Source organism: Mytilus galloprovincialis, chromosome 9, assembly GCF_965363235.1.
Source record: "Mytilus galloprovincialis chromosome 9, xbMytGall1.hap1.1, whole genome shotgun sequence".
Classification (NCBI taxonomy): Eukaryota; Metazoa; Mollusca; class Bivalvia; order Mytilida; family Mytilidae; genus Mytilus; species Mytilus galloprovincialis.
In genome coordinates this window covers 8298720-8370808 of record NC_134846.1, presented here as the reverse complement: position 1 = coordinate 8370808, position 72089 = coordinate 8298720, and the positions used below count along the sequence as shown (strand labels likewise).

At 31.8% G+C, this 72089-nt stretch overlaps 2 protein-coding genes and 1 long non-coding RNA gene across 9 annotated transcripts in view; 1 reads left to right on the top strand and 2 right to left on the bottom strand.

Moving 5' to 3' along the window:
* Positions 1–6224: 6224 nt before the first annotated feature.
* LOC143044357 (uncharacterized) lies at positions 6225–9801 on the bottom strand. The gene is made up of 3 exons (XR_012968655.1): positions 9742–9801; positions 7634–7721; positions 6225–7004 (listed from the first exon to the last, which is right to left on the bottom strand). It is a non-coding gene; the product is annotated as an uncharacterized LOC143044357 (long non-coding RNA).
* Positions 9802–28625: 18824 nt separating this feature from the next.
* Positions 28626–69456, top strand: LOC143044355 (formin-like protein 3). 7 transcript variants are annotated; one of them, XM_076216314.1, is made up of 22 exons: positions 28626–28771; positions 43546–43638; positions 44412–44623; positions 46025–46163; positions 47066–47116; positions 48145–48243; positions 48703–48858; positions 51670–51786; positions 52697–52837; positions 53739–53765; positions 54486–54639; positions 55300–55454; positions 55893–56028; positions 56416–56543; positions 56981–57049; positions 57477–57563; positions 59760–59828; positions 60853–60924; positions 61388–61514; positions 62319–62416; positions 62927–63091; positions 68427–69455. In XM_076216314.1, the coding sequence occupies exons 2-22, from the start codon at positions 43555–43557 to the stop codon at positions 69051–69053; spliced, it is 2913 nt and encodes a 970-aa protein (XP_076072429.1). In that variant the 5' UTR covers positions 28626–28771; positions 43546–43554; the 3' UTR covers positions 69054–69455. The 7 variants fall into 7 exon arrangements, with proteins under 7 accessions (XP_076072429.1, XP_076072430.1, XP_076072428.1 ...); XM_076216315.1 differs by lacking the exon at positions 28626–28771 and adding an exon at positions 35934–36024; XM_076216309.1 differs by lacking the exon at positions 28626–28771 and adding an exon at positions 36157–36210.
* Positions 69457–70907: 1451 nt separating this feature from the next.
* The window catches only part of LOC143044356 (monocarboxylate transporter 12-like), a 3360-nt gene continuing 2178 nt past the window's right edge, over positions 70908–72089 (bottom strand). The window contains exons 4-5 of the mRNA XM_076216317.1: positions 71604–72089; positions 70908–71329 (exon numbers count right to left, since the gene is read on the bottom strand). The exon at positions 71604–72089 is cut by the window's right edge and continues 435 nt beyond it. Of these exons, the coding sequence (XP_076072432.1) occupies positions 71145–71329; positions 71604–72089 (671 nt within the window). The 3' untranslated portion in view covers positions 70908–71144. The remainder of the gene's footprint in view (positions 71330–71603) is intronic.

The window sequence follows — 72089 nt, the reverse complement described above, 5'->3', positions numbered from 1 at the left end:
GCATTCCAAGACCATTACAAATCCACCAAATAAACAAATTAAGTGTAATAATAGATTTAAAGAATGTTGCTTTTGGTAAGTTTTTAATGAGAGAAATGGGTTCTTTTTCTCGATAAGGAGTCAGATTCAAGGAACTTCGGCTCCCGTAGAACACACTATCTGGAAGTCCTCTGTTCTGACCCAGCAGGTGGTATAGCCCCATCTAAGGTCTCCTTATTTTAACTCCGACTCGTCCACTCGTTGTCAGTACTATTTAAGGTCACGTGCTTAGCGGAGAAGCAGCAAATACCATTTTTAAAGTCATTGGTTTGGCTCGGCCCTGATCCTAACCCACGACCTCGCGCTTGACACCACCAAGGTGGACATTAAGCTTATAGGCAAGACAATAATAATAAATTCATAAATTCTGTAACATATAAAAAAAACTAATGCCTAATGATCATCTGAAACTTGCTATTTGATATGTTTATAGTTATCAAAGGTACCAGGATTATAATTTAGTACGCGCGTTTTGTCTACATAAGACTCATCAGTGACGCTCATATCAAAATATTTATAAAGCCAAACAAGTATTAAGTTGAAGAGCAATGAGGATCAAAAATTTATAATACTCTTTTATACTTTATATTTTTTTCTATTTTCCATTTAGAAAACAAACTGAAATAATCAAGAGAATGGTAGTCGTTCAGTTATTACCTGTTGAAAACTCAAGATTGTCATTAATTTTCTTTAATCTTTAATCAATATGCATAAACATCATAAATATCGTTTAATGGGGCAATACACAAATAAAATGATGAAAATATTCACATTTCAATTTTCTTTTCCTCTTGTTTGATTTCAGTTCTTTGTATTTCACAATTTATTTTCAGGACAATGATACACTAATAATTCATTTTGCGAGCTTAATATATATTGTACGAAAAAAGTTTTAAAAAACAAATTATAAGATAAATTAAAAACCAATTGTTCAGAGAACCATTGATGGTCTTTCCACCAGTAATGATTTTTTTTATATGAAAATATGAAAATTTGGTTTTAAATGTCAATTTCAGCGTCAAATGACAACTTATTGTACGCTGATTCCAAAAATATAAGGTTTCTATACAATAAGATATAAATAAGGGAGATAATTTTTTACTTCCTGTTCAAAATATGTTACTTCCGGTACTGTCTTATAGTTTACTTGACGCTGATTCCAAAAATATATGTTTTTAAATACTTTTACAATAATTTATTACAAAAATTAGCTACTTCCGGTTTACAAAAGGTCACTTCCGGTTAGCTTTTTCAACGTCATACTGCTTGCAACCTAATGCAAAAAGTCTAATAGCTTTAACATGAATACATATGAGGTAAAAACAAAGGTCAAAATCTAGAACGTTAAATTAACATATGACCTTGAGCTCAATTTCAAGGTCATGAACCAAGGACTTCAAATCAAAAGACTCTAGGTCTTTACTTTAGATTGTTAATGAGTTACATTACCATACGACTGATATTAGATATAAAAGGGCGGAAAACTCGCAGCAAATATTTACGTACCCTTTCGACTAAAATTTATGTGTAACTACATGTCGCGACTAACAATTATGTGAAAATATTTTGTCGATATATTATAAGATTTCTGAAAATAAGAGATAACAAGCTAAAATCAAAAATTTAATCATGACCTTGACCTTTGACCTTGTTCTCATTTTCATTTTTTTGGACCAAGGACCTCAAATCAAAAGACCCTAGGCCTCTAACACTTATGGTTATACAGTTAAAAATGCATATCACTTATATCAAATATAAAAGGGGAAATAACTCTCATATGGAGTCTCCGGATAGCTTCAGTCAAAATAAATCAAATCATCCAGAGGATATAACGAGCAATTTGGTAAAATAAATTTGTCGGTTTCTTATGCGGTTGCGAATATTAAGCGATCACAAGAAAAACAGTGATCGGGGAGATAACTCTTACATTGAAAAGATTTTGGTTACGCGGTGTCAGTTACAAAAGCGTAATAACTGTTCGATATCATATACCATATGTCTAAGCAACATCTTGCGAAACAAAAAAATTGCGAAGGAACAAAAAGTTGGCGGAAGAAAAAAAATAATAATAATAATAATCAGAAGAAAACCAATAGGTCTTTCCACGGAAAAGTGGAAAGACCTAATAATCAGAAGAAAACCAATAGGTCTTTCCACGGAAAAGTGGAAAGACCTAATAATAATAATAATAATAATAATCAGAACAAACCCTATAGGTCTTTCACCTGAAAGGTTGAAAGACCTAATAATAATAATAATAATTAAAAACCAATTGTTCAGAGAACCATTGATAGTCTTTCCACCAGTAATGATCTTTTTTTATATGAAAATATTAAAATTTGGTTTTAAATGTCAATTGTACCGTCAAATGACAGCTTATTGAACGCTGATTCCCAAAATGTATGGTTTCTATGGAAAAAGATATTGATAAGGAAGATAATTGTTTACTTCCGGTTCAAACGATGTTATTTCCGGTATAGTTTGATAGTTTAAGTGAAGCTGATTCCAAAAATATATGGTTCTATATACTTTTACATTCATTTAGAACAAAAAATAGCTACTTCCGGTAAACAAAAGGTCACTTCCGGTTGGCTTTTACAAGGTCACATTGCTTGCAACTCATTGCAAAAAGTCCCATGTCTTTATCATGTATATATATATATGAGGTAAAAGCAAAGGTCAAAATCTAGAACGTTAATTTTGCCTATGACCTTGAGCTCAATTTCAAGGTCAGCAACCAAGGACCTCAAATCAAAAGACCCTAGACCTCTACTGTATATTGTTAATGAGTAATATTACCATACAACTAATATAAGATATAAAAGGGGGGAAAACTCGCATCAAATGTTTACGTACCCTTTTAACTAAAATTTACGTGTTACGACATGTCGCAACTCACAATTGTGTGAAAATATTTTGTCGATATCTTATATGATTGCTGAAAATAAGTGATAACAAGCCAAAATCAAAATTTTGAACATGACCTTGACCTTTGACCTTGACCTCATTTTTATTTTTTTGGACCAAGGACCTCAAATAAAAAGACCCTAGGTCTCTATCACTTATGGTTTTCGAGTTTTAAATACATTTCAAAATTTCAAATACAAAAGGGGAAATAACTCTCATATGGAATCTCTATACGGCTTTGGTCAAAATAAAACAGAACATCCTTGGGATATAACGAGCAATTTGGAAAAATAAATTTGTCGGTTTCTTATACAGTTGCGAAGCCTTAGCGATAACAAGAAAAACAGTGTTCAGGGAGATAACTCTTATATGGGAAAGTATTCGGTTAAGCAGAGTTGGTTTCAAAAGCATATAAGCTGTTCGATATCATATTCCAAATATCAAATCGACATCTTGCGAAACAAAAAAACAGCAAAGGAAAAAAATTAGGCGGAAGAAAAAAAAAAAAAATTAAAAACCAATTGTTCAGAGAACCATTGATGGTCTTTCCACCAGTAATGTTTTTTTTATATGAAAATATTAAAATTTGGTTTTAAATGTCAATTTCAGCGTCAAATGACAACTTATTGTACGCTGATTCCAAAAATATAAGGTTTCTACACAAAAAGATATAAATAAGGGAGATAATTTTCTACTTCCGGTTCAAAATATGTTACTTCCGGTACTGTCTTATAGTTTACTTGACGCTGATTCCAAAAATATATGGTTTTACATACTTTTACAACAATTTATAGAAATTAACTACTTCCGGTTTACAAAAGGTCACTTACGGTTAGTTTTTCAACGTCACATTGCTTGCAACCTAATGCAAAAAGTCTGATAGCTTTAACATGAATACATATGAGGTAAAAGCCAAGGTCAAAATCTAGAACGTTAAATTAACATATGACCTTGAGCTCTGGCAAAACTGGCATCAAATGTCTAAGTACTCTTTCGACTAAAATTTACGTGTTACGACATGTCGCAACTAACAATTTAGTAAAAAAAATTGTCGATAAGTTATACGGCTTTTGAAAATAAGTGAAATTAAGCCAAAATTAAATTTATAATATGACCTTGACCTTTGACCTTGACCTTATTTTCATTTTTTTGAACCAAGGATCTCAAATCAAAAGACCCTAGGTCTCTATCACTTATGGTTTACCAGTTAGAAATGCATATTCTTATATCAAACATAAAAGGGGGGATAACTCTCATATGGAATCTGTATACGGCTTCGGTCAAAATAAAACAGAACATCCTCAAGATATAACGAGCAATTTGGAAAAATAAATTTGTCGGTTTCTTATACGGTTGCAAAGCTTTAGAGATAACAAGGAAAACAGTGTTTGGGGAGATAACTCTTATTTGGGAAAGTATTCGGTTAAGCAGAGTTGGTTTCAAAAGCGTATAAACTGTTCGATATCATACTCCAAAAATCTAAGCGACATCTTGTGAAACAAAAAAACAGCGAAGGAAAAAAATTAGGCGGAAGAAAAAAAAAAATAATCAGAAGAAATCCAATAGGTCTTTCCACGGAAAAGTGGAAAGACCTAATAATAATCAGAAGAAAACCAATAGGTCTTTCCACGGAAAAGTGGAAAGACCTAATAATATGTTCTAAAACACAAGGAAAAGTAATCTCATAATACAACAGGGTAAACGTAATACTGGCTGTTATACATATTAATAAATGATAAAATATTATGTAAATAAATGTTTCTTTTTTTCTATCAAATTGTTATTAACTTTCTTGTCGCTAAAATTGTTTCCTTTTGCATATTCTTTTAATATTTATTGGAATAAGTAATTTTAATTAAAAAAAAATATGTTTTCCTGTCGCTAAATAGTTTCTTGTCGCTTCTTGTCGCTAAAATCATTCTTCTTGACGCTTCTAGTCGTTTCTTGACGCTTCTTGTCGCTAAAATTCTTCTTGTCGCTAATTAGTGAGACCGAGTTATTCTCCTAATCGTAGTTTGTGGATTGAGCAGAAATTTTCAACAACTTTTTGCGTGTAGATAACATAAAATATTAACCGTTTATTTGCATTATCATGTACGTGGCTGTCCAAAGTGGTGAGCCTGTAACACTGTGCGGGACAAATTTGCCATTCCGGTATCGGCAAATCTGACTTTGTCGGTTTACAAGATATCAAAAAAAAAAATTTGCCCAGTGATAGATTATTGAAAAACTGAAAAAATGCCATATGTCCCAACTTGTCACTGTTGTCACTCTTGTCACTGCAGCTGATTAAAAGTACATTTCCCATGGGAAATTTGATAATTCCCATGGGAATATTAGAATTTCCCATGGGAACATTGGAAGTTCCCATGGGAAAAATACTTTTCCCATGGGAAGTTTAGAGTTCCCATGGGAAAAGATGAATACAAAAAGTTCCCATGGGAATTAATTCTTCCCATGGGAACAAATTTTCTTCCCATGGGAACAATTTTTCTTCCCATGGGAACAATATTTCTTCCCATGGGAACAAATCTTCTTCCCATGGGAACAATTTTTCTTCCCATCGGAACAATTTTTTTTCACATAGGAACAATTTTTCTTCCCATGTGAACATACTATATTACAATACAAACATTATTTTCCATTTGAATTTTTTTTTTCAGAAAAATTACAATTTGTTGCAAATACTGGATATATGAGAATAAAAGAGAATATACTTCTGCCTTAGCTGGATGGAAAGCTGTAGGGCATAACACATTTTTGGAACCTTGTAAAACATCTCAGAAAAGCAGATTTGTCTCCGGGACAAGTTTGCAATTCCGCTGAGTGCAAAAGTTGTTCACCTTAATTTTTGGAGTTACGTCAAAATGAAGTTGATAACTTGGTTGGTATTGGTTCCCTGATATTTGTCCTAAAATTTTTTGGCTCTAGCACCACTGTTAAAAAAGTTATGCCCCTTTTTTCAACAATTTCCTTAGAGGAATAGTTGTTTTCCTCAAGGGAAATCAAATTTCCCTAAAGGAAAAAGATTTTTCCTCAAAGGGAAATTGTTTTTTCCTCAAGGGAAATTGTTTATTCAAGGGAAAAAGATTTCCTTCAAGACAACAAATTTCCTCTAAGGAAATCATTGTTCTTCAAATTTCCTCTAAGGAAATTTCTGAACATCAAATTTCCCTTATTTGTTCTTGTTAAACATTTCTTCTCTATACCATGTGATACAAACAGTATGAATATAATTATTACAAGACTGTATAGTTGATGCAAATGATATTCAAAACTTTCATAAATGTTTGACTCAACATTTTAATGACATTGAAAATTGATAAAGTCTGACTGTTTAGATCTAGGTATTGTTCATACTTTTTATAAAATTTAACTATGATTTATAAAAAAAATTTGTAGCAAATGATTCTGTTTTCTTTGTAATTGTTTCAATGCAATACATTAATACATGTAATAAGCAACCAATTTGAATGTCATACCATTTGTGGTGTTCTAAAGAATTTGTTTATATATTTGCAGATTAAATAATAAAATATACACTTTTCGTGTTATTTTAAATTAAAATTGTCTTCTGTTTCAGCTTGTGTACAGTTATTCAATCCACTACGTAAGAATTCAGTGAATACATTATTCCATTCACTTAACATTTTCCTTCAATTCTAAGAGAAAACATTTTTGCAAATTGTTCTTCAATGATCTTCTTCCGTATATTTGATATGAGGGAGCGATGTAAATGAGTGGATAAAACTGGTGTTCCTTTTTTCAACAACAAAATAGTATTTGTTCTGCATTCTCCTTTCTTTCGAATAATATATATCAGTATATAATATGTTGTTGCTTTTATGCAATAGTGTTTTTGTGTATCTATGATAGAACTCCATTTTGTTTATGGGCATTATCATGTGATAATGATGAAATTTCCTGTTTCTTTTTTGCAGGAAAGCACACATTCCAGTTCAAATTAATCCAATTATGCACTTTGTAAATAAATTTCAACTTTAAGTTTCCTCTTCAGTAATGACCTATTGATCATGAAAACCAAGATGTCTGATCACCTATAAATACACAAAATAAACAAATAAAATGTTATAAATGGAGAGAGAAACAGCAATAAATGTTTTTCATATGTATCTTTCTTTATTAAAATTCATTAAGTAAACTTGAACCTTGGGAAAAATAATTAGCTGTGATGTAGACTAGAAAGTATAAAACGCAAAATAAAGTATTCACGAAAAATTAGTTGATTTACATTAGTCCAGTCTGTGTTTGCAGGAAATTTACATCATAGGTTGCCATATTCCTATTGTGCCTGTCCAAAGTTCAGAGCCTGTAGTTTTTGTAAGTTTAGTCTGACACTAAAATTTAGTGGTTGTTGTTGTTGTTGTTTCATACCGGTTATATTTATTTGTTGTAATTTATTTTGTAATAAACTAGGCAATTAGTTTTACAGTTTGGACAGTTTGGATTGTTTCAATTTTTCATCTTTGGGTCTTTTATAGCTGCCTACTTTGACTATAGGGTATGGATTTTCTCATTATTGAAGGTCGTCACAGGCCTACAATTGCTTTCTTAAAGCGATGATAGTTTTCATATTTAATATACCACATCTTTTAATTTTTATAGTAATCATGATTATCATCTTTCAAGTTCAACAACTTTAAAAAAAAAATAAAAGTGGCCTTACCATTTAGGTTTAGTTTGCTTCTGCAAATTTTAAATTGCCTATCATTTCTGCTGTTTATAATTTCTCTGTATCTTCTATAGTTCTTGTCCTATACATAAAAGAGTAAAAGTTATTATTGAATGGCATCTTGCATCAATATTTTTTTTTGCTGTTTAATGTACATGATGTATATTAATGTGTGTTTAATAAGAAGAGTGCACACGCTGAAATGTCTCGCCTTCTTTTACTAATCATTGATAATATGTTGATAGTCCTAAGTATAAAGCTTTATCACAACTGTCACATAAACTTAACATTAACCAAGATAAATAAATAAAGACTAATGAACCATGAGAATGAGGTCAATGTCAGATGAACCATGCCAGGCAGACATATACAGCTAACAATGCTTCAATGCAACAATTATAGTTGACCTATTACTTATAGTTTAAGAAAAATAGACCAAATCACAAAAACACTGATCAATGAACCGTGAAAATGAGATCAAGGTCAAATAAAACCTGCGCCACTGACCATGCTGACATATAGATCATAAAATATTTCTATACACCAAATACAGTTGACATATGGCTTATAGTATTTAATAGATAAAGACCAAAACTCAAAAACTTAACTTTGACCACTGAACCATGAAAATGAGGTCAAGGTCAGATGACATCATCCCACTAGACATGTACACCTTACAATCATTTCATACAACAAATATAGTAGACCTATTGCATAAAGTATGAGAAAAACAGACCAAAACACAAAAACTTAACTATAACCACTGAACCATGAAAATTGTCATAAATAGCATAGACACCTCTTAGATTTGAGAACAACATGCGTTAATTGTGCAAGTATAATCATTGATAAATCATGCACAGGATTGACTTTTTTAAAAAAGCCTATATATTGAAATTTTCTGAAAATATTGCATGCATTTATTAATATGACCAATTTCAAGAAATGCGCAAAGATGTGAGATGATTTATATAATTGTAATTTCAGGAGGCCTTTGTGACCTTTGTATGATTTTTATTTTAGTTTCTCTTTTTATATCGAAGAGTTTAATATGACGTCCATTATCACTCAACTAGTATACATTTTTGTTTAATGGCAAGATAAAGCATGCCTCACAGGCAGGGATCCAGGAGGGTCTGAGGGTTGGACATGTTGGAACCCCCTTTCTTCATTGTTCTTTATTGGACGATCAATGCATTTGAATTTTAAAATTAACACCATTCGAACGTAAATATATTTCAAAACTAAGACGCTGCAATGTAAAATCCCAGTAGAGCTGGGAAGATGGTAATAAGTCATTCCAAAAGAAAAAAGGACATGCAATCTGTGTTTAACTGCAATTGGCAATGAATTCCATTATTTATTTGAATGCAATTCTTTATTAGTTAAAAAATATCAGAAATCAGCATATTCCAGAGTACTATGTGAAATATCAGAATTAAGCAAAAATGAAAGGACTAACTGTCATTGACAAATATTAACTTATTACTTAAAAATGTGTCTATATATAATTCATTTCAAAGTTAACTAAAATATTATAATGTTAAAATATTATAATATAAAGTAATTTTCCATATATTTTATTTCTAAGTTGTTTTATTTATTTTTTTAATTGTATGTGATTGTATTTGGTAATTTACCTCTTAATTGTTTCACATGTCAATGTGACGGAGTGTTTTTCAAATAAAGCAGATTGTATTGTATTGTATTGAATGGGGACATGTAGTTGCCCCCCCCCCTATTTGTCTTTGGTTAGGAACCCCTCCTCGGGTTGTGGGATTTTCTCGTTGCATTGAAGACCCATTGGTGCCCTTTGGCTGTTATCTGCTCTTTGGTCTTTTGATACATTCCCCATTTACATTTCGATTTTATATTCAGTTCTATTATAAGTATTAGACTTCTTGTTGATTTGGTTTCACATTTCGGCTTCGTCAGAGGAAAGCGTTCCAGAAATAAAATAGCCTTGCAAGACGTCATAATTATTTGGACTAGATTTTCACCACCATCAACATTGTAAAGCTGGTCTCACTGTGGAAGAAATGAGTTTGGCGCGTTTACAAAAATACAATTGTCTGTGCTGACAGGGGAGTGTGTGTGCATACCATTATTTAAATTTTCTAAACCTTCTTTTTCAATATTTTGTGCATTTCTTGGTATTATACTGTCAGACCTCGAATGCTGCTTTACAAAAACGATCAACTTACAAGTAATGTAGGGGAAGGAAACTAGCTAAAAAGACCAAAAATAAGCCACAACTAATGGGGTCTCATTTGGGGGTTCTGTTCACGGATCTCGCTTTATAGTTACTATTTATTTTTTTAGATTCCCGCATCCCGCTTACACTATGTAAGTAAACAATTCTAATATTTTTGTAATTTCCTATGTCCCGCTAAACTTCATTTCCAGTTTTCACGGCACAAAATTTTGACTATTAGTGACACTAAGTACTGTGGTATTTTACCTCGAGTATTTTACCAATAGTAAGGCCATATATTTCGGTGTGTAGAAATACCGCAAAGGAATTCTTAATGGCGCTGACTAAGAAGAAAGTTTTTGCATTAAGAATAAGGACACTAAAACGATGTTTTAAGATCACAGAGAATATGGATATATATAGGAGGATATGATTAAATACCTCATATCTGTAAAGTTAGGTATCAATAGATATTGTAATTTTGAAGTTAAATGACTTTTTAATCAACGCGTGCCACTTGGCACGTGACCAACGGCTTATTGCAAATTCACTAATCATCATGTTCAATCAACCTAATCCAATACACAATTGTCTTTTTATCGTTACTTATAGATTAATTAATGGTTGTTGTTGAATAAACCTAACGGTTTAGCGTGGTAAAATTTCAAGTTTATGAAAGAAAAATAAAAAAAAATGAATTTTGTGTTTTAAAACTTTGCCTTTGTTATATTTTGTTTTTAAGGAAATTGCTATGCAAGCTTTTATTAAAATTAAAGAACCCTATTTTTAGATACAAATTGAGACAAAAATGCTTTTGAGATTTCGTTTCCTTGTTAACAACACAAGAGTTTACATATATATTATCATTATACCTTGAATGAAAGACATATGCATGAGTGTATGTGGTGTCCGTGGGGTTCTTCAAAATCCGATTACAGAAGTAATATAGAAAAACTCCAAGAGGTAAAATTATATTACGTTTTAAAAAGAGACTATAAATCATAACTGTCTCCTATGAACAATAACTTTAAAACTGATGTCAATGCTTTTTTTTTAACAATTCATCTTTATTTCAACAATTGAAGATGAATACCATTTTATTTTATAATGTAATAAGCATCTTGATGTAAGAAATATAATTCACAATGTGCAGGCGCGAATCTAGAGCTTGAAGCGGAGGTTTGGGGAGGGGGTACGTGATAAATGTTTAGAATACTAGAGAAGTTTTCTTGTTATATAAAACCATATGTTTTTCAATAAATGGCAAACTTTTTGTTCATCCGGCATATGGTTACTCTAAATAAACTTTTGATTAGTTTAATTATTTGATTACAGATCGTATCTACCCGTTTTGCAATTTCTGTATCACCCTAAGTGAGGCTAATAATGATATGTATAATAAAATATAGAGGTAGCAGTCTTGGATTGTCTTAATTAAATCCTTTGATCCTCTAATTATCAAGTTACCCTCTGGCCAATGTAATTATGACTTGTGTATATTTAAAGAAGTTTCTATATATATCTTTATTCTCATAAAGCAAATGCATTACATCGGTACAGAGATAACAAATACAACAATAAATATTTACAATATGTACAAAACAAGCGAGAGAGGTTACAAAAGTTACAAGCCAGGAGTACATCACGGGCCGACAGACACAAGTATTTATATTTTCTATAAAAAAAAACAAAGCTTCTTCAGAACTGGTTTTCTTGCACTTGACATAAGTTCAGAGAATTTAACTGTATTTTGCCGTTTGGTAAAATATGCAGTTAAAAACTCTTTTCGTTTTTGATTGAAAAATTTGCATTCAAATATAAAATGATATTCGTCACCTATTTGTCGATTGTTACATAGACTGCAAAAGCGGTTTTCTCTGATTACGTTTTGCCATCTTCCTGTTTAAATCGGCAACTTAGTATTAGTCGTTTGAAATCGACAAAAAACAATAGCGTCTTTGAAGTCCAAAATATTAAAATATTCTTCAATTCCAAGTTTTTCTTAAAAAATTTGTAGTTTATACCTTTTGACGAATTTTGAATGAGGGAATTCCAGTTCTGAATATATTGATCTAGTAATCTCTGCTTTATGACAGTTTTTAACCATTCTTTATTAACAAAATTTTGTGACTCCCATATGTTTGAGAAACCACAATCTTGAAATATTTTTTGTATAAACAAGATCCATTTTATCTGGTTATTATGTAGCGACAACGTGTCACCCTATTCAATATATAGTAAAGATAACATTAAAAAATATTTTAAGATTTTCAAGCGGTGTGGTTGGGTGTCACGTTGACAGGGGGGGGGGGGGGCTGGGTTCACCTTAATTATGATTAAAACATGTTTTTTGTACTGCCTCTTATTAACAGAAACTAAAATATCATTAAAAATGAAAAATCAGAATATATTTTAATATAAAATTTGTAGAACAGAAGTTAAGTATCCCATAAAACATCATGAATCATTATACATGCAGAGACCAAAGCAGCAAAGATATAGTCAATAGAATCTATTTGCATTTGCCTATGTTCTATCCTTATAAAACCTTGCTGTGGGGCATGGTCTCTGACATCAGAAAAATGAATGAACTATTGGCAACTGGACGTTGTAACAACCAAATATAAATCCTCACTTTTCCGTGAAGTGTTCACAATTATTTGTCTTTTTAAAATTAAAAGGATTAAAAATTCCCAAACTGAAAAGAGTTGAAAATACTTTATTACTTTAGAAGTAAAAATTGGGAAAAAAATAGAGAACAATTTGAAATACCATATATACATGTTTAAACAGTATACTAGCAGATTATGAACGGGTCAAGGTTGAGCGAATGTGAATTTCTACCTATTACACTATTTTAAAAGGTGACAATCACTTTTTTGAGGCACGTGTCGAATACACATTAGATAACTTTCTAATTAAAAAAGGTATAATTGTAAAATTTAAAATTATGAATTTTTACAAAGTCTATTTTTATATGCCATGTCCTTTGTAACAGTTGTATCATTCCATCAGGTCCTTAGTGCACAATTTTGTTCTTAGTGCACTAAGGAGGTCCTTTGCGGTATTACTACGGACCCCATATATTTGAAGCTGTTCAAAATACTGTACATTATAGGTACGTGTATCAGATTGAACAATAATTGTCATATATATAAAAAGAATAAGTAATCTGGTATGAAATATGTCCACTGGAACGACCGTGCAAGTGCTATATATATATTATAGCCAGTCAAGGTCGTTAAAAACTTCCATTTGTTGTTGTCCACTGAAAATAAGCTCTTGAATACACGAATCCCCGTTTTATTAATGCCAAATTTATTTGTTAGTATTTCTTATTCTTTTTCTTATGATTTTATCATATTTTTTTTGTGAAATTTTCTGTGTGGTTGAACATGAAATTGCCTCCGATGCTACAAAGAAAATTTGTTTAATGTCAAATGTTGGAATATATGCTAAGTATTACACGTGGACAGGATGTTCCCCAAAAAATAAGTTATACACACCCCGAGGGTACACGCTAGTGTCATATGGAAAATTACTGGGTCACCTGTAAGATGGTAATCAGCCATGCAACTAATCAGGTTACTTAGCTGACCATGTCACTTCAATTTAAAGTTTATCGGTAGATCAAAATGATAAATTCGTTTTAATTAAACATTTCAGATCTAAAGGATTTATCATTATAATGAAGTGAAATAATCAAACCATATCGTATTATTTCTCAAAAGATTATTTATTTTCATATTTTTTTTTATCTATGCCAGGAAAGAATTGAAAACTGTATTTATAATTTTTAAATTTATTTTATAAAAAATCCGTGTAGGTCTCATGAAATGGAACCCACGCATGCCTACTTAAGATTTATAAAGGAGTAGGTTCAGTAAGACCCCTTTTCGGCCCCAAAATATAGCAGTTTTACTAAATTGTATAGTACTAGAACCGAACACCTGTTTTGGGATATATATATAGTTAATTTACCGTAAATAACTGCGAGAAAATGAATAATACACAAGTTGATAATTGTCTCTTCTCTGCTTATTAATTTGCATGCAATATTTTCTCTGATTTACTTGTGAGATCACCATGATCACCGACACTAATAATAATTACCTAAAAAAAATAGGTGCTCCGTACTGGGAAGATCATATCGGATCCTATCAATTTATTGGTTCCATTCCCCCAATTAAATGAGTCTACACGTCTCCTTAGAAAAAATGCCTTGCAATGCCAATCGTAACTACTCGGCCATTCTCGCTACGCAGTACAATAGCCCGAGTTGTTCCGATTGTTGCAATGCGTCTGGACTACTAAGTACTTCCATATAATTTCGAAAACAGATAATAATCTATTTCACTGGATGAGATTGGGCTGACGGATTTTTAAATGGAAATGTATTAATTTTTATTTATAGCACAAGTTTTACAAGGCAAGATTATTCACCCTTTTCGTCCTACAAATCAAATGGTTGCCTCCTTTCACCTACACGAGCTAAAACATATACATATGAACATTTGATATCATTTATTTTGTGTGACAACTCTTCACCAATGACCTGAGTGAAAGGTTGACATGGGCAGATCCAGAAATTTCCATTTAAAAAAAAAAAAATTTGGGGGGGGGGGGGGGCAGAGGGGGATGCTTGCTCCAGTCATGCTTCAATGATTCCCTATCTAATCAACAAAATATTTCACACCAAAAAGGGGGGCAGGGCTTTCTCCTTAATAAGAAATCTCTGTTTTCAGGCATAGGCTCATATAAATTTGCCTTTTGAAGAACTGAAATAAATATGAAACGGCTAATGAGTTTTCAGATGCTTTACATTAAAATACATCATGTACATACATGTGACATACACAATTATATATAAATGTAGAATCAAATCTTGATAAATGTATGTAGTTGAAATTGTTAGCTTTAAACATTAAAAAAATGAACTCCCAAAGTTTAAACACAATTAAGAATGACCATGTACATGATGTAGTCTGTAATGTATGCCATTGCCATGAAGCTAGATCATTGTAGGTAAACTGTCATCTATTCCCTTAAATCTTTGTCCCCAGTCACCCCAAGTTTGATTTAAATTTATAGTCAAGTATATATCTACTCTATTAGGTCTCTAGTTTGGATAGTGTATAACTTGCAAATTAAAATCATACTCCTTTCAAATTTCTTTCTTTAAAATATTATGGATGAAATAGCAAGTAAAGGATGAAATTAAATTGGATGAAATGTGTTAATTTTTTTTGGTAAAGTCATGAAAGTAGTATGTCTGAAGTTGTCAAACTTAATTATAGACCCTTCAGGGGCGGATCCAGTCATTTTAAAAAGGGGTTTCCTAACCCAGGACAAAAAGGGGGGGCGGATAATTACATGTCCCCATTCAAATGCATTGATAGTCCAAAAAAGGAGGGTCTTTGACACATTCCCCATTCCCATTCTCTATTTATCATGTAGTCGTCGTAGTCCGAAGACACTTGGTTTTCCCATAATTACTTTTAGTATAAGTTAACAGAAATCTATGAAACTCAAACACAGGGTTTGTGACCAGAGTTTTTGTCCAGAGTTTAGGAATTACATGAATTAGGGGCCAAAAGGGGCCAATATTAAACTTTTGTTTGATTTTATAGAAAATTGAATTATTGGGGTTCTTTGATATATATATATATATATATATATATATATATATTCCAAATCTAACTGTGTATTTAGATTCCTAGTTTTTTGGTCCTGTTTAAATTGGTCTATCTTAAGGTTCAAAGGGTCCAAAATTAAACTTATTTTGATTTTAATAATATTTAAATTCTTGGTGTTCTTTAATCATGTTAATATGCTGAATCTGAATATTTACTTAGATTTTTAGTATGGGCCAAAATTTCAAGTTGGTCCAAATTGGGGTCCAATATTTTACTTTGTTTGATTTAAAAAAAAAATGAATATATGGGGTTCTTTGATATGCTGAATCTAACCATTCATTTAGATTTTTGATATTTTGGCCCCGTTATCAAATTGGTCCACATTGAGATCTAAAGGGTCCAAAAATGAATTTTATTTGATTTCATCAAATAATGAATTATTTGGGTTCTTTGATCATGTTGATATGCTGCATCTAACCATGTATTAAGATTTTGAATATTGGACCATTTTAGAGGTTAATTGTCAATTTAAAATTTTTAAGTACTTGGACCACATTCATTCAATGTCAGAAACCTATGCTGCATCAACTATTGAATCACAATCCAAATTTACAATTCAGAGTTGTATCCATAAAATTGAGAATGGAAATGGGGAATTTGTCTAAGAGACAACAACCCGACCAAATAAAAAAACAACAGCAGAAGGTCACCAACAGGTCTTCAATGTAGCGAGAAATTCCTGCACCCGGAAGCGTCCTTCAGCTGGCCCCTAAACAAATATATACTAGTTCAGTGATAATGAACGCCATACTAATTTCCAAAGTGTACACAAGAAACTAAAATTAAAATAAAACAAGACTAACAAAGGCCAGAGGCTCCTGACTTGGGACAGGCGCAAAATGCGGCGGGGTTAAACATGTTTGTGAGATCTCAACCTCCACCTATACCTCTAACCAATGCAGAAAAGTTTGAATTGAATGTTGTGTCCATACTTGCTCCAACTGTTCAGGGTTTAAAGTGTACGTTTGTATCAAGCTGAGCCATGCATAGCATTCGTATTGGTTTTTTATATATTAATTTGAAATTTTGACGAGTGAGACACATACAGATTATACTGTAAACAATATTTCAGAGTTTAACGTAGTCAAGCAAAACAAATCATAGAATAATAGTTGAATCATGTTTTTGTTGTCCAATGAAAAATTAGTACGAACACCAAGAAAAAGTATGGGAATGTTTGTTTTTTAAACTATTGACCAGGGTGAAAGTCTTTGAAAGTCATGACTGACAAAAAGTTTGTGAAATGAAATAGCACAAATATTCCATTCTTATTAAATATTATTGTATATAAAGAAAATACTGATGTTTAATAATAGTTTTTACCCTTTTTATGTTTTATAGGACAAGAAATATAGAAAAATAATGAAAAATATAAACAGTTTCAATAGAAATGAGCGACAAAACAAGATAAACAGAATACAACAAGGTCTAAATGGTAAGACCACTTCTATATACTGCGATACTCACCCAGTCACATTAATCGCATTACTAAAAACCTCTGGATAATTTCTAAATTACAGTATTAATAAACATGATAAAAGTAATTGCCTTTGAATGATGAATGTTATAAAAATAAGAAGATGTGGTATGGTAAATGAGTGACTTATCCACCAGAGTTCAAAGAAGTGGATGCAAGAAATTAAAGGCCAATGATGGGCTGGCCTTCAATAATGAGACAACACTTCCTTTATAGGTCAGCCAATAAAGATCCCAGCATGAGAAGATTTAAACAATCCAATTTAGTTCAACATGTTCAAAAACAATAACAATTAATAAAAAAATATCATGTCTGTGAGCACTCAACCTCTTACCTGACCATAATATAGGACATTTGTTCAAATAACACAACATATGAACATTCTATAACAACTTTTGCAAGTGGCTAAACTTTAAATATCACTGCAAGGCACTAAACAACGAATATTAAATCTTGGACACAAAGCACTGAAATTAGAGAACTCATATAAAGCATGACAAGTAAGAATATCAAATGAAAGTTTCTCAAATGTTAAAGTCATATGAAACGAGTGAGTGATGAAAAATAAAGTTTGTCCAACTTTTGAACCAATGCATGTATACATCATAAACTTAGTCCTCTGTGCACGATTTTATCATTATTTTCACAAGTATATCATATAAATCGTCAATTTTTTTTTCTCTCTGTTTGTTATGATTTAACAAATAATGCTGCTCATTAAATGCCGTGTTTTGAAGCTGAGTTTTACCGATTGTCACCTTATAGTAAACAAATCACAAAAAGCATGGGTATTGAGCACGTGTTTAACATGTATAGTCAGCTATTTGTTTATTTCAATGACAGATCCATGCGTATTGAGGTCACCGGATTTTTACAAGGAGGGTTACGCTCGGGTCACTATGTATATGGAAAATATGTATCGGTGAATTGCTTCCTGGAAGCAAGCAATTAAAAATAAGTAAACTTCTTCTAAATGTGGACAAATTAAAGAATTTTCCTCAGAAAAAAGTATATGTACTTAAGTTACATAATGAAAACTATCCATTTAGTTATATAAAACATAATTATTATACATATTTTTTTTTATTTGAGGTTTCTTATGACTTTAATTAAAACATGATAAAATAAGCTTATTTATATTGCTGTTTTTTTCTCCATTTATCATGTTTATAACTTTTTTTTTATTTTGTGTATTTATAGGTCAGATATCTTGGTTTTTATGATCATCGTCAGGTCCTGCAAGTCTATACTGAAGAGGATACTTATTTGTTAATACTTTTCTACATAATGTGCTAATTGGATTAATTAATGTGAAATGAACTCAATTGTGTGTTTTTCTGGAAAAAGAAATAGAAAAAATTCTACAAAATTGCTATAAACAAAATGGAGTACTATCAAAGATGCACAAGAACACAATGGTGTAAAATGTAACAACCTACATATTCACTGATGGATTATGGAGAAATTAAGAAAAAAAATAGTATCTTTGTCATGTTTGTTGTCGAAATAAACACATGCGTTATCCATTCATGTACATAATATTATGTACATGGCTCTCCATCATATCAAATATACAGAGAAGATGTTTGAAGAACAAGTTGCCAAAATTTATTCAACCAATTGAAGGAAGATGTCTTGTGGATGGAATTATTTATGCACTGTACTGTTATGTAGGGGGTAGAATAATTATACACAGCAGCTGAAACAGAAGACAAGTTAATTTGACATGAAAAGTGTTTATTTTATATAATCTTTTGTATCAACATGATCAATAATTCAGTCTAGGAGAAAATATATTTATACTGTTTGTCAATGTTTGTACTGTTATGAAATTTTTAAAGAGGAAAAACATTTCCTTAAGGGAAATTTGATGTTCAGAAATTTCCTTAGAGGAAATTTGAAGAACAATGATTTCCGTAGAGGAAATTTCCTCAAGGAAAATTTGAAGCGACAAATTTCCTCAAAAGAAAAAGAATTTCCTCAAAGGAAATAATTATGCAGCAAATTCCCTAAGGGAAATCTTTTTCCCTTGAGGAAAACTCTTTTTCCTCTGAGGAAATTGTTGAAAAAAGGGGCATAACTTTTTCAACAGTGCTAGAGCCAAACATTTTTAGGACAAATATCAGAGAACCAATACCAATCAAGTTATCAACTTCATTTTGACTTAAACTCCAAAAATTAAGGTGACAACTTTTGCACTCAGCGGAATTGCAAACTTGTCCTGGATACTGTTAATATTCTTATACAAGACCTGTTTATTTTCTCTTGCTTATGACCTTAGATATATTATTAATGCTGTATGTTTATGCTTATGACCTTAGATATTATTGCTGTATGTTTATGCTTATGAAATTAGATATATTATTGCTGCATGTTTATACTTTTGACCTTAGATACATTATTGCTGTATGTTGATTGTCACTTGCTTATGACCTTAGATAGATATATTATTGCTGCATGGTTTTTTTTAAATGCTTATGACCTTAGATATATTATTGCTGTATGTTGATTGTCACTTGCTTATGACCTTAGATATATTATTGCTGCATGTTTATGCTTATGACCTTAGATATACTATTGCTGTATGTTGATTGTCTTTTGCTTATGACCTTAGATATACAATGTATAATATTGCTGCATGTTTATGCTTATGACCTTAGATATATTATTGCTGCATGTTTATGCTTATGACCTTAGATATACTATTGCTGTATGTTGATTGTCTTTTGCTTATGACCTTAGATATACAATGTATAATATTGCTGCATGTTTATGCTTATGACCTTAGATATATTATTGCTGCATGTTTATGCTTATGAACTTATATACTATTGCTGTATGTTGATTGTCTTTTGCTTATGACCTTAGATATATACAATGTATAATATTGCTGCATGTTTATGCTTATGACCTTATATATATTATTGCTGCATGTTTATGCTTATGACCTTAGATATACTATTGCTGTATGTTGATTGTCTTTTGCTTATGACCTTAGATATACAATGTATGATATTGCTGCATGTTTATGCTTATGACCTTAGATATATTTAAATTGCTGTATGTTTATTGTCACTTGCTTATGACCTTAGATATATTATTCATGTTATTTGTGCAGGTTTATTGACACTTGCTTAAGTTATTTTATTGCTGTTTGTTTAACTTTCTGTTTTTGTTTCACACATTTTACTTGATGGTGTTATCTCAGTGAAAGATGAAATATTAAAACACAAGTGCCTTATTTGTTATACCAATTGTAATGTTTTGTCTTTTTGAAAATGATATTCTCAAATGTACATAACTTAAATTAAGAAGTGTTGAAATTAAGTAAGGATATGGTATGTGATTGCCAATGAGACAACTAAAAACCAGAGATAAAGGTATTTTCAGCCAGTGACTGAACAGCCGTCAACAATGAGCAAGACCTATCAACATTTAAATGTCTGCATGAAAAAAATACAAAAACATTCAAATGGATAAACATAAGACACTGTGTGCAATGGTGTGAAAGCTATATATGCAAAACTATATACTGAAAATTCAGAAATTATTGCTAGCAATTGTAAGTGCGATTTTTCTCAATTTCATCATTTTTTTGTGTGCAAAATTTAGAATAATCCTGTTTAGTTCATAAAAAATTTCAATATGCAAGTGTATATTATTGTGATTATAACCCTGTCACTATTTTCACAATAATAAAAACAGCAATAATTTCTGAATTTATAGTAGTTAAATTTTTGACACATAGTGATTTACTTTCAATTAAGCATGACAAGACAAAAATCGTAGAACACACAATTATATATTTCTACAATTAAGATTCAAAGAAATATTTGTACCCATAATAACTTAGTCCGTTTTGTGAAATTGCTTCACTCATGCAATGAGAGGATTTTTTATGTTTTCTTTTTAGTTATATCACTTCCCATGTGAACAATTATTGTTCCCATGGGAAAACATATTGTTCCCAAGGGAAAAATTATTGTTCCCATGGGAAAAATTATTGTTCCCATGGGAAAAGTATTTTCCCATGGGAAGAAAAGGAGTTCCCTTGGGAAGAAAAATTCCCTTGGGAAATTTAAAGTTTCCCTTGGGAAATTTAGAACTTCCCATGGGAACAAACAATTTACTTATGTTCCCATGGGAACTTTAAAGTTCCTATGGGAACTCTAAACTTCCCATGGGAAAAGTAATTTTTCCCATGGGAACTTTCAATGTTCCCATGGGAAATTCTAATATTCCCATGGGAATAATCAAATTTCCCATGGGAAATGTACTTTTAGTCAGCTGCAGTGACAAGAGTGACAACAGTGACAAGTTGGGACATATGGCATTTTTTTAATTTTTCAATAATCTATCACTGGGCAAAATTTTTTTTTGATATCTTGTAAACCGACAAAGTCAGATTTGCCGATACCGGAATGGCAAATTTGTCCCGCACAGTGTTCTGTATTTCACTGGTTGTTGTTTGTTGCTGTATATCATATTTGTTTTGCATTAATAGTTTTGTGTGCATACATCTGGACGTTAGTTTTCTCGTTTGAATTATTGAAGACTTTTATAGTTTAGTATGCTGTAGAGATTTTGTTCGTTATTGAGGGTCGTACGGTACTCTATTTTTTAGTTAACTTCTACGAAATCGTATATCTGATGAAGAGTTTTCTCCTTGGCATGCATACCACATCATCTTATTTCTATAAATGATATTTAAATAAGGTTGTATTTCTTGTCATGACTATACATGATTTTTTTTAATTAGTGTTCTAAACTATATGATCTATTGTCTTGTGTAGATTTTAGCCTTCTCGATTTACACTCTTGTGTAGAGTATAGCCTTCTCGACAGTTTTGATGCTTTTGTGACATTTAGATGTTTTGATTATGCCACAAAAAGTGCCTGCTTATACATTGTAGCACCTTTCCAATAGCTTTGAAAAGATTGCGTAAGGCTAAATATTCAAGATGAGGCAATTAACAATAAGTATTATTTATTTTCAATGAAAGTGCCACAAAAAGAAGACAATACAAACGAAACAAACAAAAACTATATTATAAAAAAGAAGATGTGGTATGATTGCCAATGAGACAACTATCCACAAAAGACCAAAATGACACGGACATTAACAACTACATGTATAGATCACCGTACGGCCTTCAACAATGAGCAAAGCTCATACCGCATAGTCAGCTATAAAAGGCCCCGATAAGACAATGTAAAACAATTCAAACGAGAAAACTAACGGCCTTATTTATGTAAAAAAAAAAATGAACGAAAAACAAATATGTAACACATAAACAAACGACAACCACTGAATTACAGGCTCCTGACTTGGGACAGGCACATACATAAATAATGTGGCGGGGTTAAACATGTAAGCGGGATCCCAACCCTCCCCTAACCTGGGACAGTGGTATAACAGTACATATATAAGTAAAAAACAAATAACGTCAGGAATTTACAGAAAGACAAAGTATGAAAATAAAATCAGTAACCCGAATCCCAACAAAAAAGAGAAGAACTCGCGTGCTGCGGATGGGAAACAAGTTTCTGCTCCATCCAATCAGCAATCCTCGGTAGAATCCGCTACGCTCCTTGTACGGAAAGTTGTGACGAATGCTGCTCCATCCTGTACGATGATCAGCTGCATTCGGTAACCTCACTAATCATTTATATTGAACATCGAATGTTTATCTTCTTTTTTTATTTGCAGATTTCAAAGTACCAGAAGAACTATTGACAACTACTAGTGCGTTCGGTTAAAAGTTTATTTTCTTTAGATAAACTTTAAAAATAAAAATATTATTATTCAATTTGGTATTTTAATATTTCATTTTTTTTATTCTTTATTTGCAAGTGTAGTATGAAGTTGCTCGTACATGTAGATGTCCTGGAATAAAATGCAGGCGCGTAGCTACGTTTACGTCAAAACCCCAGGGCGTACACTTGAATTTAGGTTAAACAAAATTAATAAATATAATCGAAATAGATTTAAAAGAACTGGTCAAAAGCACATCAGCCTTGTAAATCCTCAGACAGTAGCTTTTAATTGCGAATAAAGTGACATTTACTTTTCAATCGAATGGTACCGTGTTATATATTTGTTAATATCTGTCAAAGTCTGAATCTTTTGTGAATGCTACTTCTAACTTTCCTTTTGTTCAAAGTATTTCATTGCCTGCAGAGATTCAATATAGTACATGTATGTGGTTTGCATTTTTATTGAGCCTGCGATATTTATGCGAGACACACCGATCATAGATTTCGTTGGCGTCGTCACCATTTAGGTTGTTAAAGATCTTTGTTACATATCATTAATTTTGTCAAACCTTCATGAAATTTTACAGAAGCTTTTTGTGATCAAAAGAGTATCCAGAGCATAATGATGAAATGTATTTTTTTTTTATTTTCGCGTATTTTATTGATAGAAGGAATTTCTATTTGAATAACAAGTAGATAGAGTCTGGGGTTAAAGTTTGTTCCACATCAATTACTTTTTCAAACCTTCATCGAATTTTATGAATCTTTGGCAGAAGCTTTTTCATGATTAATGTCTGAAGTAAATTTTGAAACTATTTTTTTTTTTCATTTTTCAGTTTAGTTATCTTTTCTTAATTAACAAACGGTCTGGGATTATTATTTTTACATGATTAATCAGAAAACCTTCAGACATTGTCATGAAACTTTAGAAGAAGTGAATATCCAAGATGAAGAAAAAAATATCTGTAATGTACTGATAAATGAATTCTCTTTTCGCGGGAAGTTATCCAAGGCTAGAACCAAGGTTCCACGGGACCCTTTACGAATGTTCACAATGCACCTGAACATCTATTAAAATAAATGAGTTCATGTCCAATAACGAAAATTGCAGAAACAAGGGGATTTGATCACATGTACTTGTCTAAAACAATTTCATATATACCTTAAAATAACACATACATTGTATATAGGAATATTTTTTTAGACAAGTACCTATGGCTTTGATCGAATGTGGCTCCTTTTATACATATTTTTAAGTAACTGATTTTGGACATTTTCCCTCAAACCAATGACCATTATATTCCACTATCAATTTACTATTTACTATCAATTCCAAGTTTATTATCAACGGCGGTCATATATTATATAGAGATTATAGTATATGTCTGTTCATAGTTTACAGAAAAACGCGAAATTAATTGAAATTAATAGAAAACAAAAAATAACAGATTTTGAAAAAAGGGGACGGGCTTAAAAAGTTGTGCTGTCCCCAAGTACCTATGACTGTTGTTACCTTTCCTGAAATTCTCCAGTCATTAAATCTTTTACAAAAATTCATTTGTCTGAATAAATAATGTATAAACTAAAATATAATTAAACTAAACTGTCGATAATCATATATTTTAGTAAAAACCTCGAAAAATAGTTTTTCAGGACGTTCAATATCTTTTTGTGACAAAGTCATCTAATCCCTCTTGATACATTAACTGTAGAAATGTTTCAATTCAAATGTGAACTATTGCAAAGCAAAGTTTTGTTGTTCAATAAATCTTTCCCATTCTTTTTTCATTGGTATATGTAATCAGCTCTGCATACGATCCTCTCTGTCTAAGCGAAGTAATTGCCTAAATGGGTTATTGTTTAATTCGTTCCCATCCCATATTTCCATAGTCTCGACTCGTAACACCAGAGTTATCGTTCTTACTGCGAACAATAACTGCATATGGAGCGCCTGGATAATCGAGACTAATAATTCTATGAATATTTCAAAATATACATTTAGCTAACAGCAATCAATCACCTTTTAGTTCAGAGTTAAGTAAAGAAGTAAAATAAAACTTTCAATCGACACAATGTTTGTGGAAAATTACATTTGTCACTGCTTTATATTTCCTTAACGGAAAACGTCAACTGTCCCATCAAATTACACAGTTTATATGTTTGATTTTACATGTTTTGTTCGCTCTTAAAAGACTGATAACCAGGATTGCCTTCCAACGAAAAGATAACTGTCGAAAAATTATACAATTCAGAGTCAAAAGTCGTATTATGAAAATAGTCCATTCGAAAACCAAAGGTCGAAAGCAAAACAGACACCAAATTGACAAACAAAAAAATAAAAAAACGAACACTGAGCAGAAAACAAACGATTAAGCCAAACGATCCACATAAAATACTGTGAGTTAACCCAAGTGCTCCGATGAGTACGTCGTTGGAGCCTAATAATAGCATACATCAAGATGCTCGTGGCAAGAATAACATGAACACAATCAAGGAATATGACCATTGGTAACCCGAATAATTCAGTCGTTATATTCCGCTTACTACATTAACGCCTGAATGCATAGACAATGAAAAATCTTCAATCAACCATTCGGAATTAGCTCGGGATTTACCTATCTCGATAAAATTGAGCTAATTGCTGATTTTTCACCTCTTCTACAGGGCACCAATCAAAATCCAGGATTCGTGAAGAGTTTTTATCGTGTTAGGACTTCAGGCCCTCGCAAGTAGGAGAGATCGATTACGGGGAGGGACTGAATTATTCGGGTTAGACCATTGGTGGCCTTCGGCTGTTATCTGCTCTTTGGTCAGTTTATTGTCTCGTCCATTGGTGGCCTTCGGCTGTTATCTGCTCTTTGGTCAGTTTATTGTCTCTTTATAGGTACATTTTATTTAGTGTATACCTGATCATTTAACAATTCGACTTCTTTCCAATAGTGTTTTGATTTGTAATTCGATTAAATATTTTTAATAGAAACTTAATAAGATTAAACGCTTAAACATTATTAAGTGGTTAAATCTAATAAACATTGCGGTAAAAGTTATAAAATATAGTGTGAAATAATTCTGGTTAATTATGACAGTAACCAAAATGGACACAAACTGTCAGCCTCTGGATTCTATTATATTGTGGCAAAGTGAAGATTTCATATTCGTAAGTAAATATGTATGCATACGTCATTGTTTTTTTCTCATTGTGTAACAGTGGCGGATCCAGAACTTTTCCTAAAGGGGGGCCCGCTGACTGACCTATATGTGGGGGGCCGCTCCAGTCATGCTTCAGTGATTCCCTATATAATCAATCAAATTTTTCCCACGAAAGGGGGATCCGGGCCCCCCAGGCCCCCCCTCTCTGGATCCGCCTATGTGTAAGGTCGTACGGTCGTCATGTTTTACTTTCATTTGAACTTTGGTGGATAGTTGTCTCATATAGCAAACTCATTTCCTTATTTGTATATAACACAACTTTACAATTGTTGAGTTATTAGAACATTGATCACTACAGGATATTCTAAATTACTAAAATAAATAAGGAATTTTGCCAAACAATGGAAAAATGAAACTTGTTGGTCGATGTTTGCTTCATACTGTTCACAAAAATTAATTAACATTTCTTTTTAAATGGGCCCGGTAAATTCTAAAAAAAATTGAGAATGGAAATAGGGGATTATCGAAGAGACAACAAACCGATCAAAGAGTAGAAAAACAGCCAAAGGCCACCAATGGGTCTTCAATACTACGAGAAACTCCCGCACCGGTGATGGAAATCAGCTGACCCATTAACAAAAATGTGTACTAGTTCAGTGAAAATGGACGTCTTACTTAGCTCCGAAATATTTCAATGACTAAGATTAAAAATCATACAAGACTAGCATAGGCCAGAGGCTCCTGACTTGGGACAGACGCAAAATGCGACAGAGTTTAACATATTTTTTTAGATCTCAAACCTCCCCCTATACCTCTAGCCAAGGTATATAAAACAAACACATAGCAATACGTACAGTAAAACTCAGTTCAAAAGAAGTCCGAGTCCGATGTCAGAATAGATTTCAACAAAAAGAAACTAAACAAAAAGACAATGATCCAAAAATTAGCAAAAGACTACTAGCAGTTACTGACATGTCAGCTCCAGACCTCACTTAAACTGATTGAAAGATTATGTCATCGTCATATGAATATCAAGCACAATCCTTCCCTTCAGTATCATACTATCATAGTATCATAAAATATATCAGAAAAACATAACCCGTATCATGTATAAATTATTATCAAATGTGCCGTCAATGGTACATTCCATACTAATCGAGTCTAGAATCATTCCTTTTAACAAAAACAATAATAGTTTCAATATACACCATGTTAACATGTCCCATCTGTATTTTTTTCATGTTTTCCTCGGCTGTAATAAGATACTAAAAGTTATAGTATTGTAATACATTTAATTATTTTCCTTGCATTTTTTTTTTTTTTTTTTTTTATTTTAAGTGATCAATTTCTACACTTCAAATAACAAATTGATAGTTTGTCTTTTTCGTTTTCAAAATATTGATATACTATTAAATTGATAAGTGCACTACAGGATAATGAATAATTTAAAATATTAAGAGTTCTCAGGTTAAGATGTCTACAAATCGATCATATTGTACATGAAAATAAAAAAAAACAAGATCCTGTAGTAAAGAAAACTCAATGTATAGTTATAGAATATGATCGTTTTGTGCGCAATTTCAATCTTGTATACTAAACGGCGTTATTATCTGAACAACCACAAGATCTACATGATAAACAAATACGTAGACACGTTTATTTGCTCTAGTCTGTAATATGCATGAAATATTTGTCACTGGGCGTTAGACAACTAACATTTTTTTTACAGTAAAGAGTATCCTAAAGGATCTATTTTATAAGCAACTTACATTGTCATTTTTATAAGCAACTTACATTGTCATTTTTATAAGCAACTTACATTGTCATTTTTATAAGCAACTTACATTGTCATGTTATGAAAAGCAGATGTTCAGATGCTGTTCTTCTGGCTAGATTATCATATAGAACTAAAAGGTGGAACTGTTTTCCAAATTCAGATTGGAATTTTAAGTAAAACCATTTTTTTAAATATTTCGCTGCAAATTGTTTGTCTTAATTATAATTGCATGTCAACGATGCCATCCTATATTTCTCTGTTACGATAATTATTATTATTATTATCATTATTAATATAACTCGGTTGATGAGAGCCTTTAGTTAGAAAATGACAATGCGTTTAATTCAAACAAACAATACTAAATACATCAATTATAATCAACGAACAAAACAAATTGTGCATTGTAATGCTATTTTTTTTTTTTTTGTCATTAAAATATGCTCTTTAATGAATTTATAGCAATTAGATTTAACATGCTATAGTCCTGCGTGAAAGAAATGAAATAGATACATCTATTTTATCAGGTTATCTACTATGTCACCAAAATTCCTATTAACCTTTTGGTAAGTGCACGTTAGGTCTGATTTTATTCGGGATAAGCTGTCTTCATTAGTTTTCAAAGGGTCAAATTTAAAATGATACCAAAGGTAGAGAAAGGGTTCACCCGGTGTCGATTTCATACCGATAATCGTCAGCCATATTCGATATCACTTTAAAGCACAAATTGAAAGTATACATACGATCCCTGCATTAAAAAATACGATACTCTTATTGGTGTTAAAATTGAAATGTTAGTTGTTTGTCGAAGGATCTACGATTACACCTTCACCGTAGGGGAGGTACACGCCTTTTATAAATATAAATTAAAAATTAGGAAATAAAGCGATTGTGTCAGGGGAGTTAATGTGTTCCGAGTGAGTTCTCTGGTCAATAATACGAATATTTATTACAATTTAAAGGGAAAATCGTTGATTATAAGTGATATTGTATTGAACGTTCATACAAGTTTCCGACTTTCCATACCACCAACGGATTATTTTTTCAATGAATGGATAGTAGTCTATGTGAATGAATTGCAACTGTGAGTAATTTCTCTATTTTCATGATTTTGTCAAATGTCTTATTTATCTTTTTTTAAATTATTATTTTTTTTATGAAGGTTATAACATATTTTTTTATGGAGGTTATAACAAAATATGTTATGGAGGATATAACATATTTTTTATGGAGGTTATAACATTTAAGTGTCTTGAACGATCATGATCCATGCACTGCTCAGTAGTATACTATAGAATTACCTGCTATTATTTTGTTTTTTTATTTTGGTATTCGCGTGTCTACTTAGTCTCCACTTTCCTACATTTTTTTATTTACTCTGAAGTTGAAGATTTATTATTCAGCTAACTTCTGCCAGTATTTGACAGACAGAATCGTACTTTAAAACGCACACAATGTTAGCATCACGATTTAATTATATAATATATCATGTTGTTCTTAAGTTGGATTTAAAACGTATGTATTCTTTGGTAATAAAGTGATGAATATGGATGGCTGTATTTGATCTACAATGTAGATCTATTGCTACATGTACGCAGCCACAGTCGTTCAAAATGTAGAGAAAGGTCGTGCTCTCTGTCGGTTACAGAACACTTGCAGCACATCTGTAAAGGTCCTGATAATTCCATGTAAGCAATACGTTTTTAAAAGCACAACATTATGTGTTTGCTACCTGAACTATTTTGAAACATTTACTTTGTTAAAAGTAGGTTTGAGAGGATTTTCCCATTGGAGTTTATTAACTTCGTTCCTATCAGGCGATATATTTATTTCTCGTTGTGGGCAGTTTGAATGCTAAAATACATTTTTCCATGAATACAATACACTACGGCGCCATACAGTGAGGCTCACATTACAAATATAATTGTATAATAGAAACGGAAAACACTATGAAAATATTATTTAATGACGTTTTGTTGTTGATATTCTTATCCTATCTTTTTGCACATGACAGTACCTAAACAAAATGTGTAACCAAAGGTACCAAATACATGTAGCAAACATGGTATTTTGTAGTTTTGGCACTTACATGCAATCAAATGAGGTAATGATAGACAATGAAATTGTCACGGTGTTTTTGGAAATTAGAAAATGTAGTAGGAAAAAGATCTATAAATCATATATTATTCATCAATTTTCTTAGTGACAATACGATATACTAACTCTAGATTACAGTAAGAACTGCGCGCTAAGTTCCAGTACAAATCAAATATTTCAACATCAATATTTACGCCAGGTTCGACAGATAGATTTCAGTAAATTTAGAGTTCAAGAAAGAACATACAAAGGTAGCCATCAAAAAGCTTCAGTCCTTACTATAAAAACAAACAACACATTTGCCATAATAAAAACCGACGAAACGACAAACAACAATTACAAAACATTTAAACATAAAGTAACACAAACCCCACCAAAAACATTGAGGCCGATTCATGTGATTTGAAAGGGTAAGCAGTTCCTGTAAACGGTTATATACAGTGTATTGACAAGCCGACATTTCTTCCACAGCTCTCGTTATATGATTGAGTATTTCAATCATTATCAACCATTAAGACACATTGATTGAGACTCCGTGGTGTTTGCTTTAAACATATATTGGAAAAAAATCTTTCATTTACTATTCATAACTAGAACAGACCATGTATTAATTAAAAACCAATTGTTCAGAGAACTATTGATGGTCTTTCCACCAGTAAGGATCTTTTTTATATGAAAATATTAAAATTCGGTTTTAAATGTCAATTTTAGCGTCAAATGACAGCTTATTGGACGCTGATTCCAAAAATATATGGTTTCTATACAAAAAGATATACATAAGGGAGATAATTTTTTACTTCCGGTTTAAAAGATGTTATTTCCGGTATGTTTTGATAGTTTACTTGACACTGATTCCAAAAATAGATGGTTCTATATACTTTTACATTAAATTAGTACAAAAAATGGCTACTTCCGGTTTACAAAAGGTCACTTCCGGTTGGCTTTTTCAAGGTCACATTGCTTGCAACCTTTTGCCAAAAGTCCCATGGCTTTATCATGTATATATAAGAGGAAAAAGCAAAGGTCAAAATCTAGAACGTTAAATTTACCTATGACCTTGAGCTCAATTTCAAGGTCATCAACCAAGGACCTCAAATCAAAAGACTCTAGGCCTCTACTTTATATTGTTAATGAGTTATATTACCATACAACTAATATTAGATATAAAAGGGGGCAAAACTCGCATTAAATGTTACGTACCCTTTTAAGTAAAATTTACATGTTACGACATGTCGCAACTAACAATTGTGTGAAAATATTTTGTCGATATCTTGTATGATTTCTGAAAATAAGAGATAACAAGCCAAAATCAAAAATTTAAACATGACCTTGACCTTTGACCTTGACCTTATTTTCATACTTTTTGAGCAAGGGCCTCAAATCAAAAGACCCTAGGACTCTATCACTTATGGTTTTCCAGTTACAAATTTATTTCACTTATTTCAATACAAAAGGGGAAATTACTCTCATATGGGGTCTTCGTAAAGCTTCGGTCAAAATAAAACGTAACATCCTGAGGATATAACGAGCAATTTGGAAAAATAAATTTGTCGTTTTCTTTTACGGTTGTGGAGGAGATCTGATAACAAGAAAAACAGTGTTTGGGAAGATACCTCTTACAAAGAAAAGTGTTCGGTTAAACAGGGTGAGTTTCAAAAGCGTATAGACTGTATGATCTCATATACAAAAAACTAAGCGACATCTTTTGAAACATTTTTACACCGCAAGAAAAAAATTAGGCGGAAGAAAAAAAAAATAATCAGAACAAAATCAATAGGTCTTTCCACACGAAAGGTGGAAAGACCTAATAAAACATGTTGATTCTGTAAACTATGGGAACCAGGGATGAAAGATTGGAAAATTAAACTTTCAAATAAGGGGAAATAATATGTTGGAAAAGAGGCGATTTTCATCCTGAAACATGCCACTTACAGACCCCAAAACAGTTCTCACAAGGGATCTTCAACGTGATTTGAGCATCGTACATTTTACTCCTACATGTAACACGAGTCATGAAATGTAACGTGCTAATTTGATCCGACGTGGCTGTGTATTTACACATCCCTCAAAGCAAAACGGTGTGTGAGTTTTAACTGACGGACGGGGAAAAGTCAGAATGACAATACATGTATTCTCTGTATACCATTCGATATTGAAAATAAGTCGGGAATGGTGACAAAAGATATAAATATTAAAACAGCATGATTGTTAAATTTAACTATTTGGGAGCATAGATTTTGAAACATGAAAATCCTTTTGTTTTAACTAGCTTCAATTGGATTCGTGCTGGTCTTTTAATTACACTCCGAGATTAATGACGGGGAAAATCTGAAATAATCTCTGGTTAATTTCTTTAAGATGAATCGTAAACAAAGAAACTATTGATTTCCAATGAAAGGTACTAGTCAATTTAATGATTTATCAGCGGTTTGCAAATTGTATAGATTAGTGATGTATGTCTATAACTAGAGGCTCTAAAGAGCCTGTGTCGCTCACCTTGGTCTATGTGACTATTAAACAAAGGAAGCAGATGGATTCATGACAAAATTGTATTTTGGTGATGGTGATGTGTTTGTACATCTTACTTTACTGAACATCCTTGCTGCTTACAATTATCTCTAACTATAATGAACTTGGCCCAGTAGTTTCAGTGGAAATGTTAGTAAAAATTTACAAATTTTATAAAAATTGTTGAAAATTGACTATAAAGGACAATAACTCCTTAGGGGGTCAATTGACCATTTCGGTCATGTTGACTTATTTGTAAATCTTACTTTGCTGAACATTATTGCTGTTTACAGTTTATCTCTATCTATAATAATATTCAAGACAATAATACCAAATGTCAGATTTGCTCTAAATGCTTTGGTTTTTAAGTTATAAGCCAAAAACTGCATTTTACCCCTATGTTCTATTTTTAGCCATGGCGGCCATTTTGGTTGGTTGGTCGGGTCACCGGACACATTTTTTAAACTAGATACCCCAATGATGATTGTGGCCAAGTTTGGTTTAATTTGGCCCAGTAGTTTCAGAGGAGAAGATTTTTGTAAAAGTTAACGCAGGACGACGACGGACGACGACGGACGACGGACGCCAAATGATGGGAAAAGCTCACTTGGCCCTTAGGGCCAGGTGAGCTAAAAAGGGAAAATCTTCACAAACAAACAACATCGATCAGTTATTTTACAATCCGGCCGTTACGTTAATCTATCAAGTATAAGCAAACGCGAGAGAATTCACGTGACACTCAAGCGAACGATTATGTTCATTTGCTCTCAAAATGTTTCATGAATATAAAGATACTTTAATCTATAAAATGCAAAATGAAAATTGGACTCAAAACCAAAAATGATAATTTTTAGATATTTGTATTTACTTTTCATTCTTATATTTACGGGAGAAGTTAAACATCATAATCATGTAATGGCAGCGACAATTAAAGGGGATAGGGTAATATCACAAACAGCTTATAAGAACGACATAAAAAAAAACTGTTTGGTCCTCTAGGTCCACACAAATTTCAGGGCTGTCTCACAAGTTTGAATATTACATACATTTGCAAATGGTCAATTCTATCTTACTCATGTTTTGAATAAAATGAAATAAACACTTATGAAGAAATTCAGTTCAGTTACTAATATTGACTGGCGGTTTCGGTTCGTACATACATTCCTGTTTGTCGAGTATGAATTGGTTTTTATGAGAAATAATTTGCCAATATAAGTCAAAAACAATAATTACTAACTATTGATTAGTACTGATCAAAAGAAGATGCATTTACTTTCAAATTAACTGATAATGTCCTAGTATTTGTTGAATAACACGAATGAATACACAGAAATAAGCTTCTAACCACGTCTTATTGAGTTAGACCTGTTTATTAAATAATCAAATAATCAAAAGCAAAATCCAATTTTCTATTAGTGATATTAAGTGAAAATGTAATTAAGTTTCATAACGAGGGAATACTGATAGTTTGAATGGACTTTTTAGAGAGATGTTTGTAAGAAGCTGCAGGACGTGAAATTGATTGCGGGTGTTGACGTGATGGTGGTTTCAATATTATATACTTGTTCAGTGACTCTGCTTCAGCTCAATTTGAACAAATAGTAACGGAAATTTAGTTTTACGTATAAATGAAAGAAAAATTAAAAGGACGAAGGAAAACATTTATGAAATTAAAGCAGACTGCGAGATAACTTAATGGAACCTTCTTTAAATCCTGACTCCTATCAGATGTGATTGGTTTTGTCAAAGACTGGTCTTACAGAAAAGTGAGCTTTGATTGATATTTTATAGTGTGTCTTTCTATGTTGTGGTGTTACACTATTGTTTCAGATAAGGGTGAAGGTTTGGTACCATTAAAACGTTTAAACCCGATGCAATCGTTTGCAACTATCATATTAAGTCAGAAATCTTATGTTCAGTAGTTGTCGTTTGTTGGTGTGAATGAAGAAAAAGTTGGTTTCCCTATATACGTGTACCTGCAGTGTTGGTGTACGAGGCGCGTTTATGATTTTCATTATGTTACTTGATATGAAAAATTGACAAAAAATAATATTTTACTTGTAAAAGTAAATCCTGAGCCTGTAATAGCTGCTCTTCTTGTTCCATTTGAATTAATAGAAACAACGCTGTCGCCTTTCTTGTTCTCATAGAATCATATGATATGAGCTCCATGTTTTGTGAACGTTTTTCTTAACTGTCGTATTAGACTGACCAGTGCATATCGCGCATGGCACTTTAAATGTATTTTAGTTGTCGTTTGTTGGTGTGGTTCATAAGTGTTTCTCGTTTCACGTTTTTTTTTATATAGATTTATAAGACCGTTGGTTTTCCCGTTCTTTAGTAATTTTTGGGTTATCCCGTTGATAACTTCATCCGACACTCTTGATTAATAATGAATGTATTTCTATTACATATATTAATAACGATTTGTACTATACATTTTCCAAATTAAGTACTAACTTCTTTAACGACCTTATACATACATGAGAGTCGTAAAATGTGCTAGTACGTTTACTTTTACAAATTACTTCTTTGTTTCGTGAAACTTATTTTTGTTCCGATCAGGTAACGACTTAAAGTAGTCTCCAGTTCTCAAGTGTTAATATAAATAATCACATATTAATAAAACATACAAAACATAATAAAGTTGTTTGAAGATATTTATGGATTTTTTGCGTGTTTGCTTAGTGTAAATAAACTGTCTCTTTGTAAAACTGAAGATGTTTACCTAAACATAATAAAAAAATCTGTTGTTATCTGTTATACATATTTTTTATTGATTTTCCCCATTACAAGCTTAATATAATTACTAAAAAAGTAGTAGATGCTTTTAATTTTAAAATGTAGTATTAAGGTTTGAGTGTTTCTTTTGTAATAAATTTAGTTTTTATACATATGGTTGGAAATATTTGGATTTATTTGTAAACAAATTGTCCTCAAGGTTAACCACACGAATAAAACTACAAAAAAGTATATATTATACTAAAATCTTTAAAAATATACTAGATCATATCGTTGAATATCTACGGAAAATAACTATGCATGTGCCTGTCTCCAGATTGTAACCCCTTTATGTTGTATTTGATCATAAATATTATAAACAAAATTGGTTCATTCCGAGAATTTTGTGTTGATATCAGATCTTTATTAGAGACTCTGTTCTGAACTTGTCATACAGTATATACCGTATTAACATGTTTAGGATGCCTACTGTACTTTAATTCGATCTAATTGTCTATTTTGTTATCGTGTCGATGGGTTGCTGTCTCGATGATGGATACTCCACGTCTTTAATAATCATACATGTGTATTTATAAATGTCCACGTAGTTTCCACATACCATAGAATAAGACCTCAAATTATTAAGTGTGTGAAAGGTCGGTGTTTCTAAAATGTAATGCTTTATTCATTGAGCTCATAAGAACTACTTCAAAAGTAACATAACTTCAATGGGAAGAAATTTCAAACTCAACGGAAAAATCTGAAGGATGATCCTGTCATTATTTGTTTTTAAATCGTTTAATCCCATTTGTTTATCAACTAAGATTTGACAGTTTGTAAGTTTGTGACACGTTTTAAATGTTTGTATACAATTTTTACCTTTAAGTTGAACCCATTAGTGACTTTATATATATCTTGTTAACTTGTAGGTATAATGGTACTACAATAATTGTTTTTTTTTTTGCTATGTTTTCATGTAAGGAAATTGTACAAATGCATTTTCGCCCATAGGTAGGTATGTTAGAATACACTTTTTTTTGCCATTTATTTTTTTATTCTTTTACATTGTTTTGGTGGAGAAAACATTTTTCTTACAACTTTTATAAGTAATCGTGTCGCATATGACAGTTGTAGAAAGTGATGTATTCGCTTCTGTCAATTCTCAACTGCATCTCTTTTAAAGAAAATGGCGATTCTGTGAGTACAGTTATTAATAAATTTGATTAAGATAATACATTTTTCTTACATATTAGCCATCAATAATACGTGTGTTCATTTTTTTTTTGCACATAATCGAATATTTCCATGTCCTTTTCGATCATTAAATATTAAAGAAAATATATTGTTATAACCATGAAAAATAGATATAGTATTTACAGTTTGTTGCTTTGACTGGACCGATCCGTGTCCGTCTGTTCATTTATTGTTGCTTAATAGATAGCATTTTCATTTCTTTTCTTATTTCAATTTGGAAATGTGCATAAAAGTGAAAAAAGGCATTTTCAATTTGAAAAAATCAAGAAAAAAAATCAAATAACATCTGCAGATGGCGTTGAAGGCATTTTCAGTGACGTTTATTTGTGTTTTCTGTGTTGAGTTGCCTTATTTGCGATAATATCGTATTTTTGATCATTGCAATTGACATAAAAACCAAACTTTTATTTCTATAACAACTTTTGAGTGCATGTGAATGTTCAGATCATTTATCAGTTAATATTTTCAATAGTATTTATAAATTCAGTGTATTATGTTATATCGACTGTGGATTCCACCGAAGCTGAATTCAGAAACAATATTAAAAACACCATGCATAATTGTAGCCAGTTGAGTTTGCTGCAGGAGCGGATCCAGCCATTTTAAAAAGGAGGGGTTCCCAACCCAGAGTAAAAGGTGGAGTCCAACTATATAATCCCATTCAAATGCATTGATCGTCCAAAAAAAGGGGGTGTTCCATCCCCCCGGACCCCCCATCCTTGGATCAGCCAATGTGCTGTATTGCGATTAAACATTGCTTTGTTTAAATGATATTTTTAACATTCATTTGATTTGAAAACATTGACAGAAAGCACATTATCATTATTTTTTCTCCGTTTGAATAGTTTTGCTTTATAGAAGAAATAATTCTAATATAATTTAGACGATAATGTTTATTTGTGTAAGTTTTACTTTTGTTCTTTATCTTATTTTATCATTTTTATGAAAATTTTATGTAATAGAATGTTAGGCAAATAACAGTTAATCATGTTAATCAATACTTATTTGTATTACGATTTACTCCCATTGGGAAATCTATTACTTCCCACTGCATATATTTCGAAATAATATTAGGACGATTAGATACAAAACATATTTATTTATGTTTCATTATAATATACCCACGTGGTGTAATTCGTAATTGAACATGTTGTCCATAACGCAAGTTTAATTTATTTTCGCGCTAAACGTATCTTTTAAGATTTCAATATTTGATACTTGGTATATTTTATGACACCCAAAACCATTGTCAATAAGTATAACCTGTAGAAAAACCATTTCAAACGAGTACAATTGGTAGTTCATATTTACACATCAAGGTTATACAAGAAATGTTTCTAATTGTATTATTGCATTTAAATTTCAACACCCACAATCTAAACTGATTAATTAGAAGATAGCATAATAAACCCATTAATCAGGACGAAAGATCGCTAAGGTATTTTTAATTTCCTGAGAAAAGTTCTGTCTAAATATGTACATTTTGCTACACGATATACAAGTCTATTTAAAGTGTTGTAAAAAGTTCATTTTAGAAAATTTACTAAGATAACTTTAATTGTATGTCAATTTCAATGGAGTAGTTTACTTTTACTTGACTTCAGTGTTTGTCAAGCGCCGGATGAAATTTACATTGTATGGCCGTTATAGAAGATTATTAAGGAATTTGTTTGAGACACTGTTTGCATAAATATGAATGTCAGATCGAAAATTCTTGTGGGAGTCGTTTCAATATCAACTTCTGTATATCTAACCACCCTGCTGGAAGTTAAATAATGAATATCTATACTAGTTTAACTTTAATTACAACAATTTAAAAAAAAGTTGAATAGAGTTATATTGCAACTGGAGTGCATGTATGGAATTTTAGTTCCATCGAACTATTTGATTTGCATTTAGATGTGCATTTGACATAATAGGACGTAGTACAAAAACACTTCATTTAATTTGTAAGTAATTTAATCAAAATCAAATTAGCGACCGAATTAAATTTAGCATATCATGTATCTGAAAATACTTAACTATGTTCTGTAATCCCTAGAATGTGCTGGAAAAGATGAAGTACATATATGCATGCACATTTTTTCGTGTTAATGATTTCGATCAATTAAATCAATCAAATGGTAGAAAATGTCCGCTGTATCTTCAATTGTATATAATTCATAACAAACGAAATAAAAACTACGTGTAATAAATAACAAAAAAATATCGCATGCCGTGAACATGTCAATTAGAATTAAGACTGATTTGTTTAAAGTTCAAAAGTTAACGACGAACCCGTCGTAACATAGCCAAATTTACTATTTTTAATCTTTGAAAGAATGTTGATTTATTCAGACCACAGACCACATTGTATCTTTTGTAATATTTTGTAATATGATCATAATCCATTTTAATATGAAGTAATAAAACTGATCAATTTCATGCCAATTTGACAAATCTCCAATTTGTGTTGATAACATGTGGTTTCTCTGTTAAATTGCACATCGCATAATTTTCAAGTATTTATTTATCATATCTTCAACGACTCTTGAATTTCAATCAATGGATGGTAATGAAGTAACTTTTATTTTAATTCAGCCATTATACAAAAAAAAAATAGTTTAACTCCAATCTTAACAATAATAAGAAATATAATGAACTATTTGATTTATAATAATTTTAATGTCAACGTAATTTGTATAAGTTTACGTTCATTTTCGCTGAACAAAGTCCACATTTTAGTTTAGGGGCCAGCTGAAGCCTGTCTCCAGGACCGGGATTTTCCTTCTGTGTCGAATGTCCATTGGTGGCCATGATCTGTTTTCTGCTCTTTGATCGAGTTGTTGTCTCTTTGACACATTTCCCATATCAAGTAACAATCTTAAGATTAAAAATTATATTTTGGACCTTAATTCACGAATATTAGAACACGTAAGATGTCAGCCGTTGATGCCAGATAGACAAAGAACAACAGAATTATTCTAATCCGTTGATTTGGTGGATGAGTAGAGGAAAAAGAGAGTTTATAAAAGAGGGAAAACATGAAACTATTTTCGTTATATATACATGTTCACTTGAAATATTTTTGACTGTACGTTAATGAAACAACCGTTTCTGTTACACTTTATTGACCAATTTATACATCTCATTGGCACTCATAACACATATTCTTATATCTATGTATCTGCTGCCAACGATTTAAAGTATAATATTCTGACTCAAATATGTATATTCTCTCTGTGTTGAAGACCTACATGTATTGGCATATGCATTAGGCTGTTTTCTGCTCTATGGTCGGGTTGTTGTCTTCTCGTGTCAACGCTACAAGACATAGTATCTCCAATATTTTCTTTAGACAAGAAGAACTGTTCAGAATTAGCATCGAATAATTTATTGGGTAAACAAATGGACGCCAGTCTTTGCTCCTTTCAATATGACATGTTTAACCCCGCTGTATGTTTGCCCCTTTACTAACTCAGGAGCTTTTGGCATTTGTTAGACTTGTATATTTTTGCAATTTCAATTTATATGTTTTGTGGTTAAAGTGTGAAAGACCCATTAGTGGCCTTTGGCTGTTTTCTGTCGTTTGTTCGGCTTGTTGTATCTTTGACACATTCCTATTTTACTTATCGGTTATATTGTTACACGAATGTGATATTAATGTTAGGTACATGTATATGTATGCTTACAGAGATTCACTTCCCCTTTAATTCATACTAGAACCAGAAACTGTTCACTGATTAGACACAAACGAATACATTTCTCAAGTTAAATATCTGTTACTGTATTTAATTCATACTAGAACTAGTCAGCTTAAAATCAGTGATCAACAATGCAGCTATACTGGTTCTAGTTTCCTATGCAGTTCCATTATGTTTCGTTGCTTCTTTTCTTGGTTTGTGTGTTTTCATGAGCATCTGTAAATTGATAATGCTGAGATTACTTAACTAATATACACCTTATAATATTAAAGTCACAATCCTGTTATTGAATAATAATTTAATTTTGGATGTAACGCGTCTTCTGATTGGCTGACGTTATTTTGTTATCAGCCCATAGACATAATTAAGTCATCTGACCTTGACGTCATCAACGTTTTTTCATGGTTTTCTACAGTTTAAAATGGAATTTAGAATTAAATTATAAGAAATGACTGTAATATTTTTTCTGTCTATTCGAAACAACATAAAAAATGTGGTGCACACTGTTAAATAACCCGCTACGCGCGTTATTCAGTGTGCACCAAATTTTTTATGTTATTTCTTCATAGACAGAAGAAAAAAAATACAGTCATTCCTTAACTACTTCGAACAAATACAGTAACAGATATTCGACATGAGAAACGTACTCGTTTGTATTCTAGTCACATTTAAAGGGGTTGTAATGCTATATGTGTGTCTTAATCAACATTTTCTACAGACATAACAAAGGTACCATTTCAATACATGTATGTCGATTTTCTTTGTCTTGAACTATTCGTGTAGCATTAATTCAAAATTTACCTGGAGACGACCGATTATCATTCTTAACTTTTAGTTTTTTGCACATGGTTATTCATTAAAACAAAACCATTTTTTCACATCTCCTTTGCGATCTCTCTAATACATATATATATAATATTGATATATAAAACTTATGACGTGACCAAGCTTTAAAAATCTTGAAAAGTATAAAAAGTAACAAAGTGCATTACGCTTTGTTCAAATGTATTTTGTAATTATTTTGACTATTTTTGAATACATAATTACGACCGCGTGTTAAAATAATTGTTAACATTTTTCGACTATATCATAATTCATAATTTTAGATAGGTGTCACTCACTCTCTTTTGTATAAGGTGTCATCGTATTGAAATCAAAGACCACCACTTGTAAAATTCAAGATTTCTGTTTGACAAAGTATAACGTTGAATCAAAGATTTTTTATCATGAGTATTTAATGCCCTATTTGGACCATTGTTTACTTTTACGATGATTAAGATTGGGTAAGAGGACACTGTTCAAGGTGTTGGAATCTTTAAATGCTTGATCAAATTTAATCAGCGTTTAAGATCGAGTTCGTAAACTAAAAGATTGTAAATTTAGAAACAGGTCGAAGTTTGAAGATTTATAATAAACAGCTATATTTCAATGAAAAAGTTTAGTACTATTTTAGGCTCTTGAAAGAATTATGCACCTTTGCGTTTAGTGAATGGAATGAACTCTCCATATATCAAATGCAAGTCAGTGTTTCTTTTTTTTTTTTCTTCTTCTAATATGTTTTGGGCTTTTTGCAGAGTGTGTTTTTATTTAAAATGCGAGGTGAAATGTGGGGAAAGTCTAGATCTGTTTTCTTTATAACTTACAATTACAATGTAAGCACGGTATTTTATTCCTGGTAGGTTCTATAAAGCATCCATCTCAGGAAGAAAAAATGGTTTAATACATTCTTATATATATATCTACAGATGTTTTGTACAAGAACAGTCGCATAGTCTAATTTTACCGATTGTGTCATATCCCCGTTTGTGACATTGGCCCGAATTGTTGTTTCCTATGAGAGGTGGTGCATGCGTACCAGGAGACACTCAGCCTGTGGAACAACCGTTCTGGCTCGCTTTGGATTTCATGCATTTTCATCAGTTTTTGTTAGCTCCCTTAGTTTGTATCTTTTGAATCGACTTATTAGGTTTTTAACATTGGTAAATAACTGTTACCTAAATTTCCGAATGAAGATGTGGTATGAGTGTCAGAGACAACTTTCCATCCATGTCATATTTTTTGTCGAGCCTGTAACTTTTGTCGCAGAAAGCTCGACATAGGGATAGTGATCCGGCGGCGGCGGCAGCGGCGTTAGCTAACTTCTTAAAAGCTTTATATTAGAGAAGGTGGAAGACTTGGATGCTTCATACTTTGTATATAGATGCTTTATACCACACAGTTTCCATCTGTCACATGTCCATTGTCCTTGAAAAAGTGTGTAATGTTAATTTCTCTCTTACTATGAGTAATATGATAACTATATTTGGTATGTGCGTGCCTTGCAAGGTCCTCATGTCTGTCAGACAGTGTTCATTTGACCTCGACCTCATGCATTTATTGGATCAGTGAACAAGGTTAAGTTTTGGTGGTTAATTCCATATCTCAGATACTATAAGCAATATATCTAGTATATTTGGTGTATGGAAGGATTGTAAGGTGTACATGTCCAACTGGAGTTGTCATTTGACCTTCACCCCATTTTCATGGTTCAGTGGTTATAGATAAGTTTTTGTGTTTTGTTCTGATTGTCTTATACTGTATGCAATAGGTCTACTATATTTGGTGCATGGAATGATTGTAAGATGTACATGTCTAGATGGCAGGTGCCTATCATCTGACCTTGACCACGTTTTCATGGTTTAGTGGTAAAAGTTAAGTTTTTGAGTTTTGGTCTTTGAAAATTCCTTCTAATACTATATGCAATAGCTCAACTATGTTTGGTGTATGGAAATATTTTATGATGTAAAAATGTACATGTCAGTCTCGGGCAAGCTGTAAAATTAGAAACTTCGTCTCTAAAACGTATTTTCAACGTTAAAAAGAGAGAAAACTGTTTTGTACAAAAACAATCATAAATTTTCAATTTGCAAATTTTTGAGAAAAAAAAATGATTGTTAACCACTTTTTTGGTGTGTTTGAGCTTTTGAGATTTTGCCATTTGCTTAGAGACTTTCCGTTTCGAATTAACCTCTGAGTTCGGGTTTTTTGTTGTTTTACTTTGATATCAACCTCGGGTATCGTCATCAATGTATATTGGTTATGTTAGCATACTAAACAGTCAACTGAATGCTTATGTCATTCTTTCATTCACAAAATGGACAATTTTTCACATCTATATAATATATTTAAAGTTAGTTTCCGTCAATTGGCAATAAGGTTATAATAATTTAGAAGATAATGTACTCCAATTGTTCTACCAATAAACCTAAATCTTTATGTTATCAACAAATTCCGTAATACATTAATGTATATTTCATGTTGGTCAGATAACAAAAGGACATCGATTAGCCATTGATTGACAGTTAGGACAGCAGATGGTCTGTTAAACATTTAAAGATTTAAAACCATGTTAAAATTGTACGATTTAAATCTATCATCGTTTATTCCAACTTGATCCCTTTAAGAAATTGGAACGGACTTCTTTTTGTTTTGAATATTTAAATAATACAAAACAATTACTGTTTTGTCATATGTTAATTGGTATATATTGTCGTACAATGAGTTTAAAATCAGCACAATAATAAAGATGGACGATAATAATACCGATTCGTTACAGATTCGGAAAATGGCTTCTCCAAAAAGTCCAGTTGACAGACAAAAGAGAAGAATAAAGGACTTGGATGAAAAATGGAAAATGCTTTTTAACGAGGTATGTCATCTGCTCTAATAATTGCATTTTATTATTACTTATCGTAAGATACCTATATATTTTATGAAATATTAATCGCAGGATTTAATGCAGTAAATGGCACATAATTGTGCTAAACCTGACTACTGTTAGCGGCCATCTGGACCTTGCAGTGAGGTATCAGATTTGTATTTTGCTGAAGGTTTCGCTGACTTTGAGATGAGGGACAGCAATGCAAATGCTTTTGAAGTTGGTTTCTTTTTTTTTTTAATTAAATTTAATAATTCTACATATATGATTTTTGTGAGCTTAACATTCGACACTGACAACAAACAAAGTCGTGATACAACTGCAATGTTTATCAGGCTTAGCTGTCAAACATAAGATGCATAATCGAATTAGCGAGAAAAGACGAACAAGACGACGAAAAGATAAAAAGGTCCACTGGCCAAACACCTCATTAAAACACTTAAATAAGTTTGAACAACACGAACCAAACCAAAAACTTTGGGTTACCCTATACGTGGTCTCGCAGAATAAGGCAATTACCCGGAAAAAAACCATTATAACTCCATTTTGACGTGCCGTTGTTTTTTGCACGTAAAATTTTAAAATTCATATTATTTTTTTTTCATTTTCCATTCATTGACTTATATGTTATATTCGAAAAAAAAATCAACATTTCAAGTTCATAAAATCTTAGGTGTATTAATATCTTAGAGATCTAAGCATTTTTGTTAGATTTGTTCATTTCGTCAACACGTATATTATATGTCACAATTCTTTAAATTTAGAAACAACGTCCACCTTTGTACAGCGTCGAGAAGTATATTGAATACCTTCGGAAATTCACAGAAAACCCTCCTACCGATGATTCCTCCTACAGCAAAGGGAGCACCAGGTCCAACTCATCCACGGGGAGTTCACGCTCTGGAACCGGTTCAGAACAACAAATTTCTTATCTACTGAAGAAGCTCAAACTCGACTTAAAGATGTCGTATGACAGGTATAACTTTTTTTATTTTATCTGTTAAAAACTTAAACTTATTCTTATAGGTTAAGAATAAGTTTATCAGTTTTAAAATGTTACTTATGGCTCTATCTTTGGATATTGAGTAAACCAATCCGTCTATGTAATGATAATCTAATACAATATTGGTCCAAGCATAATTCTACACAAGAACCACAATGCAAAGAGGCAAACAAATTGTGAATCGGTTTTATATTTGTTTTTTACTTACTTTTAATTTGTTATATTCATAGATGTTTTACTCATCTACATACATAATTTTATATAAATTATGTAGTACGTTGTCGGAAAAATATGTGATTTATTCAAGCTTTCGAAACGGGACAAACAAAAAACGGATCTCGGCGAGCTTTTCTCCCGTTTCGTAGTGATCTAAAATTATACATCTTTTGTAAAATAGTTATAAATCTGATTGTAGGATGAACAAAAAATACCGACTCAGACTGAAAATTATGCTCATTTCGTTATTCTAATAGGGTCATTTAACTGATCAACTGTATAAAATAAATCTTGATTTCAGACAAAACAAGACAAATTCTTGATTCGCTCAGACACAATTTTTCACCGATGGATTCAAGGACATCTATGATCAAATAGATTAAGTTTTCAAAAGAGTTATTGTCAGCCTCATTAAAGAAATAAAATGCAATTGAAATATAGTTTACTAAATATACGAGATTTAAAATACAAATAAAATATAGTTGTACATAAATACTAAATTGTTTACATCGGTTGTATTATATGTATGAGAATGAGTTTCTTGTGTATCATTAAAAACATATTTTGTCCATTTAAGCAGTTTAACATTCCGATATAAGATCACAAAAAGGTCAGAAATGGTGATGTTTTGCGTATTATATATATGTGTATATTGTATGGAGGACATAAAACAACATTTAATTTTAAAATCTAACATTTTATGTACAAATGTATGCTAACTGTATTATATTTTTTGTGGCTTTAATTTCATAAATTGAACTTATTCAAATTTGTTTGATATACTTACCGTTTAACGGGTCTTTTATATTTTTTAACGTAAGCCAGGGTACGTTGTTGTGTCGTTTCTAAACTTTTACAGTTGTTTTATCGATATGAAAACCCTTTATAGATCGAAATTTGACTTCTTGTTGACCTCCTCCCCTTTCTTCTTCTCTGTACTTCAAATCAAATACAAGAATTATTTATGCAGATCAAATTTATTGTTTTTTTTTTTGTTTTTTTTTTTTTGTTGTTGTTTTTATTGAAATTGATCATAAAAAAGATTAAAAGACTTGACTGGAATTGTTTACAACCCAACCAACGCCCATACACGTATACAAATTGACAGGGAATACACTTTTAAATGCAAACACAATAAATGTTTTATTTGTTTTCCAGATTTTTAGAGAATTTCATAAGCAGTCCTAATAACGGTTTGGTGTTGCTTCTTACACTGTTGAAAAATATTCAGAAATTTACCAAGGACGACATGAAAAGAACTGCCAGAGAAAAATTACAATCGAAAAAACGTGCAATGGTAAGGGGTGACACAAATTATAATAGTATTAGAGAAAAAAAATCATGTGAGGTCTTCTTCCTCAAAATGTTTATAATAGTCACCGTGAGCCTCATGTATTAACCGATTCCTCATTTGTATGACATTTAAAAAAAAAAGGGCCAAAGATACCAATAAAAGAATAAAAAGTCATGCACATATCATGCATGTGGCATCTCTTGTGTTGTTAATGGTTACTACAAATTCGGTGTAAAGTGTAACTATTCAGAGAGTAATATCACAAACGAGAAAAAGAGAATAGAATTGGATTTTAACAAGTTTCCATGCATGTATGTTGCTTTCCAACGAAATATCTACTCTTTCTTTGCTAATAATAAATGAAATAACAAAAATGTCAAACATACATTTAGGCATCTTTGAGAGAGAGAAAAATGTACAAAACATGATATATAAACGAAATTGGATGAAAATGTTTTTCGATAGGTAAAGGTGTCTGATCTTGTCATTACATAGAGATTCTAGAGAATATACATCTATGATTTGAGAGTGTCACAGTTTAAGGGAGCTACCATTTGATTTTTATGAAAAACGGGGGGGGGGGGGGGGGGAAATTTGAAAAAAATAGGCAGGACCGTAGTTTTGAGTAAAAAAAAGGCAGGATGAGACACTTTCAAAAAAAAGTCAGGACGACAATTTAGGTAAAAAAAAGTGAGGACCGAACAGAGTGGAAAATAAAAAGGCAGGACAGAGATTACAGCTAACAAAAATGCAGATCAAAATTTTTCATCCTAGCCCCCACCACCCTAAAAATCAAATGGTAGCTCCCTTTTAAGAGGTAATAAAACGTTCATATTCATATATGATCATTGAATCAAACATTACCTTATTACATTTTCTTAAAGTTGTAATTCTTTGTTTTACAGATAGAAGAGTTAGAATGTGTTATGTGTATCAAATTCTGTCTCCGTTACAGGGTATGTTTACAGTCTATATACTAACTAATTATCATATTTATAATCGCATTAATCCAAATAAACATCAAACATAGAGAACTGCTCTAAAACAGCACTTTGGCCCAATATAACATTTTCCAGTGGTAGTCGAAATACCCACCATTTGTCCCATTCCACTTCAAAGAACTACTGATTACATTAATTTTATACATTTGTTGTCGCCATGCGTATGAATGACATATATTTCGCTAGACTTATTTTAGCAAACAGCTATCAGTCAATGAGGTAGCAAGAACAACAACAAGGCACTTGATAGATGAATTGTTGTTAGCTTAACGTCCAGTTGCACATACTTCATGATAGTTCTTTATAGCTATAATTAAAGAATTTCAACGAGGGTGATCATTGATATCCAACGGTGAATGATTTTTGTATGCCTCGGCCTTTGTTGTCCATGGTGTGGTAATTGTTCTGAAATATACTTTCGAATATCTAATACTTTTTTATGGTGTATTCGAAACTTCTAACGAGAAAATCTACATGTGCATTATGGTGAATATAGTAAGATTGATATTTGTTATTTAAAGTGTGAATTTTCTTTGCAACGTCAATATTAGCAGAATGTCGTTCAAACTAACACCATGCAACTTATGAAGCATCATATCTTAAAATGGGACTTTCTTGTGAATGAAGTTGGACTACCTGGTATTTCTAAAAGATTTAGAAAAAAAATTGTCGAAAAAAATTATATGCAGACCAAATTTAGTCGGAATGGATTCGGCGTTGTTTCAGTAATTACAGATAAGATATGATTACTGTATTAACCATAATTTTTTCAACGATACAAATGGTAGAGAACTTTCTTAAAAATTAAATTGATCACTAGCATTTCAACTCTAGAGATTGTGAATTCTTCCATCAATAAAAAGTTGCCGCCATTTTGTATATGAAGACAATAAAATGGCATAAAACACAAAACCACAAATCAATCAATAAAAAAACATCACCATTCTGCATATAAAATGTCATTTTAATGGAATATTTTACAGGATTCGGTCAAAATTTTGCTAGATGTGCCGTATGGTTTAGAAAATGTCGCAGAGGCTTTACTTAGTTCAAATGTCATGTCCAGATGTACTGCTCTGGAGGTAAGCTAGACAATCGTTTATAAAAGACTCATTAACTGTACAAGTGAGATTTTATATTATTATATCTATTTGAAAACATTTTGAAAATAAATTTATCATTTAGTATTTAATTAAAATAAATATTACATTTGTTTTCGATTCAATTTTCAAACGGGAGTTATTAGTAAAGTATTGACGGAAGGTTACGTTTTTTAATTTCTAGAGAAAATTTTAGAATACCTCGATGTCTGGTTAATTATGATCAAACGAGCCGTGCAGATTAAATGATATAATATAAAAAAAAAAAGAAGATGTGGTATGATTGCCAATGAGACAACTATCCACAAAAGACCAAAATTACACAGACATTAACAACTATAGGTATGCCGACTTTCTTAATCAATTACTATAACGTATATACTAGTATTAAGTATACTCAAAATGTCAGAAGCCTTATAATATATATTTTTTTTCTTTTAGGTTATGAGTAAAGTATTGATGGAAGATGAAGGTTTCCATAGAGATCTAGAATGCTTTTCTTACTTTCGATTAAAGAACTGTGAACCGGTCAGGTTTAAGTTCCTCATCAACATGTTAATGACGGCTGGTTCCAGTGCAATACAAGTCTCATTTCAGGTATGTACATTATTGACTTGCTAAAAGTGTGTCTTTCTATGATGTAATGTTACACAATTGTTCCAGGTAAGGATGAAGGCTGGTACATGTACCTATTAAAACGTTTAAACCCGCTGCATTTGTTTGTAGATCTGGTTCATAAATGTTTCTCGTTTCTCTTTTTTTTTATATAGAATAGACTATTGGTTTTCCCTTTGGATAGTTTTACACTCTTTTTTTTGGCGGGGGGGGGGGGGGGAGGACTTTATTGCTTACTGTTCGGTGTGAGCCAATGCTCTGTGTTTATGACTGTACTTTGACCGATTATGGTTTACTTTTACAAATTAGGACTTGGATGGAGAATTGTCTCCTTGGCACTCATACCACATCGTCTTATATCTATATACATATTGTTTTTCTGTTTTTAAACATAAAGCAACCATCATATAATTGTAAGTAAAGCTGGGGCAATCGGTCTCTTTAGCTTTATCATATTGTTTGGTTCTTTTATGCTGTTTTACATAAGGTTCGATTATCTAATGAGACTGTAACTATATTTTAGGTCGTATTCGTAATTCAATGATTTACAAAATATTCTTGAAAAATGCAACATTTGAGTATATTAGTCTACATGCATATCTTTATTCTATAGAGGAACAAGAGTGCACACGCTGAAATGTCTCGCCTTCTATACTAATCATTGATATTATGTTGATAGTCCTAAGTATAAAGCTAAGCTTTATTACAACTGTCACATACACTTAACATTAACCAAGATAACTAAACAAAGACCAATGAACCTTGAAAATGAGGTCAAGGTCAGATGAACCATGCCAGGCAGACATGTACAGCTAACAATGCTTCTATACAACATATATAGTTGACCTATTACTTATAGTTTAAGGAAAATAGACCAAAACACAAAACTTAACACTGTGCAATGAACCGTGAAAATGAGGTCACGGTCAAATAAAACCTGCGCGACTGACATAAAGATCATAAAATATTTCCATACACCAAATATAGTTGACCTATGGCATATAGTATTAGATAAAAAGACCATAACTCAAAAACTTAACTTTGACCACTGAACCAAGAAAATGAGGTCAAGGTCACATGACATCTGCCCGCTAGACATGTACACCTTACAATCATTCCATACAACAAATATAGTAGACCTATTGCATAAAGTATGAGAAAAAAAGACCAAAACACAAAAATTTAACTATAACCACTGAACCATGAAAATGAGGTCAAGGTCAGATGACACCTGCCAGTTGGAAATGTACACCTTACAGTCATACACCGAATATACTAGCCCTATTGCTTATAGTATCTGAGATATGGACTTGACCACCAAAACTTAACCTTGTTCACTGATCCATGAAATGAGGTCGAGGTCAAGTGAAAACTGTCTGACAGACATGAGGACCTTGCAAGGTACGCACATTTCAAATATAGTTATCTTATTACTTATAATAAGAGAGAATTCAACATTACAAAAAATCTGAACTTTTTTTTCAAGTGGTCACTGAACCATGAAAATGAGGTCAAGGACATTGGACATGTGACTGACGGAAACTTCGTAACATGAGGCATCTATATACAAAGTATGAAGCATCCAGGTCTTCCACCTTCTAAAATATAAAGCTTTTAAGAAGTTAGCTAACGCCGCCGCCGCCGCCGCCGCCGCCGGATCACTATCCCTATGTCGAGCTTTCTGCAACAAAAGTTAAAACCATAGTTTTGTCTTATTTTCTGTTATTTAAGGAATGACTGCAATATTTTTTCTGTCTATGAAGAAATAACCTAAAAAAATGTAGTGCAAACTGAATAACGCGCGTAGTGGGTTATTTAACAGTGTGCACCACATTTTTATGTTCTTTCGAATAGACAGAAAATATGTAGGACTCGGAGTACCATCACGGTTCAGAGTCCTATAAATATATTACAGTCATTTCTTATAATTTAATTCTAAATTCCATTTTAAACCGGAGAAAACCATGAAAAAACGTTGATGACGTCACAGTCACATGACTAAATTATGTCTATGGGCTTATAAACAAAACAACGTCAGGCAATCAGAAGACGCTTTACATCCAAAATTAAATTATTCATATTTATATACAAAATCAGCAGTTATGAGAATATATAATAAACGTTCGTTTTTGACTTTAGTAAAATAACAACTGCTTTCGATAATTTCATTTCAAAGGTCTACAGGCTATATCATTTGTTTAATATATACATGTACATTTGTAAGTGGCATCTAATTAAAATTAATATAAAAAAGAAGATGTGGTATGATTGCCAATGAGACAACTGTCCACAAGAGACCAAAATGACACAGACATTAACAACTATAGGTCACCGTATGGCCTTCAACCATGAGCAAAGCCTATACCACATAGTCAGCTATAAAAGGCCCCGATAAGACAATGTAAAACAAATCAAACGAGAAAACTAACGGCATTATTTGTATAAAAAAATAATGAACGAAAAACAAATGTGTAACACATAAACAAACGACAACCACTGAATTACAGGTTCCTGACTCCAGGCACTTACATAAATAACATCCCAACCCCCCTAACATGGGACAGTGGTATAACAGTTCAACATAAGAACGAACTATAAAAATCAGTTGAAAAAGGCTTAACTCATCAGATGGAAAAAATAAAAGTAGACGAGGCCGGGTACTTGTACATACCGACAACAAAAAGACACTAGGAACAGATCTGAGAGTACCCGTAGTTATCTGACAGCTAGTTCAAAGCCACTTACAACTAATAAAAAAAATTATGTATCTAAGACTAAAGTTCTTTGTTTCAGCTTTGCTGCATGAAGTTTATAAATTCCCTACTAACCTCGTCACCCGATGGTAACACACGGATTTTTCTGCAATCAGAAGTGGAGAGTGCTGGTTTAGATATAAAAACTTTATTATCGGTACGTACATTAAAAATATATCAGCTATTCATAAATCGAAAAGTTTCTTAGTTATACAGTTTTTTAAATGTTAATACATGTAGTATATACTGAATCAAACCCATTGACTGGCCACCACAGTAATAGTCGTTTTGACTGTTTGAATACGCATAACGGGTGATGCACAAATAGCAGGATACGCTTACTCTATAGACACACCCGGTCTTGCTTCTTTCTGATTTTTGATGACTTAATAAAAGAGACAGTGATAAGAGGGACATTCAAATTCATAAGTCGAAAATAACCATAAATCAAAACAAAAACATTTCATACAACAACATTAGCAAACAGACACACTATAGGTCACAAAACACATTCATAGAAAACTAAATACTGAGCAACACGAACCCCACCTCAGGTGCTCAAGAAGGTAAATAAAACCTGCTCTATATGTTGCACCCTTTGTCTTGATCATGTTAGTACATGTTCTCTCAGTTTGATTGCTTTTTGTCTATTTGTCTCGTCTTAATCGTTAAATCACGAGATTTGAACATCGGTAAACTACTGTTACCATATTCATCACCCGTTTGTAACAAGAGATACATTTTGGCACAAGGGGTCAATGTGATTTTTGATCTGTAAATGTTGTTCAATAATTAATCAAAGGTACTTTTAGTTTGAACCAATGATTCATGTTAAGAAATCAATACTTTTTAACTTGACTACACGCGTTATTCATTTTGTCTAGGCTACAAGTGTGGACACAGAATTGTAATGTCTGGTGGGCGAATGTGGATAACGATATTTTAAATTATATTTAATTCAAAATATTGCATTTTTACGACTGTTTGTGTTTGATCAAAGACTAGCCTTGTTCCTGTTTCGTTATTTAATATTTCTATAATTTGGCTTTAACTATTATTTTTTTTAGAGTGTTGAGATGAAATCAACTGACGAAAAAGATGAGTTAAGAAAAGAAATAATAGATTACAGGAACAGTCTTTTAGATGTGGACCAGTTGTTAGAATCCCATGAAACTTTATACAAGTTAAACATTGAACTACAGCAGAGGGTAAGCGTCAATATTATTTTGTAAATTTAATTAAGAAAACATCAAAACTTTGAGTTACAAATGTAGTCAATGTAATCGACCTCATGCATGTATAACTTCTTTTTAGCAAAATACACCAATTTTCAATCTTCATTAATCGTTTTTTGAATTAGTCCGTTTTGATTGGAATTTATAACTTTGTTGGATTGTAGCCAGAATTGATTTTTTTAAAGTTTTGAAAACTGTGGCAATTACACAATATCACACAATACGCATACATGGAATATGCTGTGGTTCCACGAAACGTGAAATGAATAAAAAAAAAAGAAATATCAAATTGTTTGGGTTGGGAAATATAACGATTTAAGAGATTATTGATTTGTAAACTGGTGCGATGACATTATATAAAAGTTATTTGGAATATAAATTCGTGAAAACAATTACATACCTTAATAAATAAAGACAACAGTAGTATACCGCTGTTGGAAACTCATGAATCGATTGAAAAAAATTCGGGTTACAACTAAAACTGAGGGAAACGCATCAAATAAAAGAGGAGAACAACGACAACAGAAACACGACATTAAAATGTAACACTCACAGAAACCAACTATAATATAACAATGGCCATTTTCCTGACTTGGAACAGGACATTTTTAGAAAAGAAATAGTGGCTTGAACCTGGTTTTGTGGCATGCAAAACCTCCCGCTTTTATGGCAATTTTAAATATAACATTAAAAAATTATTTATATTAATAAAAATCACTTATATCTTCAATTATAACTCTTTGTTTTTTGGTCAAACTAGTGACCTATATACAGTGTAGAGTAGCATATTAGAAAATTTTGTACGTTTTGAAGTTAAATAAACTATATACAACTTAAGATAATAACGGATTATCAAAAAAAAAAATATTTGTAGGTGTTTGAACTTCAATCACAGTTACAGGTAAATATAGATTTTACTACTGTATACGATGTTTCGTCATACTTTTTCTGTTTTCGCTCATTCTATTGAAAGGAAGCAAATTAGATTTGCGGCTATGTTATCGATCAGATGAAACGGTATCGCAAATATTCAGAAAATAAACTAAGGCAACCAAACTATCTAACACTTTATAAGTGTTCACATCATAACCAATCTCAAATTTCCAAAACCCAAATAGGCATGTTTTTTTGATATCGTGCTCGCCACTAGCGCGGAAGGTCATGGGTTTGATCCCCGACAGGGTCAAATCAAAGTCTTAACAAATTCTTTTTGTAACGTCTTCGCTACGCGGCCTGTGAAAAAATATATATGTGTCTCCGCTTAGCACAAAGCATTTGTAATTAGTGATTGGTCGTTTTGTACTCGAAATTATTGTACTAGTAACATGACATTATTGTATTCATGTGAACTATAACCTTGTGCACTTGTACCTTTATATACAAATGTTTATATCCATACCACATTTACATCCTCTCGCCTTGATATGCATTAACTTGTTTTGTTACGTTCAACACTAACATTTCATCGTCAAATTGTTTCACTGCAATATATAACCAATTCTAATCATTTATTTTGTTATAATTATAAATACCAAAAAAAAAAGTCTTGATAAGTTCACACAAAGAAGCATATATATTTAAATGTATATATATAAATTGATGATATGTTTTAACTGTACAGTTGTCAAGAAGATTACAGCAAAACCAAGAACCAGATAATATTGTCCAAACTTACCAAAAACAGCAAAGTCCTGAACCGGAAACTATTCAAGGATTGGAAGAGTTAGATCAACTACTAGATTCTATAGATTCAGATAGTAACCATTCTTTTGAAGGTATGTTTAGTTTGCACCATATAATTCAAGACAAATATGATATGCGTTCCATGCACACATAAAATGTTTCTGGAAAAAGCAGCATCCAGTACGTTTGAGACAATCATCTTGGAAAGCCAAAAAACGTTTAAATAATAGAAAAGATAATACGTATTTATCCTTTAAAATATAAACTCGTCGATAGTGTTATTGCATCAGAAGACTTTCATAGTTAGTCAAATATATGCATGTTTGAAATTTTAAGTTTGATATTTACAGAAAATGGCATTTTATAAGTGACAAATTATTTTGATAACATAAAGCGTTCCTGGTAAATATTCAAGCATATCATTGTGAAGATTTATTGTTTTGAATACCGTTTCTAGTCGGATATAGACAGACATTTTGACGCTGAACAAGTTACTGTTACAGAAATGGTTTTGTTTCATGTGTTTTATCATTTGATTTTGCCATTTGATTAGGTACTTTCCGTTTTTAATTTTCCTCGGAGTTCAGTATTTTTTGCGATTTTACTTTTATGTAACGTGGAGAGAACGAACACTTGGTAGCAATGACAAATTTCCGACAAGCAGATGAAATCATGTGTTTTAATACAAATATATATGCACTATGCAGTAATCAAGAATGTTTGTATTAAAAATTATAATTAATATGTTCTACTTCAACCAGTAACATCAAATCCTGTTCCGGAGCCACATATAATAAATCAACCAATCATCCGCCGAGGAAGCAATCGCAATTGGCGAAAATCTGGTCACCCACTTCCTGTTTTAAAAAGACAATCTAAAGACACAATTGTACCATTATCATACAAAGTAAGTTTTAAATGACTCATTATGTCTTACTTGTCATCTGTATTGCATGATAAATTTTTGGTTTTAGTCTTTCCTTTGTATATAATAAATGTATATCATTTCGTGTGTATTCTATTCTAGATGCCATTTAACTATTGAAATGACACACAAAGACTGCATACATGATAAACAAAACATTAATATAGACAAAAAAAGACAGTGTACACGTGCATTTGATTTTTCATAAACTTGCATGGAATATCTATGAAAATTGTAAGTTTCCTATGAATTGATATTGTTTTACTTAGGTGAGCTGTATGTCTTGTTTTTGTTCTGTTTGGCAAATTTGGAGGGATCAAATTTAGCTTAAATTGAGAAATTAAAAGGAAAATTCCTTTTAAGCATTAGAATATTCGTTTGCAGATTTAATGAATGCTATTATTTTTTAAATATTATTAGACATTGAATTCAGACAATAGTGAGCCGAAACACGACTATAATCAAAACATTGAACCGAGGATTGAAGGTGGAGAACAGAACAAAGCAAAGAGTGAAAAAATAACTTTTATTGAAAAGACTAGAGCAGACAGATTTTGTAAGTGTTTTCTTAAAGTAAATTTTAATAACATTAGGGAGAGGAGATGGACACAATTTCATGAATAATTGACAAATGTTTAAGTAAAAATTAAATGGACAAATATATTACAGAATGTTCAGAAAGTTGATACAATAAAGGTTTGACACATTCTTCCTTAATCTATTTTGTTGACAATTCATTCGTACATCTACGGTACTCAAATACTATAGCATTCGAATGTTTAACCCCGTTACTGGTATTCAGATGATAACCACGTGTGTCGTTAACTTGATTACCGAGAAAGTTGGCCTAATGTTTAAATGTATTACATATTTTTTATTCAATAATTGTTCTAGTCTAACATGCATGTTATATTTATATTCCTTTTATTTTCTATAATTATAGTGCAGATACAAAAAGAAATAGGATTGCCACTAGATGTAATTGTGGAATGTGTACAGTCGTACGATATAGAGGACATTGCTACCGAAAATGTCAAAGCATTATTTGAACTTTTGCCAACTGAAAACGAGGTAACTCCTGAATTTTCTGTATTTCTAACAGTACAAGATACTGATGAGAAAATGTAACAGTTGTTAAGCTTTTAAGCGTTTGTAAAAAAATTTACAATATGAACACTGTTCACTCTTGAATCTACAAAATTGAAGTTTAAAAGACAAACTTTGTCCATAGTATTCACTAAATTAAGAATCATTTGAACTGTCTTGAAATATGGATAACAGAGAATAAATATACTCTACCTACTTGTATTTGCAGCAAACAAATGAATACACATGAATTTACGATACAAAACATCCTAGGAGTATACAATGTTGTTTTTGGAACTGTCTATGCGGAACTTCTTGATTGCCGAAAACTTTTTTTTTATAAGCAATAAGATATTTGTTTCCCTAAATAACAAATTTATTTTAAACAAAAAAAACTACGAAATACATTTCTTTTTTGTTAGATGAGAAATATTTTAACCCTTGAATGCGATTTAGAAAATCTTGGAGAAGCAGAACAGTTTCTTGTACAGGTGAGTCAATTATTGACTGTGTGCACTAAAGAAAAATGAAATTAAAATACAAATAAAAAAATGTTGTCCATTAGAGACCAGAGGACATTGATACCAGAAACATATCAAGAAGGGCAAAAAAAAAAACAACGTCTGGATAAACATTCTTTTACAACATTAGCAGTCATAATAAATATTGTGCATTTACGACTTTTCAAATATCTAATCTTATTATAACATGTTGCAGTCATTAGTGTCTTTAGGTCATTTTTTTTTGTCATGGTAATGTCAGTGTGTTTTCGACTTATAATTTTGACTGTCTCTTTCGTCGCTCTCTTAGCAAGTCAATCTACACTAAGGGAAAATAAATTAGTGTACCTGAAAAATGGAATATCGGTGTGCAATGTAAAATAGACATTTGTTCAAATAACTACTTAATGTTTGATAGATGATGGCTGTGGAACGCTTAGAAGAAAAGCTTAATATCATGCAATTTGTGGACCAATATCAGAAAACAGTTGATAGAAAGTACCAGGTAAGAAAGCATGCAGTGAACTTTGTAGCTTTGACTTAATCGTAAAATAATGGTATTATTTATTGTTGTTTTTATTCGTTTTTTTTTTATTTTAGTGTAAATTAAATTTGAGGTCGATCATAATATAAATGTATGTACGTAATGAATACCACACGAACAACACTTGATACTGGCGCAATATAATTTTCATGTAAATCAAAACAAAGGGGAAGAAAGCAGAAAGATAAACAAGGACCACAAAATCAATTATTAAAAATGTTTCTGTGGTCTACTTACACCTGTAGAAAGCACTGATTAAGTAGTTTTTTTTATTAATGTGGAAACCAATTTGAGTGAGAACAATATATTTTTAAGACAAAATCCGGTATCCATTTGTTCTCTCGATCATTTTGTTTGGAAACTTGAATATCTAAATTGTTTACTAAATGCATTTATTTTTCTAATGCCCGCGTCACACTGTCCCGATTTTTATATACGATGGACACCCGAATGCGAAAATTGTAAGTTCGTACGAAGTTGGTCCCGATCTCGTTAAAATACCAAAAAGTGACCGAAGCAAGTACGATGAATAACGAAGTCTATACGATGGTGCCGAAATTATATACGATAGCAAAAGATGGACATACGAAGGTTAACCGAAGACGGGTATTTAAGCTTCATATCTCAGCCGAAGCCTACACGATGGATCACGAAGGCTACACGATGGATTACGAAGGCTACACGATGGATCACGAAGGCTACACGATGGATTACGAAGGCTACACGATGGATTACGATGATGGCGCGATGGCCATACGATGTCTAAAAGACGTTGTATACAGCTTACGATGCATTTAAATTATATGCCGAAGGCATCACGCGTTTTAAATGGTTTGATTAATATTGAATATATGTTATATTGTACATTTAATTTCTGGTTTAATCATAAGACGGAAGACCGTGGGCTTGAAGGGTAAAACTTGACTCTGAGTCTCCAATATGTTACATACGAGGGGATGCCACGCTCGGCATTGCCTTGTTTGAACTGTAAAATGTGTGCACTAGTCTGAATAATCACCCATAATTATGCCCATGTTTACTGATCTATCTTAAAGGTAAGGTAATGGGTTCGTTGATCCCTTTTAATCAAAAAGAGCTCTTTCCAGGAGAATATCATAATAATATAGACAAAAGGAAGGATGTGGGGAAAGCAACAAATTTCGGCAAAATATGACATATAGAAAACAAAATGGTTATGGAGTAAACATTCGTGTGACAACAATTCAGACGATACATAAAAAATCAGAATAATGAAGAAAAAGTTGGTTTCCCTATATACGTGTACCTGCAGTGTTGGTGTACGAGGCGCGTTTATGATTTTCATTATGTTACTTGATATGAAGAATTGACAAAAAATAAAATTTTACTTGTAAAAGTAAATCCGGAGCCTGAAATAGCTGCTCTTCTTGTTCCATTTGAATTAATAGAAACAACGCTGTCGCCTTTCTTGTTCTCATAGAATCATATGATATGAGCTCCATGTTTTGTGAACGTCTTTCTTAACTGTCGTATTAGACTGACCAGTGCATATCGCGCATGGCACTTTAAATGTATTTTAGCGCGAAAATTAACTTACATTTAGCTGGATTTATTGCCGTCGTAGTTCCATCTTGTCGCCTTCGTACTTTTATTCGATGGCAACACGACGGGATTACGAGGTCTTTACGAAGTCGTGTTGCCATCGTAAGACCTTCGGGTAACTTCGTGATTCATTCGTGTAGACATCGTAATGCCAAAACTGCCCGATGGAAACGATGGAAACACGAATGCAATACGATGTTCAAAGATGCATTCCCGGTGACATTACGATGGTGAGGATGGTGATACGAACTCAATACGAACCCTCAACATCGGACGCACCTTCGTGTATTTTTTAACATGTTGGTTAAAGATGGCACTACGAATAGCCCGATCTGGATACGATCAGTCCCGATTTTGAAAATTTCCATAATCGTGTTGCCATCGGCGTAAAAATCGGGACAGTGTGACGTGGGCATAATTGAACACAACTACCTGATTTCCAAACGTGACAGGAGTAAGCGATGGTTTCTGTAAAAAAGATTCAAATCAGTCTTGCTTTTTCATACAATGGTTTTCCAAAATATTTCGAGAACTTTTATATCATTGTGAACAACGTGCTTCTTTTATATGTTACAGGAAGTTGCCCAAATAAAGGATTGTTGCAAAACCGTTATAGAATTTAAACATTTTAAGAGTTTACTTGAGGTGAGTGGCGTGTCTTTAAACTCATCTTTTATAATTGTATAATATATAATTGTACTAAAGTGACATGATTTAAACAATATTTCATCTAAGTTGGGAGTACTTTTAATTCCGCTATCTATTAACATTTGGTCCTTAATGAGGGATGGAAATACAGTCTATCAATTTTGTTTCCCATATGCACTGATTTAAGCAGAATAGTACGCGTTTTCAAAATATGAATGGAAAAATTTGACTAAAATTTATTTTATGAAAAAATCGAAAGCTGAAACTAGGCGAAATTTGAATAGATACTTTCACCAAATATTTAAGGGAAAATTTATGTTCTGGTTTTATTCTATCATTTCATTTCTTCAAATATTTTTAATAATTGTTTGTTTATCAATTGAACAGCGGCATACTACTGTTGCCTTTGTTATATAAAATCGTATAAATTTTCCTCTTAAAACACACAAGAATAATGCAAAGTGATTAAACTGTTGGTAATCAATGACATCAATAACAGAAATATAAATATCGTAAGATATACTAAATCAATACAAAAAGAGTTTTAAAAAAATAACTGCCCTATAAGGCCTACAAGAATAAACTATTTTTAACCATGAGAAAGACAATATAATTTTAAAGAGTAAACAGAGTCCTACTTTTACTACAGTCGACTCGTCAAGTTTATTAGGCTATTTATTGTATATGCAGGACGAGCGTTTCCTATTCAAAAACACATTGTTTGACTTGTCTATTCTGTAGAGAGACCTGTTCTTATCACCTCGATAGTATTTTCATTTTTTATTATCAATCTTAGAACAATGAAAATATAGCGTAATACCATGTAAATTCTGGACTTACCATTACAATTAAAACCTATATGAATATGCCTACAACAATCATTCATAAGAAAACAAACGTTATATTTGAACTTAAGTCATATTGTTTGATAACATTGATACTTAGTCATGTTAGCATGTGTTCCAGAGAAGCTCCTCATTTACTCATTTACATTGAAGTTGATTTATTCTTATTTTTCTAGGTAATAAAAAAATACATGGTAGACAATTTCTACACTACACCGTTAGACTTTAAATTATCATTTTTAATAGAAGTAAGTACAAAGAGTATATTATAGAACGCAAACATATTTTCTTTACATTCAAATACTTATTTGAAATTATACAACATAATTGATACAGATATTGAATATGTATTACCACCGTTATATTTCTGAAAGTGAAACACAAATAGACGATGGACAATTAGACAACTATTCTATATATAAAATAGAAGGATATTTACATGTTCTAGTCACTGTGTGACCTTCAATATGCAATTAAGACAACTATCTTACATATGAAATAGTAGGAGGATGTTTACAGAAACTAGCCACTGTATGTTTTTTTTTCAACTGGATAATTATGTTAAATGTAGTTCAATTTGCTTATCAAAATAATATCTTATATATAAAATACCGTTGAATAAAACCAACGTCATTACCTTTTTTTTTTTTAACCAAAAAGACATGTAACATAAAATTCAATAATAAAAACTGTTGTTTTTGCGTATTACAGATGGATTCAACATGCCTTGAACCTACGAAATGGAATCTTTTGAGGACTATAGTTGAAGAAATATGTAGCACACATCCGTATTTACTGCACTGGTACAACGATATATCAATTGACTGTGACGAGAAAGGTAATAGTTGATAAATCTGACAACACTATTAAAAATTATATTTAGTCATACAGTTTAGTTCATTTCTAAATTGTTCATATATTCTCCATAGGAAAATTTAACTATGTAGTAGTTGGAACAGTATAAGCTGTTTAACCGGATATTATTTTGTAAACGTGTTTAAAAAAAGTTTCATGAGTGTGCTAAATTACTTACCAGGCAGAAAAAAATTATGACACAGTTTGTTAGACAGTAAAATATCAAAACAAAGAAATGTGGAATGATTGCCATTAAAATATCCACCAAAGTTCAAATGAATTGGATGTAAAAATACATATTTTGTATGCATATTCTGATTAGTTTCAAGGTTAATGATATACTTGACTTATGTCAAAATAAACAAGGATAAAAAAGAAAAAAAAAGGCATATTTTTATTTTGTTATATATTTTTGGTATTTTGAAGGATGATTGTCATCAGATATTCGGTATATTAATGAAGTGCCATTTAGAGTTTTGACTGTAATCCCCTACATTTCTTCATGTAGGTAAAAAAAACATTTTTGAAAATATTAAAGAAATCTTTTGATTTTTTGTTTAATTTTCTTCTATTTTTTTAGTTGATTTATTTATACTCTACATGTATAATATACAAAACTCGTTATTTTTAAAACAGAGCAGTGAACATCCTTGATTTGAATATATGGATATGTGCAGCGATATATGAGCATAAAAGACAGTAGTTTTATGTACTAGTAGCCTGTACAACATTAAATCAAATATAAAGATATTTACATTTGCATATATTTCTGTGTTTGTTATTTCAGTTTCCATCAAAAGCTTTCAGCTATTTATAGATGAAACGAAACGTGGTATCAAGGTCATGGAAACGGAACAGTCAAAGTGTCCATCAGAAGACCTTAATGTATCCTTTTTTGTAAATGATTAAATGACTTATATTGCTTTTTCAAACAGATAATAGTATGCTTTATATTTTGATAATAATAGTATAAAGAGTATTAAACATATCATTATTTTTTTCAGAAACGAGCAGGTAGAGATAAGTGTTTAATTTGATTTAAAAGAAAAGATGTTAACACAAATATCATATTTTGGGGAGTGTATGTGTTAAAATAATTGTACCATTTGAAACGATTTGTTATAGTTTCAAATGAAAATTCAACACAGATCTGAACATAAAAATTAGACGTTAATTTGTTGTTATTTGAGCAGATAGCATATTACCTTCATCAAATAGCTGTTCTCAAAACAATTGAATTTGATCAGGTGTCTTTAAATATTGATTATTAGAAAATTATCTATATGTATTTCGTGTACATGTTTTTCTTTACAAACAATTAATGAGACTATTTATGAAATTTACATGTATAATATTAGATCATGTAGATCATGTTGTTCCTTAAGTTCTATTCAGAAAACTCACCATTCAGTGTGCAGCCGATTTAATTCTTTTTATGAACATTTTCAAGAAATGGACAGACTATTTAGTGATGTTTGCGTCCTTTGCAATGAAAACAAAGAAATAATAGAACCAGCAGACCTGTTATCAAACATAAATACGTTTGCAATACGTTTTGAGGTATGTTTTAGGCTGTTATAATTCATTATTTACTATTTGCACATTTGTAAATAAGGATTTATAGTGCGGTGACAGAAGTGTAAAAAGTCGTCTAGATCGCGAGTTTAATCTCCCCAAATAACACACGGCTAAAAATGGTCTTAACTTAAAGACAAATATGTCTTCTTTAGTTTTTGCCCTGTCGTCAGAATTTCGTACGGTCACTTTTTTCTAATAAGACGTGGCACGGTACTTGTCTATCCCAAATTCATGTATTTGGTTTTCATGTTACATTTGTTATTCTAGTGGTGTTTTGTCTGATGATTGGTCTGTTTCTGTGTGTGTTGCGTTTCGATGTTGTGTCGTTGTTCTCCTCTTATATTTAATGCGTTTCGCTCGGTTTTGGTTTGTTACCCCGATTTTGTTTTTTGTCCATGGATTTATGAGTTTTGAACAGCGGTATACTACTGTTGCCTTTATTTTTTAAGGACTGGTAGTATATTGGAGAGTTTCAACCCCCCTTTTCCAAAATGTAAAAAATGGGTATGTTTGCTTACATTTAATTGAAATCGTTTTTCCTGAAGCTATTTTTACATGTCAAAATATGCTGTTCAGTATTTTATTTTCTTCTAATCTATAAAATTTGTGAAGTTCAGACTATTTAAAATTGAGGTAATTTTAATTGCATATTCAGACTCAAACTTTAGTTTCTTCTTCATAGTAGTAATAAAAATTATCCCATAATACTTTAAGCATATAGTATTTAATAAAACTAATAAGTGATAAAAATTTCGGAACCAAAATATGAAAAAAACCTTAAGAAATCAATGGAAAAAGAATGGAGTAAAAATCTTCAATTTCAACACGGAACTCAATCACTTGCCTTCCGTCCCATTTTGTGTATTAGTCAATATTTTGCTCTCAAATGATATATGAAATTACTACCTTTTTCGCTATTATATACACATATTTTCAATTAAAGTGCACTGATATATGCCACATACTTTGTTTGTATATGTTTATATTCTATGTTTTTTCGTTATAAAACATCAAATATACTTTGTCAGAAAAGTCTTATTGTTAAATCAAAATAATTGACGGATAGTTTCAGTAAATATTCCGTGATATGTCAAGTCCTTTGCAAAAGAGGGACGAAAGATACCAAAGGGACAGTCCAACTCATAAATCTAAAACAAACTGACAACGCCATGGCTAAAAATGAAAAAGACAAACAAACAACAGCACACACGACACAACATAGAAAACTAAAGAATAAACCACACGAACCACACCAAAAAACTAGGGGTGATCTCAGGTGCTCCGGAAGGGTAAGCAGATCCTGCTCCACATGCGGCACCCGTCGTGTTGCTTATGTGATAACAAATCCGGTAAATGGTCTAATTCGGTAGGTCACATTCATGAAAGGGAAGGGGATTGTAGTTACGACGTAAGGAACATATCCGATATCATTTGTGAAACGGTTATTCCATAACGGTCAACCAACTCGTGATGGCGTCCGTAAAATTTACGAAGGGATGATTTCAACTTCACCATTTGGAACTCTTGGTTTAATAGCTTCCTTGTGAGCAGCAACCCTCTATCAAGAAAATCATGATAGGAAATGCAAGCACGGGAATATCGTATCAATTGGGAGATATATACCCCGTATGCAGGTGCTGCTGGAATGTTGCTACTTAGAAATGGAAAGTTCACAATTGGAAAGCTGAAATCATCTCTTTTGTCGTAAAGTTTTTTTTGCAACTTGCTCAATTAAGTCCAAAGAACAGACAAGTCGTTAAATTTTATGCAGTGAATAAAAAATATGCTAAAAAAAACCTCGATTGAAATTTTAAGTCAATTTACCAGTTTAGAGAAGTCGACTTTTGTATCTGCATTGCATAAAAGATTGGATGAGGGGAACATCAAGATGTTTCATGCGATAGCTGTTAATTTGAAGAACTCCGTGCAGGAAGTTTGACGACATACAATTATCTGACTGTTGTCCCTCAGTTTCGGGTATTCAGTGTACACGTTCTAGAATGCAGTCGTTCATCTGGAGCACTTGTATATTTTGTTGCAACAAAGCATTTTAGAAAGATAAAAAATTACTCAAGTTTGAATCAGATGAGCGTATTAAAAATGTTTTATCCGTGTCAGATAAAGTTAAAGTTGAAATAGTTTCCCGTCCATCTTTTAAACTTCAAGCACTCTGTTATTTTGGTTGCATTACAAAATATTTGCTAAAAACGAAAAAAAAAAATCCAAACCCGTGGAAGCAGATATTTCAGAACACGATACTATAACATATTATTTAGTAGCAAATTAACTATTTTAGATGGCATATAAGTTTCTAGTCAATTGAAAACTGACCTCAAAATCTCAATGTCAACTGTAATAGACACAAATAACGGACAGATATTTAATTCCGCTGCAAGTTTACTTAGAAAAGACATCGAAACTCTAAAGAAGACTACCCAACTTTGGATGAATTGTTTCTTCCTTCTTAATTCAGTCAATGCCTTCGTATTTATTGCAATTCATTCTATGGTTACTCAATGAAACTGCCTACAGCCAAGACTATTCTCAGGAAATGGCACCAGAGAAATTGTGGACATGCTAAGCAATTGTTGAGGCAATCTTTTTTATTTTACTCCTTTTCATTTAGGATTGGCTTTACAAATGTACCGTGAGTTTGGTTCAAAACACCTTGTTGAAACATTGAATGCCAATGGATTTTATGCTTCTTAAAATAAAGTGCGACGCTGTCTAATGTGTTGTCAACCATGAAATTGAGCGAATTCAAGATAGTGTGTAATTCTCGTATGATGTTTCCCCAGCATCTTTGCAGACAAGCATATGGATGTCATCACACCTTCCTAAGCCCCCTTATAGATCTCTGTTAAATCTTGGATGAATTGATAGGGATGGTTTGAAGCTGGTAATTTTTAGGAACAAATGTCTTCGGACTTCCTACAATACCTTGTCTGTACTTGTAAAGAAAAACTCAAAATAACGTGTTTGCTTTGAGCAGAACCTTTCATGTGCAGACCTGTGTGCCATGAGTGAAATGTGTAGAAATATTAAAACATGTCAAAATGTTAGAAATTATTATAAATTAAGGAATGTATCTCCCTCATGCAAAGCTCTGATTCATTTCACGGATTTGGCTATACTTTTTGGAACTTTTGGATTATAGCTCTTCATCTTTAATATAAGCTTTGGATTTCACATATTTTGGCCACGAGCATCACTGAAGAGACATGTATTGTCGAAATGCGCATCTGGTGCAGAAAAAATGGTACCGTTATTGTTATTGTGACAGTTGATGAAAATGAAGATGATGGAGATAAGGGTTGATTTGATATAAAGCTTGTTGCACTGGTACACTCGAATCCAGTCCCGAGGTTAGGGGATTGTTGGCGTGCCCTTAAAAGAGTTAAATCCCGCCACTATCTGTATGTGTCAGTTTTAAGTTACGAGATGGTAATACAGTGTTTGTCGTTTGTTTCTATATACTATATTGGTTTCTTTATTATTTATTTTGTACATTAATCAGGCCGTTAGATTTTTTGTTTGTTTTACATTATTCGTTTCGGGAATTGAAGACTTTGCAGTATGACTTTTACTCATTGTTGAAACCCGTACGGGACCTATAATTGTTTTATGTCTCATTTGGTCTCATTTGGAGAGTTGTCTCATTTGCAATCATATCACATCTTCTTTTTTTATATGGAATACTTTTGAAGTCTGTCGTACGTTGCAAGGGAAAAAAGGCGGGATATAGTTAAAAACCTATAATGTAACAGATATTAACCAGAGTTAAATACACAACAAAAGATAATACTATGGTAGCAGTAATAATTGTGAAAAAAAAACAAAAAGCAACGAGTAGTCTATAAAAAACCTGAAGTATCCGCAAATTCAATTTGAGGTCATATTTGACTGTAGTGTTCTATGGCTTTGGTTTGATACCTCACCCAATATGATAGTTTAAAAAATAATTTTAAAGTATTGTCCTGCATGACACTTGATTTTTACCTGAAATTGATATTTTTCATAAGGTTTAGGTGCTCTTAACATTTTATAGGTTGAAAACATGATTTTTGAAGTTTTGTTTATATAACGTCGTTTTAGGATTTTTTTGGATAAAAAAATCTCAGTGATTAAGGTTTATGTATAATAACAAACATTACTAAAGCCAAAACAGTATCATTTGTATTTAGGTAGAGTTTAGGAATAGAAAAAAATGTCAAAATTGAAACCCACCCAAATTTTCACAAATTTTTACATATGACCTTTGACCTCAATTTAAAAAAAATGTGACCATATCAAGTCCTGACGACAGGCATATTATCATAGTACACGATTTCCTCTTTCCAATGATATATTATGTAGGTGTGTGTTCGGTGGGGAGATTAAATTCCAAAAAATCTGCCTTCAGTTACTGCACTATTAAAACATTTCCAGATACATTGTAGGATGTATACTGCATTAATTACATTTAAAAATTATATGGTGTGTAGTGCACACGAGTTGGTAAGCTGAAATAAAAAAAGGAAAACAATATGCTAGTTTATTTATTGGCTGACATGTATAGTTGTTAAGGGACCTTGGTTGCCAAGTGGTCTAAGTAGTTACTACTGTAATCACTAGCCAGTCAACAATGAGGTTGTGAATTCGAACCCCGCTCGTGTGGGTGCACTCGACTCCGATCTTAATTGACTAGGATTGTCAGTTTTCCTATCGATGGTTGGTGGTTTTCTCCGGGCAATCCGGCTTCATCCACCAATAAAAACTGGCTTCCACGAAATAGTCTAAATGCGGTGCTTAACAATGGCGTTAAAACACCAAATATCAAATCAAATGTATAGTGGTTATACAATGTTGTGTTTCCAGACATCGACTGAAATTATGGGCATTACAACTGTTTGTTCCTACCTTTTTCATGCGTTCAATAAATCAACATGGTTATGGTTGTATTGACTATTCTTTCCTTCTAATCGTGTTTGAATAGTTCAAAAACCGTTTCAGTAAAGTTGTTTTGGCTTACTCAAAAATTGTCAAATGAATTATATAAAAGTGTTTAGGAATACAAAATAATGTGTAGCCAAATTTAAATATGTTTCGTGTACAGAACTTCCGAGTGCATGGTCTGTTCCAGTATATATTTAAATAAATATTTCAATGATGGCTTTTCCGTGTAGCGTATTGTTTTTTTAATTGTTTTCTTAAATATACAAAAAACTACATAGTGATTGTAAAACAACATTGCAACAGCTAAATCAAAATGAACGTTAACATTTGTTCATGATATTACTTCACAATTATTTATATCAATTATTTCAATTCATTACAGAATTTAGTTGGAAAATTACCTGTCAGAAAATTACAAAAGGATATCACTTTACAGCCACTTCCGGACTACATGAGTCAAAAAGAAACTGAATTTCAAAAACAAACTGAATTAAAATTGTTTTCTCAGGAAATGATAGAATCGGATTTGGACACGTTTGGACTGAACGCAACAAAGCAAATTGACGACAAGGAACGAATAAAAAATTGGATTGTAATGACAACGCCATCACAATATGTAGATCCTTGTGTTTTCGTTGACCAATCATACACTTCAAAAAACAAAGACGGTGAGAAGTGGTGTAAATTAAAACATCAAGACAGTGATAGCGGGGACAGTGCATTCGAAGGATCAGGGGGACGTTGTTTGAAAAAGTATGTCATGACAAAAGAAGAAAGTAAACAACGGACAAGTTCACCTCTGTTGACATCTAATCTTACAAACGAACCTCCACCTGACTACCCAAGAAGTAACTCCCCTGACTTGGTTGAGAATCAATATGATGACTTAAGTAGTGAGGTGTCACGGATCCTTCAGGAGTTTGAAGGAGATTTAAATGGTTACGAAACCCATCTATCTAGTCCTGTCAATCGAAAATTTTATACCATTCGGTCTATCATTCATTTATAAATTATTTTATTTTCCATTTTGACTAAAAGGGAAAATACTATATATTAAGCTGTAGGGAACACATTTTAAAGCTAAAAAGGAACAATATATAATAAATATATACCACTAACGAAATTATGATAAATAATAAAACAACACATGTAAATAAATAATAAGACATTTTGTAAGACCTGAGTTCAGCTTTATAAATCAATGTTTACCTATTGCTTATCAAATGTTATCATACGTTTGGTTATTCATTATTTTTGAATTCCAATTTTCTCTACGGTGGAAAACACTAGTTTTATTCTATCTGAAGTTGTAATTGTATTGATATATATTAACTTGTTATATTTGAGCTGTATATTACCTCATGACAATATTATTAATTGACTGTGCAATAAATAGACATACATATTTATTTATTTTTGTTCATGAAAACAGTTACGAATAGAGAAAAGTAGAATATCCAAAATACCGAACTCAGAAGAAAATTCAAAACAGAAAGTCCCTAATTAAATGTCAAAATCAAATCTCAAACTCATCAAACGAATGGATAACAACTATTATATTCCTGACTTGATACCGACATGTTTATATGTGAAAAATGATGGATTAAACCTTGTTTTACGAAAGGGTGATAGTTTAAACACCTGTAATCAGGTCTTCCGTCGTAAATTGTACAGTCCAGCAAGGATGTGATGCAAGTTTTTTACGTTTGATTCCAATGGATTTCAAATGCATTTCCAATATTATCTGTTATTCTGTGTTGACTTGAGTTATCATTGATATGTTCATAATGATAAATTAACCGTTAACAAAACTTAGATTTTTTTAAATACTAAGGCTTTTCTACCTCAGGAATAGATTACCTTAGCTGTATTTGGCAAAAATTTTAGGAATGTTTGTTCCTCAATGCTCTTCAACTTTTACTTTATTTTGCCTTTTAAACATTTTTGGATTCGAGCGTCACTGATGAGTCTTTTGTAGAAGAAACGCGCGTCTGGCGTAAGTGTAAAATTTTAGTCCTGGTATCTATGATGAGTTTATTATACTGTTATATCAAAGATTATTCTTTTATTTTTGTTGTGTGTTATTTTGTTGACTTTGACCTTATTTTTGTGAAATAATTTGCATTGAGTAAACTATTTAAAAAAAAAACGTCTGAATCCGTGTTTGACATTGTAGAATAACGTGTACTAGTATACATAAAACGCACAAGACCAAGCGTTTTAGAGGCAAAGATCAAATTTTCTTATACGAATCAATGCCAATACAACCTTAACAATAGCAAAGAAGTTAAACGTTATACTTAACCTTAGATGGCTGTAACCTAAATTTCTTGTAAAATCTTAATATTCTCAAAATTTTGTTTCAAAACAGTATCAATGACTTTATCATATAATCTCATCGTAAATCCAACAGACTTATTATAATTACCAATATTGAAGTCATATTTGTGTCCCTTTGTTATGCGTTTGTACTGTAGACTTGTAGTTTTATACTATAAACTTAACATATTTAGTTATAAACTAACATTTCGCGGAACTATGGTGCTGATATCATCAATCCCATATTATTTACAGTTCAATCAGGTAGACGTAGGATAAAGGACACAACTCTTAGAATCAATGGTAAAGTAACACCTAAATAACATTTTGTATCATATGAATAATAGCAAAGGACGTCAGCTAGTTACCATTCTATACAAGTGAGAGGTTTGGCTTGTTCAAAACCAGGTTTAATCCACAATTTTTTTCCATCAGAAAATGTATATACAAAGTCAGGAGTATGAAAGTTGTTATCCATTCGTTTGATAAGGTTGTGCTTTTTGATTTTGCTATTTGGTTAGGGACTTACCATTTTGAATTTTCCTCGGAGTTTTTAATTTTTAATTTTTTGTTATTTTAATTTTTACATATACATCACTGTTTTAAAGAGTCATCTCTCCCAACCCAGAAATACCATATCGAAAAAAAACATAACACAATTGCACACGTACATTATATTATCTGCAATATACAGACTCCCAGTGTATAAATGAAATGCCTTTTATCATTAATACGAATAATAACATAAATTGTATCATGTCAAATACTTCTTACATTTAACTTAATCATCGTTATATCTGATGACCGCTCCATTTTCATCTCTGTCTATTTCGTAATTGTCTTTCTTCAGAGTAGTGAAGAGAGTACAAAAAGTCGATAGATTAACGACAATAGCACTTATAACCATAGCAACTCCTGCAAAGTAAAATCCGGATTGATAGTCTCCAACGATGTCCGTCACAAATCCTGTGAAAGAAAATTAAATAATGTATAAATCTATTGAATACATATCATTTGAATAAATATGTTTTATACATGTAATTTAAGAAGTCAAAGTCTCTTGTGGAGAGTTGACTCATTAGCAATCATACCACATCTTCTTTTTTTATATTGAGAGTAGTTTAAAGTAAAAATGCCGATTAATATATTTTATTGTTGATAATCACAATGTGTGTTTACAAAACCTATTTTGTTAGTTCTTCCATTATAATTTTAAACAAATTTTCCCCATTATAAATACCTGCAATAGGTGGACCAACGAGAAATCCAAGACCTTGAAACAACAGAGCTAAACCACATGAGCTCGCCAGGTTCTCTACTCCAAGAAGGTCTACCAACATGACTGGCGTCAAAACGTTGTAGGAACCGGCAAATAATCCAAAAATACACGAATAAATCACAAAGTGCCAATATTCGCTAGAAAATCCACAGCACATGTTAGCAACACCACTTATGAAAATAGCGAACACATATAAGGTCTGTCGGTTCTTCTTAAAAATCTTGACGTCACATAATACACCGAACGTTATACGTCCGACTATATCTGCTATTCCAGTGATGGACAATAAAAAGGCTGCTTCTTTTGATTTAATATTGAATTGCATTGCCAATGCAGGTAACATAATAGATGCAGGTGAGTGACCAAGCGTTGCTAACATGACAGATATACAGAAACAAATAAAACGCCGATTCGACAGTAATGTGTAATCTAAATAGCTTTTTAAAG

Coding starts and splice junctions, on each gene's coding strand:
- LOC143044355 (XM_076216312.1), top strand. CDS start 43,516: ATGGACGATAATAATACCGATTCGTTACAGATTCGGAAAATGGCTTCT. Junction 57,564..59,759: donor CAGTTGATAGAAAGTACCAG/GTAAGAAAGCAT, acceptor TATATGTTACAG/GAAGTTGCCCAAATAAAGGA. Junction 60,925..61,387: donor AATTATCATTTTTAATAGAA/GTAAGTACAAAG, acceptor TGCGTATTACAG/ATGGATTCAACATGCCTTGA.